Below are 70,966 nucleotides of genomic sequence, written 5' to 3'. Positions count from 1 at the left end.
TGATACTTTGAAGGAATTCCTCATGAAGAAAGGATTCAAACCCGGTTCACTCGACCCTACTCTTTTCACTAAGTCTTATGAGTGTGAACTGTTTGTGTGCCAAATATATGTTGATGATATTATCTTTGGCTGTACTGACCAACGTTATAGTGATGAATTTGCCTATATGATGAGTGAAGACTATCAAATGTCTATGATGGGAGAATTGAAATTCTTCTTAGGTCTTCAAATTCGTCAACCGCGCAATGGCATATTCATATCTCAGGAGAAATACCTCAAGGATGTACTGAGGAAATTCGGCATGCAAGATTGCAAAGGCGTCAAAATTCCTATGCCCACAAATGGCCATCTGTGCACTGATGAAAATGGTATTGACTTCGATCATAAGGTATACCGCTCCATGATTGGTTCTTTATTGTATTTATGTGCATCTAGGCCAGATATTATGCTTAGTGTTTGCATGTGTGCCCGATTTTAAGCTACACCGAAGGAATCACACCATAAGTCTGTGAAGCATATTCTTCGATATCTAGCTCACACACCAACACTTGGATTATGGTACCCCAAGGGCTCGGCTTTTGATCTCGTTGGATATTCTGACTCTGACTATGCTGGTGATCGTGTGGACCGCAAGTCAACATCTAGCACATGCCATTTCCTCGGAAGATCTTTGGTCTGTTGGTCCTCGAAGAAACATACCTGTGTATCACTGTCTACTGCTGAAGCTGAGTACATTGCTGCTGGTTCTTGCTGTGCTCAATTGCTGTGGATGAAGCAAACTCTCAAGGACTACGGCGTCAACGTGAATAATGTGCCTCTCTTCTGTGACAATGAGAGTGTCATCAAGATTGCTCACAACCCAGTTCAGCACTCGAAGACAAAGCACATTCAGATTCGTCATCATTTTCTTCGTGATCATGTGTTGAAGGGCGACATTTCTATTGAGCATGTGACGACTGAAGAACAACTAGCCGATATCTTCACAAAGCCCTTGTATGAGAAGATATTTAGCAAGTTGAGGTGTGAGCTAAATATCTTAGAATCTTCGAATGTTCTTTGAAAAGGACACTCATCCTAACACTTATGCAAAATTGATGACTTAGATGTGCAACACATGAAGAAACGTTTTTCTTCAATCAATGAAGAATAACACTCTAAGTGTGAAGAAATTAACGAAGAATTTGATTCTCAGAACCCTACGACAATTGTACGCGGTGTCTGAAATCATCATTCTTATACGGTAGGTCACGCCACCACCAAAAGTTGAAAATCTTCAATTTGAGTTTTTCCTCAGTGTTGAAATTCCTAAGTTGTTCATATTCTTCAACTTTGCATTGTCTTCACTGTTCCCGTCGATTTTCTTCATTGGCTATATATATATATATATACTCATATATATATATATATATATATATATATATATATATATATATATATATATGAGTTTATGTCCTCTACAGCATTCACTTATGGCTAATTCTTCAAGTTGCTTTTTCTGCTAAGTGAATGTGATCGGACCCAACCCCCTCTATGCTAAACTCAACCCAATCTATTCACAAATTCTTCATGTGCGTTCTATTTGAAACTCGTTCAAAATCTTCACTGTGTCCTTGTCAGCTGAAGAATTTGCGAACGAAATGTTAAAACTTATCTTATCCAAACTTTCGGCTTTGCCGCTCAAACCGTTCCGCATCCCACGAAATACTTATCTATTCACCCACGATCTCACACGATCTCCACTTCTCAGTACATGGGTGACACATGTCAAGCGAATGAGAAGGGTCAGGGGCACGTTCGTCCAAATTCTTCGGGCGAACAGTTTTTCACCGTGGCTATAAATACCCCCTCCCCTTCCTCACTTCTTTTACTCCGCTCGATCTCACTGCAGCTCGAGCTTCTCAAACCCTAGGGCTGCCGCTACTTCATCGTCGCCGGTGAGGAAGAGCTTCACTGCCTCGACCTCGTCGCCGTCGTACTCGCGCCGACCGCGGATTTCTTCACTCCACCGCCGCCGTAGCTGTCTTCCTTCGCCAAGTTAGGGCGTGGAAGATCTGCACTGACGAACTTCACATCTCCACATCCTAGTTCGTCGTGTTCTTCGTTCAGGGTAATTAAAAGTTACTTTTACTGCCCTCTTTGATTCAAATGATTTCTACAAAATCCTCAAAGGTGTTTATTCTTCAAATTCTTCACACACTAAACACCTCACATGTCATCTGTTCTTGATTCATTTCTCTAAGCTATAATTTCTCTTCAAGATTCCTCAATTGTGCGGATTTTTGATGTGTACAACTCTGGAACCTAAGACTAAGCACGCTTAGTGAAATTCTTCAAGACTCTTCTGGTCAAATTCCTCAAACTTGTTATTTTTACAAAACCTTCTGAGAACGCATATGACCTCTCCAAATTCCTCGCAACTATACTCTGTTCACAGGTACTCATGTCCGCTGCTGAATCACTAGGTTCTCATCAACTTAACTCATTTGCAGCGTTCCTCGAAGAAAAGTTGCATACATCTTCAGAGAATTCCATTGTTCAAATTCCTCAGCTGAAGAAAATGGCTGATGGAAAGAAGCCACAGAAAGGAGGAAAGAGGCCGGAAGTCAACACTGCTTTTGAAATCCCTGAGGACATCTATGCTGGGTACTGCACACCCCCTGAGGAAGATAAAAATCAGGGCAAGGTGCGCATTCAGAAGATAGAGAGGAGATGGGCAAGAGAGTGGAGGGAGTACAGATATGTTACTCCCAAATACATGAAGAAATTCGCTGTTACCCCTCCATGCTCAAGACCTCCATTGTCACCTGGCCAAATAGCTGATCCCACCAGCCTCAAGCACGGTGAGGACTATCCTGAAGAATGGGCCAAGCGCCAGGCCAAGTTGGCCAAACAGGCTAAGGAAGCTGTGAGGAAATTCAATTAAGACTCTGTTGCTGCTGCTCCTGCTGAGGCCTCTATCAAGCCTAAGAAGGCCATATCAAAGAAGCCTGCTCACAAGCCAAGTGCTTCTTCTTCAATGCCCTCACGGCCAAGTACCTCAGGAATGCCCTCACGGCCAGAATCCTCAAAGCTCTCACGGCCAAGTCCTCACGCTGCTCCTGCTCCTCCTAAATCCTCAGCTCCTCCGCCAAAGTCCTCAGCTGCTCCGACCAAATCCTCTGCACCTATGCATCTAGCCACGTGCCAAAGGACGACAGGCATCTCTATTGCCTCAGGAGCTTCTGCTAGTTCCTCAGCTGCACCAAATTCTTCAACGGGACCCTCTCTGCTGAAGACAAAGGCCACTGCTGGACGAGGTTCGCGCCCAAGTCCTCACAAATGGCAGGTCGCCTTCCAAGTGCCGTCAGATGAAGACGGAGCTGATGATGAGGAACTTGTCAAAATCAACAGGGATAGGCAAGTCAGGGCCGCTAGAGCCAAGGGCACAAATGTGCCACTGCTTTTGGATCCAAAGTTGATCCTCGACTACATTCACCTCTGGCACAAGGACCCAAACACTCTTATGCCTGATTTCAAGTTGACTCCTGGCCAAAGTCATATGCTGACTGCCTTCATACAAGAAGAAAAATGGAAATTTGAAAAGGGCAGATCAAGAAAGCGCAGTACAAGAAGGAGCGTTTTCTGAAGAAACACGTTGTCTCTATGACAACAGAAGAACTTGTCAACATTCAATCTGAGATCAAGAAACTCAGTGATGAATTTGATGTATACCACGCTGACTGGCTTGGAGCCAAAGTCCGTTTTGTGAAGCTAACAGAAAAGTTCACTCCAAATGTTGCTGCTCCATTGCAACAAGAAATTCCTCAGGCTGAAGCATCTGCTCAGCCGACTGAAGAACATGCCAGCACCGCTGATGAAATTGCTAGGGCATCCACTAGTGGTGCGCCTGAAGAAAATGAAGAGGTCAGGGCAACTGTCAGTTGTGCCTGAAGAAAATCAACCACATTCCTCTGCTCCTCCTGCGCCTACCCCAACTCCGATCCTTCCATCTGCTTCAGATGTGAAGAAGACTAAGGCTGCAGAGCGTGCAGCAGTGAAGAAAAGGAAGGCATCGGCTTCATCAGATTATTCAGCTCCGAAGAAGATGAAGTCTCTGACCAGCTCATTTGCAAACCCCATTGATGCTGTTCCTATCTCAACCGTGCCATCAAAGGACATTGTTCCTTATGATGAAGAATATGTGATTCCTAGCGAATTCGATGAAGAAAATTCTTTTGCTGCTTCGTCAGAGCAGATGGATGAAGAAATTGAAGTGGATGAAATCCCTTCAACACCAGTTGTCTCCTCGCCTATGCCTCAGTTTACTGCTGAAGAGGCCGGCGTTGAAGAAATGGAAGATGAAGATGTGGACATTGGCTGTACCACACCCGTGCTAAATGATGACTTTTGGGAAAGTCAGCGCCCCAACTCTCCACTCTTCACACCATTGCAACAAATTCCTCAGTCCCCAGTAACTACATTTCAAATGGGATCTGATGAACCACATGCCACACCGTCTGTCCATGAAGAAATTCCAGCCACTAGTGCTGAAGAAAATTTAAATGAAGAATTGAAGACCCAGGATGTCACTGGAGTAGAAGCTGAAATTCCTCAGCCTGAAGAACCTGAGATTGCCATTCCTGAGGTGATAATGCAATTGACTGACACTCCTTAGCCCAAGCCAAAGGACCCATTCTCAAAGAAGCAGAAATTCAAGGCTGATGATTTCTTCGGCGAGCACGTGTTCTTCACTGACTACAATCCCTACGATTCTGCTCGTCTTAGAAGGAAGCGCTTCTGGACCGCCAGCCAGGCCAACTTCTATTCCTCAGTGCTCTTCAACAAGGACAAAGTCTTCGACCACGAGCATATTCCTCATGTGGACATGGAATCACTGCCATGCTTCAGACCTGTCCTCAGTGTGCTTCATGACACATGCCTCCTCAACTTTTGCACAGACATAGTTAATTGGAATGAAGAACTCATTCTTCAATTCTACGCAACATTGCACATCACAGGAGATGCTGACGATGTGAACTCCTGGGTTTTGGACTGGATGACCGAAGACACTCACTACAAAGCACCAGCCTCTGAATTACTTCACGCCCTGCCCATCAGTCCTCCACCTGAAGGAGCTCGTTGCATGTACCAAGAGCCTGAGCTTACTGATCACTATATGCAAGTGCTGATGAAGCCATTGAAACCTGGTCAAGCCTCAAGGACAAAATTCCTCGTGAAGGAATTGCAGTATGTACCAAGGACAGTCTATCGCATTCTGACAAAGACTATGAGTCCAATCAAAGGCCACAACTCATCTGATGAGGAAATTGCCCTTTTCAACATCATTCATGGCATTCCTGTCAATTATCACGATTTCTTCATGAGGACTATGGCAAATGTTGCACTTTCTCCGTTTGAGCTGAAGCCTTATGCTCCCTGGATCATGAGATTCCTCAGAACAAGGTCTTCACTCACTACAAGGCTGATTTTCAGAATCACCTCAGCTACTTGCCCCCAATTGAAGTCCTCAAGCGGACCTATTCCTCAGCTGACGAAAAGGGCAAGGCACCAGCTGTTATAGATGAAGGCATTCGTCCATTGGATGGTCAGTTTCGCAAAGCTGCATCTTATTCCACCAATGATGACTCTGCCACTCATGACTCTGCTGCCCATGCCTCCAAGCCAAATCCTCAAGCCACTGCTCCTCGTGTGATGACTGACCGTGAGCTTCTGCTAAGTCTTCACCAGAAGGTGGATCGAAACCATAAATGGGTTAAGCGTCAGTTTGGTTCAATTCTTCACAACATGACTGCTACACATAATGCAGTGAAGAAAAACCATTACTACCTCCATGAAGTCTTCGATCGCACCTGGGCTATTCTGTCACATGTATATGGTGAAGAAGATCTGAAGAACATGGGTCTCAAGGAAGACTTTGACTGGTCTGCACCTCCACCGAAGAAATACAAGAAAGTCAAGGTTCCTTCCTTGGTGGCCAGCTCCTATTCTTCATCGCGCGACACCGATGAGCATGAAGACTTGGACGACACTGCGGCAGGCCCTACATCAACAAACGACCCCAACAACGCTGGCGCTCCTTCATCAACTTGATATTCTTCAGGGGCGTTAGTCCTCATTTTCGATCCTTTTGGTCATTCGATGACAAAGGGGGAGACATTTGAGTTAGTCTTCAAGCGGGTCTATCATATATGGGCGTTTTTTTGCTAAGTTACAACTCTCGTTCTTCTGAAACTTTGCTGGATCGAGTTGTAAACTTAAACGCTATGGTGGCCTGATACTTTTGCTGTGATTTTCTGCATGCTTATTCCTCGCATGTTAATGCACGCATGCTGAATTACATCAGTCACCATATTTCATCATGCATTTCAAATTCCTCATATACTATGTCAAATGCGTGTATGAATTACAAGATATAGGGGGAGATCTCCATGATTCAACTCTTCAAGTGTGCATTGCTTCAAAAGCAAATTCCTCACTATGCACATCTTCAGGGGGAGTTCTTCTATATCTTGCAATCAAATTCCTCAATATCAGTATTTACACTTCATATGTTTATCCCCGTTGAAAACTTAACCTATATTGTCATCAATCACCAAAAAGGGGGAGATTGTAAGTGCATCTAGTGCCCCTTAGTGATTTTGGTGTATTGAAGACTTATAGGTTAAGGGACTAATGTGTTTATGAGTGTACATAGGTCTATAAGTCTATGAGGAGTTTGATATTTACAGAGAAAGTCGACCCCTAAAAATGAAGTTCTTCGACTGAAGACTTTGGATTTCTGAAGACTTTCTGAAGACTTTGAAAGTGAAGAAATTGGTGTAACCTTCAAGACTTGGTATTCATTCGAGGAACATGAAGCGTGAAGACTTTTGTTTTCGTAGTTTTATTTTCTCTTTCTTGAGTCATAGGAAGCACCGTACTGTTAAAGGGGGTCGAGGAAATACTAAGGAAAAATTTCCATGTGATGCTCAACTCAAAATCCTACACCTACCAATCCCTTCGAGTGAAGCCATTGGAAATCTCATACAGTTCAGTCATATTCTTCAGTGACAGAGACGAAGTTCTTCCTGTCTCTGAGGAATTTGTTCTGACTGAGGAGTTAGGAATTCGCCAGTGCGAATTGCCTACACAGTGAGGAACATGATAGCCCTGAGGAATTTGAGCCTAAAATTCCGACCGTTGCTGTGCTACGCGCCAGCTGTTCCAAAATATCTACCCACCTAACGGTCATATCATTGGAGGGCATTTATGTCTTATCATGTCGGGCTCCTCCCTAGGCTATAAATAGCCGCCCCCTACAACCACTAGCTGGTTGGCTGCTCCGAGAGAAACTGACACTTGTCATTTGAGAGCGTCCCATCCTCCGAGGACTTTGAGCGAAAATCATTGAGTGAGGAAAACCCAAACCCAAACACCTACAAACCCAAAGTGATTGAGCATCACTGAAGAGATTGATCATGCGTGGATCCGACGCTTGTTACCTTTGAAGACTGTGCTTCTTCCAGACGGTTAGGCGTCATGGTCTAGAGCATCCAAGAAGAAATTATGGATCGCCGAGTGACCGAGTTTGTGAAGGTTCAGAAGTCACCTGAAGACTTACCACGAGTGATTGGACGAGGTCTGTGTGACCTTAGTTCAAGGAGAATACGGTGAGGACTGTGTGTCCTCAGGTTTAAATACCTAGCCGCTCCAACCAGATGTACAACTGAGACAGCAGTTGGAACTGGTCTACCAAATCATTGTCTTCACCAAGCTTACTGGTTCTATTTCCTCAACTCTTTCATTTCCTCATTACAGTTGTTGTGTGCTTGTTCATATCTGTTTGAAGACTTTGACTGAAGACTTTCTCAATTTCCTCAGTTCAATTTCTTCAGTCTGTTTGTCGTCATCCTGTGTTATCCTGTGTTTACGCTTTTTGTACTCTGTGCTTGTCTTCATTTCATCATGATGACCATGCTTCTGTTCTGTTATGTTTACTTCTGAGTACTTATTCCGCTGCAAGTAGTTCTTCGGTAAGGAATTTCCTCACCCGCAAATTCCTCAGTGAAGAATTCATAAAAATCGCCTATTCACCCCCCTCTAGTCGATATAACGCACTTTCATGGTGAAAACATGGTACTGCCCACTATTCAACTGCTTCGGGTTGCTCTGGTAACCCGAGTGCTGCTGTTGCTGCTGACTCCCCTAATGATTATCACCACCTTGGTTGTCCTGATTGCCTTGATTGCCATTGTTGGGAATCGTAGCATAATTTTAAAATTTTCCTACGCTCACCATGATGCATCTATGGAGTGTACTAGCAACGAGGGGAAAGGAGTACATCTACATACCCTTGTAGATCGCGAGCGGAAGCGTTCCAATGAACGTGGATGACGGAGTCGTACTCGTCGTGATCCAAATCACCGATGACCGAGTGCCGAACGGACGGCACCTCCGCGTTCAACACACGTACGGTGCAGCGACGTCTCCTCCTTCTTGATCCAGCAAGGGGGAAGGAGAGGTTGATGGAGATCCAACAGCACGACGGCGTGGTGGTGGATGTAGCGGGTCTCCGGCAGGGCTTCGCCGAGCTTCTGCGAGAGAGAGAGAGGGTTGCAGGGGAGGAGGGAGGCGCCCAAGGCTGTAGGTTGCTGCCCTCCCTCCCCCCCCCCTTTATATAGGCCCCCTGGGGGGGCGCCGGCCCTGGGAGATGGGATCTCCAAGGGGGGCGGCGGCCAAAGGGGGGAAGGGGTTGCCTTGCCCCCCAAGGCAAGGGGAAAGCTCCCCCCCCCCTAGGGTTCCCAACCCTAGGCGCATGGGGGGAGGCCCAAGGGGGGCGCCCCAGCCCACTAAGGGCTGGTTCCCTCCCACTTTCAGCCCACGGGGCCCTCCGGGATAGGTGGCCCCACCCGGTGGACCCCCGGGACCCTTCCGGTGGTCCCGGTACAATACCGGTAACCCCCGAAACTTTCCCGGTGGCCAAAACTTGACTTCCTATATATAATTCTTCACCTCCGGACCATTCCGGAACCTCTCGTGACGTCCGGGATCTCATCCGGGACTCCAAACAACTTTCGGGTTTCCGCATACATATATCTCTACAACCCTAGCGTCACCGAACCTTAAGTGTGTAGACCCTACGGGTTCGGGAGACATGCAGACATGACCGAGACGCCTCTCCGGTCAATAACCAACAGCAGGATCTGGATACCCATGTTGGCTCCCACATGTTCCACGATGATCTCATCGGATGAACCACGGTGTCGAGGATTCAATCAATCCGTATGCAATTCCCTTTGTCAATCGGTATGTTACTTGCCCGAGATTCGATCGTCGGTATCCCAATACCTTGTTCAATCTCGTTACCGGCAAGTCTCTTTACTCGTACCGCAATGCATGATCCCGTGACTAATGCCTTAGTCACATTGAGCTCATTATGATGATGCATTACCGAGTGGGCCCAGAGATACCTCTCCGTCACACGGAGTGACAAATCCCAGTCTCGATCCGTGCCAACCCAACAGACACTTTCGGAGATACCCGTAGTGCACCTTTATAGTCACCCAGTTACGTTGTGACGTTTGGCACACCCAAAGCACTCCTACGGTATCCGGGAGTTGCACGATCTCATGGTCTAAGGAAAAGATACTTGACATTGGAAAAGCTCTAGCAAACAAAACTACACGATCTTTTATGCTATGCTTAGGATTGGGTCCTGTCCATCACATCATTCTCCCAATGATGTGATCCCGTTATCAATGACATCCAATGTCCATAGTCAGGAAACCATGAATATCTGTTGATCAACGAGCTAGTCAACTAGAGGCTTACTAGGGACACGTTGTGGTCTATGTATTCACACATGTATTACGATTTCCGGACAATACAATTATAGCATGAATAATAGACAATTACCATGAACAAAGAAATATAATAATAACAATTTATTATTGCCTCTAGGGCATATTTCCAACAGTCTCCCACTTGCACTAGAGTCAATAATCTAGTTACATTGTGATGAATCGAACACCCATTGCGTCCTGGTGTTGATCATGTTTTGCCCTAGGGAGAGGTATAGTCAACGGATCTGCTACATTCAGGTCCGTATGTACTTTACAAATATCTATGTCTCCATTTTGAACACTTTCACGAATGGAGTTGAAGCGCCGCTTGATATGCCTGGTCTTCCTGTGAAACCTGGGCTCCTTCGCAAGGGCAATAGCTCCAGTGTTGTCACAGAAGAGAGTCATCGGGCCCGACGCATTGGGAATCACCCCTAGGTCGGTAATGAACTCCTTCATCCAGACTGCTTCCTGTGCTGCCTCCGAGGCTGCCATGTACTCCGCTTCACATGTAGATCCCGCCACGACGCTTTGCTTGCAACTGCACCAGCTTACTGCTCCTCCATTCAAAATATACACGTATCCGGTTTGTGACTTCGAGTCATCCAGATCTGTGTCGAAGCTAGCGTCGACGTAACCCTTTACGACGAGCTCTTCGTCACCTCCATAAACGAGAAACATATCCTTAGTCCTTTTCAGGTACTTCAGAATATTCTTGACCGCTGTCCAGTGTTCCATGCCGGGATTACTTTGGTATCTTCCTACCAAACTTACGGCAAGGTTTACATCAGGTCTGGTACACAGCATGGCATACATAATAGACCCTATGGCCGAGGCATAGGGGATGACACTCATCTTTTCTATATCTTCTGCCGTGGTCGGACATTGAGCCGTGCTCAATTGCACACCTTGCAATACAGGCAAGAACCCCTTCTTGGACTGATCCATACTGAACTTCTTCAATATCTTGTCAAGGTATGTACTCTGTGAAAGACCAATGAGGCGTCTTGATCTATCTCTATAGATCTTGATGCCTAATATATACGCAGCTTCTCCAAGGTCCTTCATTGAAAAACACTTATTCAAATAGGCCTTTATACTCTCCAAGAATTCTATATCATTTCCCATCAACAGTATGTCATCCACATATAATATGAGAAATGCTACAGAGCTCCCACTCACTTTCTTGTAAACACAGGCTTCTCCATAAGTCTGTGTAAACCCAAACGCTTTGATCATCTCATCAAAGCGAATGTTCCAACTCCGAGATGCTTGCACCAGCCCATAGATTGAGCGCTGGAGCTTGCATACTTTGTTAGCATTCTTAGGATCGACAAAACCTTCCGGCTGCATCATATACAACTCTTCCTTAAGGAAGCCATTAAGGAATGCCGTTTTGACGTCCATCTGCCATATCTCATAATCATAGTATGCGGCAATTGCTAACATGATTCGGACGGACTTCAGCTTCGCTACGGGTGAGAAAGTCTCATCGTAGTCAACCCCTTGAACTTGTCGATAACCCTTAGCGACAAGTCGAGCTTTGTAGATGGTCACATTACCATCTGCGTCCGTCTTCTTCTTAAAGATCCATTTGTTTTCTATGGCTCGCCGCTCATCGGGCAAGTCAGTCAAAGTCCATACTTTGTTTTCATACATGGATTCTATCTCGGATTTCATGGCTTCTAGCCATTTGTCGGAATCCGGGCCCGCCATCGCTTCTTCATAGTTCGAAGGTTCACCGTTGTCTAACAACATGATTTCCAGGACAGGGTTGCCGTACCACTCTGGTGCGGAACGTGTCCTTGTGGACCTACGAAGTTCAGTAACTTGATCCGAAGCTTCATGATCATCATCATTAACTTCCTCCCCAGTCGGTGTAGGCACCACAGGAACATTTTCCCGCGCTGCGCTACTTTCCGGTTCGGAAGGGGTGACTATCACCTCATCAAGTTCCACTTTCCTCCCACTCAATTCTTTCGAGAGAAATTCCTTCTCTAGAAAGGACCCGTTCTTGGCAACGAAGATCTTGCCTTCGGATCTGAGGTAGAAGGTATACCCAATAGTTTCCTTAGGGTATCCTATGAAGACGCATTTTTCCGACTTGGGTTCGAGCTTTTCAGGTTGAAGTTTCTTGACATAAGCATCGCATCCCCAAACTTTTAGAAACGACAGCTTAGGTTTCTTCCCAAACCATAATTCATACGGTGTCGTCTCAACGAATTTCGACGGAGCCCTATTTAAAGTGAATGCGGCAGTCTCTAAAGCATAGCCCCAAAATGAGAGCGGTAAATCAGTAAGAGACATCATAGATCGCACCATATCCAATAGAGTGCGATTACGACGTTCGGACACACCGTTTCTCTGAGGTGTTCCAGGCGGCGTGAGTTGTGAAACTATTCCACATTTCCTTAAGTGTGTACCAAATTCGTGACTTAAATATTCTCCACCACGATCTGATCGTAAGAATTTTATTTTCCTGTCACGTTGATTCTCAACTTCACTCTGAAATTCCTTGAACTTTTCAAAGGTTTCAGACTTGTGTTTCATTAGGTAGACATACCCATATCTACTTAAGTCATCAGTGAGAGTGAGAACATAACGATATCCTCCGCGAGCCTCAACACTCATTGGACCGCACACATCGGTATGTATGATTTCCAATAAGTTGGTTGCTCGCTCCATTGTTCCGGAGAACGGAGTCTTGGTCATCTTACCCATGAGGCATGGTTCGCACGTGTCAAATGATTCGTAATCAAGAGACTCCAAAAGTCCATCTGCATGGAGCTTCTTCATGCGCTTTACACCAATGTGACCAAGGCGGCAGTGCCACAAGTATGTGGGACTATCGTTATCAACTTTACATCTTTTGGTATTCACACTATGAACATGTGTAACATCACGTTCGAGATTCATCAAAAATAAACCATTGACCAGCAGGGCATGACCATAAAACATATCTCTCAAATAAATAGAACAACCATTATTCTCGGATTTAAATGAGTAGCCATCTCGAATTAAACGAGATCCAGATACAATGTTCATGCTCAAAGCTGGCACTAAATAACAATTATTAAGGTTTAAAACTAATCCCGTGGGTAGATGCAGAGGTAGCGTGCCGACGGCGATCACATCGACCTTGGAACCATTCCCGACGCGCATCGTCACCTCGTCCTTCGCCAGTCTCCGTTTATTCCGTAGTTCCTGCTTTGAGTTACAAATATGAGCAACCGCACCGGTATCAAATACCCAGGAGCTACTACGAGTACTGGTAAGGTACACATCAATTACATGTATATCACATATACCTTTGGTGTTGCCGGCCTTCTTCTTGTCCGCTAAGTATTTGGGGCAGTTCCGCTTCCAGTGACCACTTCCCTTGCAATAAAAGCACTCAGTCTCGGGCTTGGGTCCATTCTTTGACTTCTTCCCAGTCACTGGTTTACCGAGCGCGGCAACTCCCTTGCCGTCCTTCTTGAAGTTTTTCTTACCCTTACCCTTCTTGAACTTAGTGGTTTTATTCACCATCAACACTTGATGTTCTTTTCTGATCTCCCCTTCCGCTGATTTCAGCATTGAATATACCTCGGGAATGGTCTTTTCCATCCCCTGCATATTATAGTTCATCACAAAGCTCTTGTAGCTTGGTGGAAGCGACTGGAGGATTCTGTCAATGACCGCGTCATCCGGGAGATTAACTCCTAGCTGAGACAAGCGGTTGTGCAACCCAGACATTCTGAGTATGTGCTCACTAACAAAACTGTTCTCCTCCATTTTACAGCTGAAGAACTTGTCGGAGACATCATATCTCTCGACCCGGGCATGAGCTTGAAAAACCAGTTTCAGCTCCTCAAACATCTCATATGCTCCATGTTTCTCAAAACGCTTTTGGAGACCCGGTTCTAAGCTGTAAAGCATGCCGCACTGAACGAGGGAGTAATCATCAGCACGTGATTGCCAAGCGTTCATAACGTCTTGGTTCTCTGGGATTGGTGCTTCACCTAGCGGTGCTTCTAAGACATAATCTTTCTTGGCTACTATGAGGATGAGCCTCAGGTTCCGGACCTAGTCCGTATAGTTGCCGCCATCATCTTTCAGCTTGGTTTTCTCTAGGAACGCGTTGAAATTGAGGACAACGTTGGCCATTTGATCTACAATACATAGTGTAAAGATTTTAGACTAAGTTCATGATAATTAAGTTCATCTAATCAAATTATTTAATGAACTCCCACTCAGATAGACATCCCTCTCGTCATCTAAGTGAAACATGATCCGAGTTTAACTAGGCCGTGTCCGATCATCACGTGAGACGGACTAGTCAAGATCGGTGAACATCTCCATGTTGATCGTATCTTCTATACGACTCATGCTCGACCTTTCGGTCCTCCGTGTTCCGAGGCCATGTCTGTACATGCTAGGCTCGTCAAGTCAACCTAAGTGTATTGCATGTGTTCCGAGGCCATGTCTGTACATGCCAGGCTCGTCAACACCCGTTGTATTCGAACGTTAGAATCTATCACACCCAATCATCACGTGGTGCTTCGAAACAACGAACCTTCGCAACGGTGCACAGTTAGGGTGAACACTTTCTTGAAATTATTATAAGGGATCATCTTACTTACTACCGTCGTTCTAAGCAAATAAGATGCAAAAACATGATAAACATCACATGCAATCAAATAGTGACATGATATGGCCAATATCATCATGCTCCTTTGATCTCCATCTTCGGGGCACCATGATCATCTTTGTCACCGGCATGACACCATGATCTCCATCATTGTGTCTTCATGAAGTCGTCACGCCAACGATTACTTCTACTTCTATGGCTAACGCGTTTAGCAACAAAGTAAAGTAATTTACATGGCGTTATTCGATGACACGCAGGTCATGCAAAATAATAAAGACAACTCCTATGGATCCTGCCGGTTGTCATACTCATCGACATGCAAGTCGTGATTCCTATTACAAGAATATGATCAATCTCATACATCACATATATCATTCATCACATCTTCTGGCTATATCACATCACATAGCACTTGCTGCAAAAACAAGTTAGACGTCCTCTAATTGTTGTTGCAAGTTTTTACGTGGTTTGTAGGTTTCTAGCAAGAACGTATTCTTACCTACGTATGACCACAACGTGATTTGCCAATTTCTATTTACCCTTCATAAGGACCCTTTTCATCGAATCTGTTCCGACTAAAGTAGGAGAGACAGACACCCGCTAGCCACCTTATGCAACTAGTGCATGTCAGTCGGTGGAACCTGTCTCACGTAAGCGTACGTGTAAGGTCGGTCCTGGCCGCTTCATCCTACAATGCCGCCGAAACAAGAAACGACTAGTAGCGGCAAGAAGAATTGGCAACATCAACGCCCACAACTGCTTTGTGTTCTACTCGTGCATAGTAACTACGCATAGGCCTGGCTGATGATGCCACTGTTGGGAATCGTAGCATAATTTTAAAATTTTCCTACGCTCACCAAGATGCATCTATGGAGTGTACTAGCAACGAGGGGAAAGGAGTACATCTACAAACCCTTGTAGATCGCGAGCGGAAGCGTTCCAATGAACGTGGATGACGGAGTCGTACTCGCCGTGATCCAAATCACCGATGACCGAGTGCCGAACGGACGGCACCTCCGCGTTCAACACACGTACGGTGCAGCGACGTCTCCTCCTTCTTGATCCAGCAAGGGGGAAGGAGAGGTTGATGGAGATCCAACAGCACGACGGCGTGGTGGTGGATGTAGCGGGTCTCCGGCAGGGCTTCGCCGAGCTTCTGCGAGAGAGAGAGAGAGGTGTTGCAGGGGAGGAGGGAGGCGCCCAAGGCTGTAGGTTGCTGCCCTCCCTCCCCCCCCCCTTTATATAGGCCCCCTGGGGGGGCGCCGGCCCTGGGAGATGGGATCTCCAAGGGGGGGCGGCGGCCAAAGGGGGGAAGGGGTTGCCTTGCCCCCCAAGGCAAGGGGAAAGCTCCCCCCCCCTAGGGTTCCCAACCCTAGGCGCATAGGGGGAAGCCCAAGGGGGGCGCCCCAGCCCACTAAGGGCTGGTTCCCTCCCACTTTCAGCCCACGGGGCCCTCCGGGATAGGTGGCCCCACCCGGTGGACCCCCGGGACCCTTCCGGTGGTCCCGGTACAATACCGGTAACCCCCGAAACTTTCCCGGTGGCCAAAACTTGACTTCCTATATATAATTCTTCACCTCCGGACCATTCCGGAACCTCTCGTGACGTCCGGGATCTCATCCGAGACTCCGAACAACTTTCCGGTTTCCGCATACATATATCTCTACAACCCTAGCGTCACCGAACCTTAAGTGTGTAGACCCTACGGGTTCGGGAGACATGCAGACATGACCGAGACGCCTCTCCGGTCAATAACCAACAGCAGGATCTGGATACCCATGTTGGCTCCCACATGTTCCACGATGATCTCATCGGATGAACCACGGTGTCGAGGATTCAATCAATCCGTATGCAATTCCCTTTGTCAATCGGTATGTTACTTGCCCGAGATTCGATCGTCGGTATCCCAATACCTTGTTCAATCTCGTTACCGGCAAGTCTCTTTACTCGTACCGCAATGCATGATCCCGTGACTAACGCCTTAGTCACATTGAGCTCATTATGATGATGCATTACCGAGTGGGCCCAGAGATACCTCTCCGTCACACGGAGTGACAAATCCCAGTCTCGATCCGTGCCAACCCAACAGACACTTTCGGAGATACCCGTAGTGCACCTTTATAGTCACCCAGTTACGTTGTGACGTTTGGCACACCCAAAGCACTCCTACGGTATCCGGGAGTTGCACGATCTCATGGTCTAAGGAAAAGATACTTGACATTGGAAAAGCTCTAGCAAACGAAACTACACGATCTTTTATGCTATGCTTAGGATTGGGTCCTGTCCATCACATCATTCTCCCAATGATGTGATCCCGTTATCAATGACATCCAATGTCCATAGTCAGGAAACCATGACTATCTGTTGATCAACGAGCTAGTCAACTAGAGGCTTACTAGGGACACGTTGTGGTCTATGTATTCACACATGTATTACGATTTCCGGACAATACAATTATAGCATGAATAATAGACAATTACCATGAACAAAGAAATATAATAATAACCATTTATTATTGCCCCTGGGGCATATTTCCAACAGCCATGTCCGCTCTGATTACCGTGAAAACCTGAACCGGAACTGCCTCCACCGTAACCCGGCCCATGGGATCCGGGGACTGAACCGCCGCCCGGTCCATGATCATAGCAAAAAAATTCTGAATTTTTGAACTCCCGCATAATATAACAATCCTTCCAGAGGTGCGTGGCCGGTTTATCCTGCGACCCGTGCTTTGGGCAAGGCTGGTTTAACAGGTGAGACAAGCGCTCCGGATTTGGACTTGGTCCTCCACCACGTGGGGGCGGTTTACCCTTACGACGCTGGACATTATCCTGCGCGTTGGTGTTAGCCACAAAATCTAAACTGTTATCCGCTTTACGCTTACCGCTGTTTCCATGACTCGTCGGGTTATGCTGTTGCCCTTTGGTGCTGCCGCTCTTCTTTCCCTTCCCTGTCTTGTCGTCGTTAGACTCGGGATCCTTGGTACTATCAGAGTCGGCATACTTCACCAGAGCTGCCATAAGTGTTCGCATGTCATTACAATGACGTTTGAGCCGTGCCAACTTCAACTTCAGAGGTGCAAACCGGCAATTGCCTTCCAACGTTAAAACTGCTGTATCAGCGTTGATGCGGTCTGATGAATGCAAAATCTCCGAAAGCCGGCACACCCAGTGGGTTGTAGACTCTCCTTCCTCCTGGACACAGGCAGCTAAGTCCACAATTGACATGGGCTGCTTGCATGTGTCCTTGAAATTCTGGATAAACCGGGCCCTTAACTCGGCCCATGACCCAATGGAGTTAGCTGGCATATTTTTCAACCATGTGCGAGCTGTTCCCTCCAACATCATGGTGAAGTATTTAGCACACGCCGCATCGTCCACATCCAGCATCTCCATTGCCATCTCATAACTTTCAACCCATGACTCAGGGGATAAATTGGCGGTGTAATTCGGCACTTTACGTGGGCCCTTGAAATCCTTGGGCAGCCGTACGTTGCTCAGCGTTGGGACGAGACATGGCACCCCTAACGAACTGGAGGTTACCCCTGGTTCCACCGAAGTTGTTGGACGAACCGGAGTAAGTTGGCGACGTTGTGCCGCTAACTCGGCCTCTCGAAGTGCTCTAGCACGATCCACCACATCCTGAGCATCACCACCGCCGCCTGCCGGGTTATGACCACGAGGCGGATTACGATTCCGCACGCTGCTGGATACGGCCGGTTCATCCATATGTCTGCTGTAACTCCGGCTCGGGCGGGGAGTAGAATGAATCATTTCGCGGCTGTATGAATAAGCCTGCTGCTGAGTCAAGGCTGTCTGAAGGAGCTCTCTGGCCCGTCGCATCTCCACCGCTACAGGGGACTCACCGTCGACCGGGAGGGCCGCTAATCGTGAAGCGGCTGCGACTATGTTATCCAAAGGGTTAGAGTAATGACCCGGAGGCGTTGGCACGTGTTGGGGTGGGTTATTCTGAGGTGGCAGATCCATTGCGCGCGGCTGAACCGGCGTCCCCGTCCCAGGTGCTTCGACCCGGTTTACCGCTGGCTGGTTGCTGGTTCTTGCTCCTGGCATGTTGAAGAGATTCCTGGCTTCGTAAACCGGAGGCAGGTGAGATCGGTACCTTCTCCTCATTACGTCATTCGATGCGTTCTGGTCCAACATAAGCCGATAAGACTGTGCATCTAACTCGGCCTGCCTTGCCGTCATCCTGGCGTTTTCAGCGGCCAGGTCCACCTTAGCTTGTGCTATCTGATCCTTCACCTTCGCCACTTCTGCATTGTGCTGGTCTTGATCCGCCGGGCTGACTTCAGCTGCTAGCAGTGCTGCCAAGGTGTCGAATAAATCGGACAAAACTTGAACCGGTGGTGGCGCAGGGCTTCCTGCCCCAGCTGCTGTCGCCGCTGCTGAACCGGAGATCATCGCCGCGGCGGTCGAAGATTGTGGCGCTGACTGTGTACCGGCCATGAAGATCGCAACTCGGCTTGGGCAGATCAAGGGGCTCCGGAATACTGTCGCCATCGGAACAGCCCCCAAACCGGCCATCCTGCAACTAATACAATGACTCGGTCTCTCCAGTAGATGACTCGTCACTGGAGTAAAGGACGGTTTCACCACCAGACTCCGATCTATCCTCAGATTCCACTCCGTGGATGACTCCCACGAAGGCACGCTTCATGGCAGGCTTAACCCGAGCGGATCTCGCACGCTGAGCCGTTTCTACGATGTCGGTGCAGATGTCCGGCTCAGGGCCCAGTTCGCCAATCTTGCTAATGAACACGTGAATGCCGCCGCAGGGGACCCGGTACCCGTACTCAATTGAGCCGGCCTCGGGGCCCCAGCCTGCGTCGTCGATGTAGAGCTTGCCGCGACGACTCTTGGTCATCCGGCCCACAGCATATCCCTTGAGCCCTTCGAAGCTGCCCTCTAAGAACTCGAAACCATCATGCGATAGCCCCACGGTGGGCGCCAACTATCGTGGTTTTGTCACGGCAGATGTCCTAGTGAAAGGACTTAGTCGTGGAGCCATCGCGACGGGTTAGCTTAAAGGGGTTAAAGCAGACAAAGGACGCAGAGAGTTTTATACTGGTTCGGCCCCTTGCGGTGAAGGTAAAGGCCTAATCCAGTTGTTGTGGAATTGCTAGGGTTTCGATGACCAGGGAGCGAATCCGCTATGCCTGGCTCTTGAGTTGTTGTTCGTTGTCCTAAACCGCCGTCGGGTCGTCCCTTTATATACATAGGTTGACGCCTGTCGGTTTACAGAATCCCGAGACCGGCTCATAAACGTGTCTGGCTCGATTTCTACTCTTTCTATCTTACAACACAAGTTTACATATCATGACGGTTTATGTCTATGGGCTTTAATCCGCCTTTGGGCCCTGGGCCTTCGTAAAGCGCCGCACTCCTTGTCTTCATGGGCTTAAAATACAAATAACTTGTTAAGGGGATAACCCGGCCTCTCCTGGCTGGTTTATACCCAAAAGTAATATCCCCAACATTAGGCCCCAGATTGATTTCAACTGGTTCATGTCAATTTTCATCACTTGAGAAGAAGTCTTCCTTCAGCACCTTCACGTAAGTCTCATAAACCGCCATGACGTCATTTTCCAGGATCATGATAAACCGCCATGACGTCACTTGTTATTAAAAGATTGTATATATCTGACCTGCATTAATGAGCCTCCGACAATCGAGGCGACCACTCTGTCACATATCCAATTTTTGGGCTCCTCGATTCACGCGCCTGTCACTTATCCTTTCGCCTTTATAAATAAGACCGGGGGGTCCTTCTCATTTCCCCCCCTTGCCTCTTCGTCTTTCCTCTTCCTTGCGCCGACCTGACCGTCACACGCAGCCACCGTCGTCAAGCTCTGCCTCGACTTCAAACTCCGGCCGCTGCATCAACCTGATCGTACCAGAGAAATGCGGCGCTCCTCTGCTGTTCCATCAGCATCAGTAAGTTTCTCCTTTCCTTGTTCTAGATCCACCATTAGGGTTTCATTGTTCACCGGAGTTCATTGAAGCTTCGGCGCTTTTCCTCCCTTTTCTTCTTGGTAACATAAATGGCTAGTTTAGATCTGATGTTTCTTGTGCGGCAGTGACCATAGTCCCCCTTTTCCTCATTATAGCATCCCCTTCGTATAGAAAAAGCTCATCTGAATCTGACGAACTGTTGAAGCACCTGTACTTTAGGTCTGAATATATTTTGGTTTTCTGACACGCCGCAGATCTGAATTTATCATACCAGTCTGTGAAACCTGTTTTTCCCCTTACTTAGCTTTTTTAGATCTGTACCTTTCACACCAATATAGGCGGTTTAGCTTTTTGAAGAATAATAATCCGGTAGGTATCGATGTCCTAGTGAAAGGACTTAGTCGTGGAGCCATCGCGACGGGTTAGCTTAAAGGGGTTAAGGCGGACAAAGGACGCAGAGAGTTTTATACTGGTTCGGCCCCTTGCGGTGAAGGTAAAGGCCTAATCCAGTTGTTGTGGAATTGCTAGGGTTTCGATGACCAGGGAGCGAATCCGTTATGCCTGGCTCTCGAGTTGTTGTTTGTTGTCCTAAACCGCCGCCGGGTCGTCCCTTCATATACATAGGTTGACGCCCGTCGGTTTACAGAATCCCGAGACCGGTCATAAACGTGTCCGGCTCGGTTTCTACTCTTTCTATCTTACAACACAAGTTTACATATCATGACAGTTTATGTCTACGGGCTTTAATCCGCCTTTGGGCCCTGGGCCTTCGTAAAGCACCGCACTCCTTGTCTTCATGGGCTTAAAATACAAATAAATTGTTAAGGGGATAAACCGGCCTCTCCTGGCCGGTTTATACCCAATAGTAATATCCCCAACACTCTGCATTTGGAAGATGCATGCAGCCATTTTATTAATTATGCATAAGGACCTTACAAGGTAATACATCAATATGTCTGAATCCGCCATCCTGGCGACATGTGTCCCAACTCCTATCCAATTGATGGAGGGATGCAGTAAGCCTTAGCCGAATACCCAGACCTCTCACCAAAGCCTAACATCTAAAATCTAAGGCCTGGACGAGGCCACATACTAGGTGTGGGACACAAACCGGTCTGACGCACTCTCATGGGCCCTCACCACCATCTTCCACCGGTCTATCATAAGAGTAGGTATTGACGCATCGTCCTTGCCAGTCCTGCCATCAACGCCGCCACGGCGCCAAACAACGCCACCACCCTGCGCTCGTCCATCCAGACACTTCTGTCGTCGAGATCCAGCTGTCTCATGCCGCCAGTACTCGTCGTCTTCATGTTGTAGATGACATGCTGCTCCACCTGTGAACCTCCGCACCACCGCCACCAGCCCTTGCCACCCTGATCCCACCGCCAGAACAGCCTTCTCCCGAACACCCAAGCCTCCCCAGACAACGCCTTCATGAAGGGTACGATGAGCAGGGCGTCGCCGCCGGCAAAGCATGCGGATTTTGGACTTTCGTCCGGGTGGGGGTGGGGGTTCAGGAGTCGGAATTAACCACATGGCACCACACACCAGCCTCTCCTAGCCAAATGGCGCCCCAATGGAGGTAACGACACCGAGCGTTTCCGCCGCCACATTTGCAAGGGATAACAGGAATTAACCTTGGGTCGGAGAAGAGGGGGTGGGGAGAAGGGATCTCGTCGGTGCCTCCAAGGAGGGGAGCAGCGCCCGCAGGCGGTGTCACCGACATGGATGGCCAAGCCACCAAAGGATTTCTCCCGAACCTTACTCACACCACCATGCCTAGCCACCATCAGGCCGGTGAGACAAGACCGCCGACGCGAGATCCGGCGGGAAGTGGACAAGACGGGAAACTTCAGATCCGACGCTAGGAGAACCGCCGGAGCAGACCGCCGGCCATGTACCGCGCCTGCCGTCGCCGCCGAGGACACCGACCCTCTCCCATGAGCACCGCCAGCCGCGAAGATGATGTCGGCTCTCGAAGCAGGGCCGCGGCCCTGGAACCCCATTCCCTTTGCGGAGACTGGAGCGACGAAATCCCCGCCGCCACCTTCACCGGCGGCCGCACGGGCTTGCCCGTCAGCCTCCTCTGGTGGCGGCGAGGAAGATGAGGGGCTAGAAGTGGCTGCGCGGCGTAACCCTAGTCGCCCCCTGTGTCGCCCGGGAGGACGACCTAACAACAATAAAATCTCTACTGTAAAATGGAAATATTTTGCCTCATCAAGGCATGGTACTTGGCCTCAACTTGCTAGTGCGCAAAGTTTTGTTCCTTTCCATATAATGATTCCCAACACACAGAGAACCCTTTTCGAGAAAAAAATACACAAAGAACAACCGATTCTTTGTATGCTTATTTGTTATTTCAAACATCACCTAAGTAAAGATGCCGATGCCCGAGAATCAGTTAGTACGACGAAAAGGTAACAGGATTGTACAAAAACATTGGAAAAACTAGAGACACACATCAAATTAAAGCTTGTCTGTGTAGTGGTTAGATATCAAATGCGTCAGACCTAGCCATCATATGCTCAGTTATTATTTTGGTATGTATCTACCTTGTTATTCTTATTCATATGATAAGTTTGCATTGCTGATAAAATGATATAGCTAATTACGATGGATAGATCAAGTGGAAAAATGAAGTAAAAATGTTCTAATAATAAAATAATCCATATCCAAAAATGAAAAAAAAATGCTGGTATCTTCAGCATAATTTTATTTGGTATTTAATGGGAGATAAATATTGGATTGAGCATGATAGATTTCTGACATAGCATATCTTAATGTTAACACATTAATAGCAATAAAATCTCTCCCGTAAAAGGGAAATATTTTGCCTCATCAAGGCATGGTACATAGACTTTGGTAATATACTTCTGTTTCTTTCTTCCCCCTGTTACATTGTAGCTAAGAATTTGTGAGAAAGTTTACCAACATATTTGCCTCTTCAACTATAATCTTTTCACTCAATGGCGACGATTTATCTATTCACAGAAAACGTAAGCATTTTTGGGCCAGAAAGAGGTTTGTGCACTTGAACACCTCTACATTTGTTAGCATTACTAGAAGAATTACAAGCATGCAACTGAAACATGCCAGCGATGTTATGAAGAGTCAAGAGTGTAAGGTTGGCCCCTGATAACGGCTGGTAGCAGAACCAGATAGCACAACGCTGGAACATGCGTATGAAGTCAATGACTCCTTGCACCAGCAAGACGAAACCACACGTCGATACCCTCGTGCAGATGAGTTTGCCACTAACAACTAAGACACGGCTGCAGCATGCCAGCGGCAAAGCATGAAGAGAGCTAGTCATCACACACATGATCAAGCTGTCTAGATCATCCAGCACAAAAAACTGGTCCTCGTGTGTGAGTTTGCCCCTGATAATTAAGAAACTTTCGACAGGCCCATATACTTGCTCATAAATGTATGAAACGATAAGAAGACAGCAGAGCAGCATAAACTTGCCTTCAAGATGGGGGACAAACTCTCAGGGCTTGAACTGACAAGATTCCGCTAAAAATGATGGCTTGACCATGCAACTATGTGAAGATCCATCATCAAACTATACCATTCTTAATTAGTCCTTGCTGCCAATTAGTGGAACATGACGGCGTGAACATGAGACGACTTTAGTGTTGGGATCTCTATGCTTCTGCCAGATCTCATGGCTAATGCAATGGCATGATTCTTCATGTCTGCTAATCAGATGCTGCAGCACAGTTGTACACACACCTTCTGTATAAATAGGCGTTAGCAGAATGGTAGATACATCAAACCAGAAGCTCTTCTTTCTTTCTCCTCTCAACAACAAAATCGCAGAGAAAATTGTCAAGCTCAGAAATGGCTTTCCACCAAAGATCGACCAGTTTGCCTTCTAGGCCTCACGTCAGTGAGACCGAAGTCGAGCTAGAGCTTCAGAGCCTAGAAGCAAGCATCTCTTCCTCTAATTCCATCAGCACGATGTGCGATGGTCTCAGGACTCTTCCAAACATCTACGATGGTCTTGAAGAGATCATCTGCCTACCAAGCAACCAAGTTTGCTCCTCCCAGCAGAGGAGCATGTTGGATGGAGAAATGGAAGGTTCTCTTGAGCTGCTAGATCTTTGCAGCACCATGCAAGAGATCTTCGTCGAGATGAAGGCCATCATCCAAGAGTTGCAAGTGGCTCTAAGGAAAGGTGATGATGCAGCTACTCAAGCCAAGATCCAATCTTACACCCGCTTGGTGAAGAAGGCCAAGAATCTTCTCAAGAAGAACACGAAGAAGAGTCCTGCACACTGCAAGATAGTCATGCTATTGGCTAAGGCGGCCAGGGAGGTCTCTGCCTCTCTCCTGGAGTGCACACTCCATCTATTGTCGAAGCAAATCGAAATGCCTAAACAGTCTCTTGTTTCCAAGGAATTTCACAAGAAGAAGGCGGTTGTTTGTAAGGAGGAACACTTGTCGGAGTTAGAGTGCAGTATCGGAGATCTTGAGAGTGGAGCAGGACATCTGTTCAGGAAATTAGTCCAGAGCAGAGTTTCTCTACTCAACATCCTTAGCTCATAGATATTCCCAAGTCATTTTTGGCGCCCTCCGATCGGCATCCGCCTTTTAAGGAATAGCTGATCTTCATACAATTTTGCCATATGTATACACTATACTGTACAAATGTACATGATACTACAGAAAGAGAAAGAAAAGTTTTGATCCATTTGACCATTTCTTCCTTGAAGACGTGTTTGTGATCCCAGTATAGTCTATTTTGAAGCCCATGGTTAGTGAATCTTGTTCCTTATGCATGAAACATGCCAGCTCAAAGTCAAATGGCCTCAACTTGTACTTGGCAGAATCAATCAATTTTATTGTCCACCACCACCACATGACTGTGCAGTCTGGCATAATTAGTGTGCTCAAATTTTAAACATCATTGACATCTATATCATTTAAGCATTGAACAAAATGAAAATTACCCTAGAACCAAGCTTTTTGCTTGTTTACCGGATCAACAATAATCTGAGCAAGACGTAATCCAAACTTGCCAGTGCGCAAATATTTTGTTCCTTTCCATATAATGATTCTCAACACACAGAGAACCCTTTTCGAGAAAAAAAATACACAAAGAACAACCGATTCTTTATATGCTTATTTGTTATTTCAAACTTCACCTAAGTAAAGATGCCGATGTCCGAGAGTCAGTTAGTACGACTAAAAGGTAACAGGATTGTACAAAAACATTGAAAAAACTAGAGTCACACATCAAATTAAAGCTTGTCTGTGTAGTGGTTAGATATCAGATGGTCATGCTACTCACACGGTGGGTGGCTGAAAGCCTCAAACTGAAAAATGGGGATAACACGCTGAACCACTAACATGAATCTTGTGCAGTGGATCTTGGTTCCGTGGCCTAAACATGCCAGCACCGACCGTCGAGGCTCTAACTTGTGATACCCAGCAGTGCCCACCAAGGAAAATACCTTATTAAAAGGCATGTTACAGCTAAATGCTAGGTTAGCGATCCATTAAATAATTCCATGGGCGTGCAATTATGCCAAAACCCACCGTCAGACTAAACCGCATCTTTTTTCATTGGTTCTTGCTGCCAATGGCTGGAACATGATAATGTGGTGACTCATCTCATGGACATTAGACACAGAAAACAATGTACTAAACATGAGAAGACTTTAGTGTTGCAATCTCAAGGCATAGCAGACAGCATGTGGGAGATGCAATGGCATGATTCTTCATGTCTACAAATCAGATTCTACGGCACAGCTGTACACATCTTCTGTATAAATAGGCGGCAGCGGAACGGTAGATACATCAAACAAGAAGCTCTTATTTTATGCTTCTCCTCCTCTCATCCACCACAAGACAGCGATAAGCTTGAAGCTCAGATATGGCTTTCCACCAAAGATCGATAAGTTTGCCTTCTAGGCCTCACGTCAGTGAGACCGAAGTCGAGCAAGAGCTCCACTGCCTAGAAGCAAGCATCTCTTCCTCCAATTCCATCAGCACGATGTGCGATGGTCTCAGGAGTCTTGCAAGCATCTACGATGGTCTTGAAGAGATTATTTGCCTACCAAGCAACCAAGCTTGCTCCTCCCAGCAGAGGAACATGTTGGATGGAGAGATGGAATGCTCCATTGAGCTGTTAGATCTCTGTAGCACCATGCAAGAGACCTTCGCTGAGATGATGGTCATCATCCAAGAGCTCCAACTGGCTCTAAGAAAAGGAGATGATGTAGCTGCTCAAGCAAAGATCCAGTCTTTTATTCGCTTGGGGAAAAAGGCCAGGAAACATTTCAAGAAGTCTGCCAAGAAGCCTGCATTTGACAAGATGGTCATGCTCTTGACCAAGGCAAGAGAGATCTGCATCTCTCTGTTGGAGTCCACACTCCATCTCTTGTTGAAGCAAATGGAAATGCCAAAGAAGTCTCTTGTCTGCAAGGAATTTTACAAGAAGAAGGCAATTGTCTGCAAGGAGGAGCAATTGCAGGAGTTAGAGTGCAGTATCGAAGATCTTCAGAATGGAGCAGGAGATCTGTTCAGGAAATTAGTCCAGAACAGAGTTTGTCTTTCAAACATTCTTAGCTCATAGATACTCCACATCACTCTACTCCCTGTGATTGGCATCCGCCTTTTTGAGGATGAGCTGATCTTGATACGGTTTTGCCATATGTATATAGAGTACAAATTAATGTACAGAAATTATAGAAACAAAGACCAAAGTTTTGATCCATCTCAGATTTTGGGATATTGATAAAATCTCTTGGGGCTTTTTGATGAGTATATGCATGACAAGAGAAAATGTGTATGATACGAATTCATCATGTATTTGCTAGGTTGGTGTTACTGGTTTGATTTTTGTGGTAAATGTTAACAGCAAGATGATTTTAGACCTACAAGCAAGTTTTTTTACAAGTTAACATTACCTTAAGATTCAATTTTTTTTAGCTGCACAAGATTCTTGATTAGCACATAATCTTTATTTTGTAGATCTCACTAATCATGCATAGGACACGCCAGGTCGAAGCCACATGGTTGATGGTTGCGTCACACCTAGCCAGATTCCCTTCATAGTTGCAAATGTTGTCCACCATAAGCTCAGTTATTATTTTGGTATGTATCTACCTTGTTATTCTTATTCATATGATAAGTTTTCATTGCTGATAAAATCATATAGCTAATTGTGATGGATAGATTAACTGAAAAAATGAAATAAAAAATGTTCTTAATAATAAAATAATCCATATTCACATATGAAAAAAATTGTATGCTGGTTTCTTCTGCATGATGTTATTTGGTATTTCATGAGAGATGATTATTGGATTGAGCACCATGGATTTATGAGATACCATATCCTAATGTTAATACTTTTTTTTTTGAAAAGGAGGATGACCCCCGGCCTCTGCATCTGGGAGATGCATGCAGTCATTTTATTAATTATTCACGAGGACCTTACGAGCTAATACATCAATATGCCTGAATCCGCCATCCTGGCGACATGTGTCGCAACTCCTATCCAATTGATGAAGGGATGCAGTAAGCCTGAGCCGAATACCCAGACCTCTCACCAAAGCCTAACATCTAAAACCGAAGGCCTGAACGAAACCACATACTAGGTATGGGGCCCAAACCGGTCTGACGCACTCTCATGGGTCGTCACCACCATCTTCCACCGGTCTATCTTAAGAGAAGGTATTGATGCATCGTCCTTGCCAGTCCTGCCGCCACGGCGCCAAACAACGCCACCACCCTGCGCTCGTCCATCCAGACACTTCTGTCGTCGAGATCCAGCTGCCTCATGCTGCCAATACTCGTCGTCTTCATGCTGTAGATGACATGTCGCTCCACCTGCGAACCTCCGCACCACCGCCACCAGCCCTTGCCACCTGGATCCGATCGCCGGAACAGCCTTCTCCCAAAAACCCAAGCCTCCCCAGATGACGCCTTCATGAAGGGTACGACGAGCAAGGCATTGCCGCCGCCCAAGCAAGCAGGTTTTGGATTTTCGTTCGGGTGTGTGCGTGTGTCGGGGGGGTGGGGGTCAGGAGTCGGAATCAACCACATGGCACCACACACCATCCTCTCCTAGCCAAACGGCGCCCCAATGGAGGTAATGACACCGAGCGCTGTCGCCGCCGCATCCGCATGCAAGGGAAACAGGAATTAACCTTCGGTCGGAGAAGAGGGGGTGGGGAGAAGGGATCTCGTCGGTGCCTCCAAGGAGGGGAGCAGCGCCCGCAGGCGGTGTCACCGACATGGATGGCCAAGCCACCAAAGGATTTCTCCCGAACCCAACTCACACCACCGTGCCCAGCCACCATTAGGCCGGTGAGACATGATCACCGGCGCGAGATCCGGCTCGAAGTGGACAAGACGGGAAACTTCAGATCCGACGCTAGGAGAACCGTCGGAGCAGACCGTCGGCCATGTACCATGCCTGCCGTCGCCGCCGAGGACACCGACCCTCTCCCATGAGCACCGCCAACCACAAAGATGACGTCGGCTCTCCAAGCAGGGCCGCTGCCCTGGAGCCCTATTCCCTTTGCCGAGACCGGAGAGACGAAATCCCCGCCGCCACCTTCACCGGCGGCCGCACGGGCTTGCCCGGCAGACTCCTCTGGTGGCGGCAAGGAAGATGAGGGGGCTAGAAGTGGCAGCGCGGGGGTAACGCTAGTCACCTCCCGTGTCGCCCGGGTCGCCCGGGAGGACGACCTAACAACAATAAAATCTCTACTGTAAAATGGAAATATTTTTGCCTCATCAAGGCATGGTACTATACTTTTGTTTGTTTCTTCGCCCCTCTTACTTTGTATAAGAACGCCACTAAAATTCATTACAACCATATACACTAAGAAAACTCATGTAGATAAGAATTTGTGAGGAAATTTACCAACATATTTGTCAAAAAACCTTAGAACCGTGCCTCTTCAACTATAATCTTGTCACTCAGTGGCGACGATATATATACGCACACTTAATATCAATTCACAGAAAATATAAGGATTTTTGAGCCACAAAGAGGTTTGTGCACTTGAACACCTCTACATTTGTTAGCATCACTAGATGAATTGCAAGCATGCAACTGAAACATGCCACCGATGTTATGAAGAGTCAAGAGTGTAAGGTTGGCCCCTGATAACGGCTGGTAGCAGAACCAGGTAGCACAACGCAGGAACATGCGGATGAAGTCAATGACTCCTTGCACCAGCAAGACGAAACCACACATCGACACCCTCGTGCAGATGAGTTTGCCACTAACAACTAAGACACGGCTGCAGCATGCCAGCGGCAAAGCATGAAGGAGGCTAGTCATCACACACATGATCAAGCTGTCTAGATCATCCAGCACAAAAAAACTGGTCCTCGCGTGTGAGTTTGCCCCTGATAATTAAGACACTTTCAACAGGCCCATATACTCGTTCATAAATGTATGAAACGATAAGAAGACAGCAAAGCGGCATTAACTTGCCTTGAAGATGGGGGACAAACTCTCAGGGCTTGAACTGGTAAGGTTCCACTAAATGATAGCTTGAGCATGCAACTATGTGAAGATCCCTTATGAAACTATACCATTGTTAATTAGTCCTTGCTGCCAATTAGTGGAACATGACAGAGTGAACATGAGACGACTTTTGTGTTGGGATCTCTATGCTTCTGCCAGATCTCTAGGCTGGTGTAATAGCATGATTCTTCATGTCTACTAATCAGATGCTGCAACACAGCTGTACACATATCTTCTGTATAAATAGGCGTCAGCTGAATGGTAGATGCATCAAACTAGAAGCTCTTCTTTCTTCCTCCTCTCTTCGACCACAATACAGAGCAAATTTTCAAGCTCGGAAATGGCTTTCCACCAAAGGTCGACAAGTTTGCCTTCTAGGCCTCACGTCAGTGAGACCGAAGTCGAGCTAGAGCTTCAGAGCATAGAAGCAAGCATCTCTTCCTCTAATTCCATCAGCACGATGTGCGATGGTCTCAGGACTCTTGCAAACATCTACGATGGTCTTGAAGAAATCATCTGCCTACCAAGCAACCAAGTTTGCTCCTCCCAGCAGAGGAGCATGTTGGATGGAGAAATGGAAGGTTCTCTTGAGCTGCTAGATCTCTGCAGCGCCATGCAAGAGATCTTCGTCGAGATGAAGGCTATCATCCAAGAGCTGCAAGTGGCTCTAAGGAAAGATGATGACGCAGCTACTCAGGCCAAGATCCAATCCTACACCCGCTTGGTGAAGAAGTCCAAGAATCTTTTCAAGAAGACCGCGAAGAAGGCTCCTGCAGATTGTAGCATGGTCATGTTGTTGGCCAAGGCTAGAGAGATCTCTATGTCTCTGCTGGAGTCCACACTCCATCTCTTTTCGAAGCAAATCGAAATGCCTAAACAGTCTCTTGTTTCCAAGGCATTTCACAAGAAGAAGGCAGTTGTTTGCAAGGAGGAGCAATTGTTGGGGCTAGAGTGCAGTATCGGAGATCTCGAGAGTGGGGCAGGACATCTGTTCAGAAAATTAGTCCAGAGCAGAGTTTCCCTACTCAACATCCTTAGCTCATAGATACTCCCAAGTCACTCTTGGCGCCCTCTGATTGGCATCCGCCTTTTTAAGGAATAGCTGATCTTCATACAATTTTGCCATATGTATACACTATACTGTACAAATGTACATGATACTACAGAAAGAGAAAGAAAAGTTTTGATCCATTTGACCATTTCTTCCTTGAAGACGTGTTTGTGATCCCAGTATAGTCTATTTTGAAGCCCATGGTTAGTGAATCTTGTTCCTTATGCATGAAACATGCCAGCTCAAAGTCAAATGGCCTCAACTTGTACTTGGCAGAATCAATCAATTTTAATTATTGTCCACCACCACCACATGGCTGTGCAGTCTGGCATAATTAGTGCGCTCAAATTCTAAACATCATTGACATCTATATCATTTAAGCATTGAACAAAATGAAAATTACCCTAGAACCAAGCTTTTTGCATGTTCTACCGGATCAACAATAATCTGAGCAAGACGTAATCCAAACTTGCCAGTGTGCAAAGTTTTGTTCCTTTCCATATAATGATTCTCAACACACAGAGAACCCTTTTCGAGAAAAAATACACAAAGAACAACCGATTCTTTATATGCTTATTTGTTATTTCAAACTTCACCTAAGTAAAGATGCCGATGTCCGAGAATCAGTTAGTACGACTAAAAGGTAACAGGATTGTACAAAAACATTGAAAAAAACTAGAGACACACATCAAATTAAAGCTTGTCTGTGTAGTGGTTAGATATCAAATGGTCATGCTACTCACACGGTGGGTGGCTGAAAGCCTCAAACTGAAAAATGGGGATAACACGCTGAACCACTAACATGAATCTTGTGCAGTGGATCTTGTTTCCGTGGCCTAAACATGCCAGCACCGACCGTCGAGGCTCTAACTTGTGATACCCAGCAGTGCCCACCAAGGAAAATACCTTATTAAAAGGCATGTTACAGCTAAATGCTAGGTTAGCGATCACACAGTGGTCATGCTACTCACACAGTGGTTGGCTGAAAGCCTCAAACTAAAAAATGGGGTTAGTACTCTGAACCGCTAACGTGGAGCTTGTGCAGTGGGTCTTGTTTCCATGGCCTAAACATGCCAGCTCCGACTGTCGAGGCTTTAACCTGTGATTTCCAAGAGTGCCCACCAAGGAAAACACCTTATTAAATACAGGTATGACACAGCCAAATGCTAGGTTAGCAACCCATTAAATAATGGCTTGAGCGTGCAGTTATGCTAATGCTAGTTCTTGCTGCCAATTGTTGGAACATGATAATGTGATGGCTCATCTTAAGGACAGTAGACACACAAAATTATGTGCTGAACATGAGACGACTTTAGGGTTGTGATCTCTATGCTTCCGCCAGAGCTCAAGGCATAGTAAGGAGACAGCATCTGGGAGATGTGATGGCATGATTCATCATGTCTACCAATCAAATGCAACTACTTAAGTTTTCTGTATAAATAGGCCTTAGCAGAGCAGTAGACACATCAAACCAAGAAGTGTTCTATTCTTCAGCTATCATCGACCACAATATATACAGAGAAAAGCTTCAAGCTCAGATATGGCTTTCCACCAAAGATCGATAAGTTTACCATCTAGGCCTCGCGTCAGTGAGACAGAAGTCGAGCAAGAGCTCCACAACCTAGAAGCAAGCATCTCTTCCTCCAACTCCATCAGCACGATGTGCGATGGTCTATGGACTCTTGAAAACATTTATGATGGTCTTGAGGAGATCGTTTGCCTACCAAGCCACCAAGTTTGCTCCTCCCGGCAGAGGAAGATGTTGGATGGAGAGATGGAGTGCTCCGTTGAGCAGTTAGATCTCTGCAACTACATGCAAGAGACCTTCGCCGAGATGATGGCCATCATCCAAGAGCTGCAGGTGGCTCTAAGGAAAGGAGATGATGCAGCTGCTCAAGCCAAGATCCAGTCCTTTACTCGCTTGGCGAAGAAGGCCAGGAAACATTTCAAGAAGACTGCCAAGAAGCCTGCATCCGACAAGATGGTCATGCTATTGACCAAGGCAAGAGAGATCTGCATATTTCTGTTGGAGTCCACACTCCATCTCTTGTGGAAGCAAATTGAAATGCCAAAGCAGTCTCTTGTCTGCAAGGCATTTTACAAGAAGAAGGCAATTGTTTGCGAGAAGGAGCAATTGCAGGAGTTAGAGTACAGCATTGGTGATCTTCAGAATGGAGCAGGAAATCTGTTCAGGAAATTAGTCCAGAACAGAGTTTCTCTTTTAAACATTCTTAGCTCATAGATACTCCACATCATCCTACTGCCTGCGATTCGCATCCGCCTTTTTGAGGATGAGCCGATCTTAATACAGCTTTGCCATATGTATACAGTACAAATGTACAGAAATTATAGAAACAAAGACCAACGTTTTGATCCATCTCAGATTTTGCGATATCGGTAACATCTATCTCAGCTTTGTGATTTTGACTCGTCATGTATTTATATGGTTCTGTTGATATGGTTTGTGTTACAGGTTTCATTTTTGTGGTAAATGATTATAGCAATGGTGTTAAATCTACATGCAAGGCTTTTTTACAAGTCAACATTACTAGGTTAACGGTTGTGTCACACCTACCTTAAGATTCTTGATTAGCACACAACCCTTATTTTGCGGTTCTCCTTGATCATGCATGGCACACGCCAGGTCGAGGCCCCATGGCTCATGATTGTACTTATGAAATTTACAAGGATATGAAACTCGGATGTGCCCACTTGCGCCATTCTCGGTCCTTAGCCGGATTACAATTCCACCATGAAAGCAATCCAAGCCTAGGAGCCCGTGGCTGGCCTGCGCCATCAAGCAGACTTGGAGGGGAGCCATCGACACACACAATAAGGTCTCACAACAAGGAATGGCAGGTGCGTCGCCGCCGTACGCAAGGATCCATCAGCGTCGCCTCGAGTGAGGACAGGCGTAGCGCCAAGGTCATCGCCCAGGAGATCGAAGCGGAGAAGCCCGAAGCGCCCTATAGTTCCTTGATTGGTCAGATGTCCCGGTCACCTCGAGTGGCAGATCCTTCGGACATGTCCCCCAGCCTGGTCCTCGACCCCATCGTCATTGGATTATGGTGCACCAAAACGCTAATGGACGAAGTGAGCGTGTCAACATCCTCTATGTCGACACCCTTTGACAGGGTGGAAATCCCTCGCTCCCGGATTATACTAACCGGTGCACCGTCCGAGGGGATTATCCTTGGAAACCAGGCCATTACCTAACTCCAGCTTAAGATACCGCTCCCAAGGGAACCATCGCGGTGCAAGGGGACCAAGGGAACATACAATGTGCCGACGAGTTGGTCGCAACAGTAGAGTTCAATGTCATCAAACAAGAGGTCTTCCGAGAAGCCACCTAGGAGCTGCCTGCAGCCAAGATAGGCTAGAGCGCCTCTTCTTTCCAAGCACCGCAAGACACCAAGAAAATCCGTTAGCTTATTTTCCACGAGGACTCGAACCTCATCATCATAGAAGTTATTAAGTTATGGGACTACCATGACCCATCCATGAAAGGATGTGTTGTAAAGAGGTGCGCAATCTCGAGGGAAAGTTCAACGACCTCGAGCTCTTTCACATGCCTATATAACGAAGCAACGGACGACTTGGCCTGGCTGGGATCCTGCCCGGGGTGATCCTCGACACACTACGCCAACTGATGGTTAAGAAGGGAGTCCCACTCAAACTTCAAGGAAACTCGACCGAGCCCTAGCACCCCTACTAAGCCTTAGGCATCGGGAGTAGAAGTCCTCATCATTAACCATGACTGGACAAAGCCATTCTTGGACTACCTGCAAGGAGGGACGCTACCCGACAAGAAGGACGAAGCTTGACACATTGTCCGGCGAGAGAGGGCTTATAGCATAGCCAGCTACACAGAAGTTCAACAAAGGTGTATCCCCGAGAAGAAGGGGAGCTAATACTCAAAGAAATCCACTCGGCTCGTGTGGGCACAATGCAATGCCCAAGACACTGGCAGGGAAAGCCTTTCGACAATGTTTCTAGTGGCCCACATCAACAGCGAATGCCAAGAAGATCCTGCACACCTATGAAGGATGCTAGTTCTACGCCTGCAGACACACATGCTTGTTCAAGAGCTCCAAATGATTGCCCTGACATAGTAGACACACATGCTTGTTCAAGAGCTCCAAATGATTGCCCTGACATAGTCTTTCTCTGCCTGGGGGTTGGACATGGTGGGGCCCCTCAAAAAGGCACCTAGGGGCTTCACCCACATCTTCGTCGCCATCGACAACTTCACAAAGTGGGTCAAAGCCATGCTCGTAGCCACCGTCACCACAGAAAAGGAAGAACATTTCTTCAAGACGATCGTCTACAGCTTCGGGACCTACCAAAACATCATTACTGACAATAGTACCCAGTTCACAGGAGCCCCTTTTCTCGAGTATTGTGAGGAGTTCGACATCACTCTTGACTTCACCTCCGTGTCACACCCACGTTCCAACGGTAGGTCGAGAGAGCCAACGAGCTAATAATGTAGGGGGTCAAACGCCACATCTTCAGTCGACTCAAGAAATTCACATGCACGTGGGTGGAGGAACTACCATTGGTACTATAGGGTCTCTGGACCTTCCCAAAGCAGTCCATAGGATACACCCCTACGCCATGGTGTATGAGGCTGAGGCGGACTCCCCAGCGAGCTAATCCACGAGTCCTCAAGCGTGAGAGCTTATGAAGAAGAACGGGCGAGAAGGCAAGGCAAGATGGGATTTACCTCTTGGAGGAAGTCTAAGATATGACCCTGCTCAGCAAGGTCAACTACCGGGAGGAGTTGTGATGCTACCACATCCGTCAGGTAAGGGACGTGTCTTCATGGTCCTGGACCTGATCTTTTGACGCATCCAACCCAGAAAATGAAGGCACAAATTGTCATCTCCTTGGAAAGGCCCTTCCATCGTTCACAAGGTGCTTCACTCGGAGGCTTATCACCTCGAGGACCCAAGAGAATGCATGGAACATTGAGCACCAGCGCCGTTTGTACGTATAGGTGGGACAACATCGACAACGCGCAAGGAGCAAGATTCCAAAGATGTTGTGTTCCTTGAGACAACAAAAGTTAAACTGGATCTACACAAATAGTTTTTTTGTTTGCCCCAAAATTCATTACCATCTGAAAAGCGTCACCGGAGAATTACTGCATGGGAATGCTACTCGAGTCCAACACACATTGTATTGGCAAACTCGGCTCAGGCACGTGTCGGGAACTTGGCCTCGGCCATTAAGTCATTACGAGTGTTGCTTATCTTGACTCCTCAAACAAGAGCTTGTACCTCTCCTTCACTTTGCTCTCATCGGTACCCCCTTCCCCTGACTTTGTCCAAATCAGCATAGGCTCGGGGGCTACATACGCAAAATAAGAAAATAAAACTTCACGTGCATCCTTTCCCGAGCCTTCGGTATCATGTTGATCATGTGGTTCGGCGCCCAGATCAACAGAGGAGCCTCGGTCTCAAATATGTTCAGGTACCCCCAATATCTCTTATCCTTCATGTTTTTCCCGAAGGCCGCGATCTCTAAGACCACCTAATGACAGACCCCCGGATAGCTTCTGGGACACAAAGATGTGGGTGATCTGCTGTATCCCACAAGGAAGCAAAGGCTCCCGACGCATGGAAACCTCAAGGATAAGCTGCTCTGAGCCCAAACTTTCCCCTAGCTTGGTTGGAAAATACCACAACAACAAAATACTCAGCTCAGATGCAACAATGATGGCGGTTTAGCAGGCTTCAAGAAGGGCGCCCTCTCCCAGAGGAGGCGACTTCCTCCAGGACACACTGGACGCGCAACCCCTCCCGAAGCCACACTCAGGATCACATCGCCCTTAGGGAGAGCGTCCATCCCATGGCGAGACAATGCTTCGTCAACCGAGGCGGGAGGTGCACACTCTACACCCCCCTACCCCCACAAAGCTAGTGCCCGTGCTGGAAGCTGAAGAAGGCGCCTCCTCAATCAGGCCCTCTGAAGCGGGGCACGCTACAACACAAGAAAATAACTGCTCGAGAGCGCCACTTCGCCCCTCCCTAGCAAGAATGAAGCAGAATCATACAGCTAGAGGACTTACATGTCGAATCTAGGATTTTGACTCGCTAATCTCTCCTCCCAGACAATGGAGGGACGAAGCCACCTAAATGCCGTCACCGCTTCGGAGCAAGCTCCTTCCCCGTCGCCAACGATGTATTTGAGCACGCCGCTCTGTGAGAGAAGGACCTTGGTAACTTCCAGTCACCCTCATCCGCCATCCATGCGTCGACCTTGGGAATCGGCGTGCAATGGCGCAGTCCCGGCGAGAGGGGGCCACCCTGAAGAAGTGCGGAGCATTACCTAGGCCATCTCAAGCACAATAGGGGTGAGGGGCAAGATGACAATGTCTCAAGGGTTGCAAGCCATGATCTTTCTCCCGCTCCTCGGCTTATATGGTGGTGGGATGTCACGCGCACATCTGTGGGGCCCATGCCCTGCCGTTTCCCCTTCCCCTGCATGCGGAACACATACCCTCATCAAGCCAGCACGTGTGCCCTCCCACTAGGAAAGTACGTGCAGCGAACAAGACACACACGTTGCGCCACCGGCAAGCACCAACTTGAAGCCGGCTTGTCGAGCCTTCAAGCGCAAGAATCCCTGGGTATCGATAGCTAACCTCTGTGGTCCTAAGCTGGCCGAATATACTCGAGTGAAGAGTGGCCATGATGCGCCTCCCAGGGTTGCAAGCTGAACTTCGATCAAGGGGTATCAGGCATCATGGTTAGGGGCTTGATTTTGGTAAGAGATGCAAGGATGTTCCTCCAGGACACTAGCTGAGATTATCCAAACCAATCTGGCAGGCATTTCCTAGGACTATGACCGAATTTATGGTATGCCCGACTATGGGCTAGAAGCCAAATTCCACTCAATGGAATCTATTGGATATCAGGCAACTGAACTTTACACATTGGTAGCCACAGTGCCCTCACCCGATGGGAGGCGCTGCTCGGATCTTTTTCGGGAATACGCAAAGTTTTTGTATCATTTCATTGATAGAAGAAGATAGAATGAGTACATGAGGTGGTACACAACATGACACAAACGCAAGGGGAGTGAACATGGTGCCCTAAGCGAAGAGACATGAGAGGCTCGACCCAAAACAAAAAACACAACTAAACTCGCCGACCAGAGAAGCTATCGAACCAACAACCAAACGATCAAGCATCTCCAAATCCAGCACGGAGGACGCCGCGACCAAAACAAGACAATGCCTTCACTAAGGAGAATGACACCGCGACGCCATCGTCCTCCAGTCGGGAAAACCAGACCTGGGTTTCCCTTGATGCTTGAAAGGGGCATGGAAAAACGGCCATTGCAACACCTCCAGGAAGGGGGCGACACCCAGGATAAGATCCGGGGATTTCACCCTAGCCAAATTTCGAGCAATCCAAGGCCATCGTAGCACATATCGAAGATGAGGCAATCAGTCATAGGCCGGAGCAACAACTGCAGGAAGGTGAGCCACTCCCAACGCCAATGGAGGCATCGGGAGCCGCCGGACAAGCGAGCTCTAAACAAGGACGAGGTTGCATGGGTGAGGAATAAGGCGGCAGGGATGCGATGGTGTCCGAAGCCCCGGAAAAGCCAAGGTCTGGAAGGGAGTAAAGATCTGGGCCATCGGGACCGGAACAGTAGGGACAGTGGCGTGCCCAAGGAACCTGAAGGGGACGCGGCTCCCGAAGGGCATCGGAGACGAAGATGCGCCTGGATGGACAGCCAACAAAGGTACTAGTAGGGTGGTGGTGGTGCGGAGACGCCGAGGAGCCAGTGCGCCAAAGGAGACGGAAAGAGCGCATCTTTGGGGGAACGCCGAGTCCAAAGCCGCGCCGCGCCGGCCATGAATGCGGAAGGGGGCGCAGGTCCATGGCAGCCAGGCAAATCCGCCCCTGTCGGGAGGAAGGTGAAGGGGGCTCGCGCTCAGCCAAGACTCCCAGCCGGCGCGCTGCAAAAACAGCCACCGTTGGGCACTACCGATCATCTGCAAGGCTGCCTCCCAAAGAGGGCGCCCCGGAGCTCGAAGGGTGGGAGGGTCGGGGAGGGGGGTCCGCAGCTAGAAGGGCGCGCCCGCCCGCCGCAGGAGGCCGGCCGGAGAGCACCAAATCCCGCCAAAACAGGCCCCTAGATCTCGCCCGGGACGGGCCGGAGCTGTCGTAGGCGAGCCGCAACCGAGGGGGGTACCAGCACCACCAACACGTTGAGGATGCTGGGCAGGGAAGCACCCGCCGCCGATGCAGATCGACGATGCCACCAGCACCAGATCTGGGGGGGGGAGGGAAAGGACTGGGGCGGAGTTGGAGAAGAATCAGCCCCGCCGCCGCCATCCCAGGGCCCGGCGCGGCTTCATCGGCTGGCCCTCCGACGACGGCGGTGCGGGGGTGGGCGGGAGGTGGGGGCTCTCACTTGTGTCTTTTTTTTTTTGCTGGAGTTTGGCAAGTCCTACACGGCTTCCCACTAGGTAAGATGTGCATCATCATCATGGGCTGCTGGCGAGGATATGATACTCAGATGTGCCCACCTGGGCCATTCTCGGCCTTCAACTGGATTAAAACTCCACCTGAAAGCAGTCCAAGCCAAGGAGCCTATGGTTGTCCTGGGGCATCAAGGAGACCCGGTGGGGAGCCACTGACACACATGATGATGTCTGGCGGGATCGGAGGATGGGAGTCGTCTATAGACCGAGCGAAGCCATGTAACCCTAGCTTGGCTAGATATATAAGGCAATCTAGGGACACTCTTGGAGGAGAGAAAAGGAGACATTCTAGATCATCCAACAGTTACGATTTCCACCGACCCCATCTTCTTCTTGTCCGCGGCCAGGCCGAGAGCTTGTAACACAAGAAATCAATCGCAGGCAAGCACTCTAGCAATGCGCAACCAAAGGCAAGAATAGGGTCTTACCTCCACCTGGACCTAGGTAACTCATCGTCTCGTGCCTTACCATCTCGATCCACTGCTCGCAGGCCGCTCTGAACAAATTTGTCGTCCTAGAGAGCACTGCCAGCCACAAAACACTGATACACATTAATCAAAATATGTTAGGTCAATATTTTCGGTATATATCTACATTGTTATTCAAATGACTAAGCTTGCATTCATGATAAAATCAATAAATTATATTGCTAATCATGATGGGCTGATCAAGTGCGAAAATAAATAAATGTTCTTATTAGCAATAACAGTCCATATTAGCAAATGAAAATAATTAATATGATGGTGTTTTCAGAATAATTTTATTTGTTACTCCCTCCGTCCCATAATATAAGAACGTTTTTTACACTACACTAATGTCAAAAACGTTCTTATATTATGGGACGGAGGGAGTTTTTATAATGGGAGATAAATATCTGTATGAGCAGCATAGACTTCTGAGATAGCATCTCTTAATGTTAACAATTATCACCAATAAAATTCCTCCTGTACAAGGGAAATATCTTGCCTCAGCGAAGCATGGTACATAAGCTTTGGTAAAAAAAAGTTGTTTCTATCTTCCCCCTCTTACATTGTATACGAACGCCACTAAAATCCATTACAGCTGTATGGACTAAAAAAACACATGAAGCTAAGAAATTGTGCGGAAATTTATCAACATATTTGTCCAAAGAACATGGGTCCAGATCTCAAAAGCATGCATGTTCATTCAACTATAAACTTGTCACTCAATGGCAACAACATATATATGGTTAATATCAATTTGCAGAAAATTTAAGCATTTTTGGGCCATAAAGGTCTGTGCACTTGAACACCCATAATCTATGAATGAATACTAGACGAATTGTAAGCACGCAACTAAAACCTGCCAGCGATGTTGTGAAGAGTGTAAGTGACCTTGTAAGGCTGTTAGCAGAACCAGATAGCACAACCTGCACAATCTGGAACATGCGATGAGGTCAATGACCAGCAAGCACCAACCAAGACACCCTCGTGCAGATGAGCTTGGCACTAACAACCAAGACACGGCTGCAGCATGCCAGTGGCAAGGCATGAAGATGGCTAGTCATCACGCACATGATCATCCAACACAAAAAACTGACCCTCGTGTGTGAGTTTGCCCCTGATAATTAAGACACTTTCGACAGGCCCATATACTCGTTCATAAATGTATGAAACGATAAGAAGACAGCAGAGCGGCATAAACTTGCCTTGAAGACGGGGGACAAACTCTCAGGGCTTAAACTGACAAGATTCCACTAAAATGATAGCTTGAGCATGCAACTATGTGAAGATCCATCATCAAACTATACCATTCTTAATTAGTCCTTGCTGCCAATTAGTGGAACATGACAGAGTGAACATGAGACGACTTTTGTGTTGGGATCTCTATGCTTTTGCCAGATCTCTAGGCTGATGTAATGGCATGATTCTTCATGTCTACTAATCAGATGCTGCAGCACAGCTGTACACATATCTTCTGTATAAATAGGCGTCAGCAGAATGGTAGATGCATCAAACTAGAAGCTCTTCTTTCTTCCTCCTCTCTTCGACCACAATACAGAGCAAATCTTCAAGCTCAGACATGGCTTTCCACCAAAGATCGACAAGTTTGCCTTCTAGGCCTCACGTCAGTGAGACCGAAGTCGAGCTAGAGCTTCAGAGCCTAGAAGCAAGCATCTCTTCCTCTAATTCCATCAGCATGATGTGCGATGGTCTCAGGACTCTTGCAAACATCTACGATGGTCTTGAAGAAATCATCTGCCTACCAAGCAACCAAGTTTGCTCCTCCCAGCAGAGGAGCATGTTGGATGGAGAAATGGACGGTTCTCTTGAGCTGCTAGATCTCTGCAGCGCCATGCAAGAGATCTTTGTCGAGATGAAGGCCATCATCCAAGAGCTGCAAGTGGCTCTAAGGAAAGGTGATGACGCAGCTACTCAGGTCAAGATCCAATCCTACACCCGCTTGGTGAAGAAGTCGAAGAATCTTTTCAAGAAGACCGCGAAGAAGGCTCCTGCAGATTGTAGCATGGTCATGCTGTTGGCCAAGGCTAGAGAGATCGCTTTGTCTCTACTGGAGTCCACACTCCATCTCTTGTCGAAGCAAATCGAAATGCCTAAACAGTCTCTTGTTTCCAAGGCATTTCACAAGAAGAAGGCAGCTGTTTGCAAGGAGGATCAATTGTTGGGGCTAGAGTGCAGTATCGGAGATCTCGAGAGTGGAGCAGGACATCTGTTCAGAAAATTAGTCCAGAGCAGAGTTTCCCTACTCAACATCCTTAGCTCATAGATACTACCAAGTCACTCTTGACGGTCTCCGATTGGCATCCGCCTTTTAAGGAATAGCTGATCTTCATACAATTTTCCCATATGTATACACTATACTGTACAAATGTACATGATACTATAGAAAGAGAAACCAAAGTTTTGATCCATTTGGCCATTTCAAGCTTGAAGATGTGTTTGTGATACTTTATGCTGATATGCTTGGTTAGTGGATCTTGCTCCTTATGCATGAAGCATGCCAGATCAAAGTCACAAGGTCTCAACTTGCAGTTAGCAGAATCAATCAATTTTAATAACCAGATTCTCTACCACCACCACATGTCCACATGGCTGTGCAGTCTGGCACTACAATTGAAGATAGTTCTTATTCCATACAACGAAGTCCAAATTAATGTACTCAGATTTTAACATCATCGACATCAATAGCATCTAAGCAGCATTTAAGGGGTCGGGGGGGGGGGGGGGGGGGGGGGTGGATAACAAAAAACATTTACTCTAGAACCACAGTTTTTCCTACGGGATTAACAATATGCAAAGTTTTTGTTCCTTTCCATATAATAATTCTCATTACACAAAGAACAATCAACGCTTTATTATGCTTGTTTCAAACTTCACCAGAAATAAAGACATTGATATTGGAGAATAAGTTACTACGACTCAAAGGTGATAAAATTGTATCAAAATATTGAAAAAAGCTTGTTTCTGTATGGTTAGATATGAAATGGTCATGTTACTCACAAAGTGGGTGACTGAAAGCCTCAAACTGAAAAATGGAGTTAGTACTCTGAACCGCTAACGTGGAGCTTGTGCAGTGGGTCTTGTTTCCATGGCCTCAACATGCCAGCTCCGACTGTCGAGGCTTTAACTGTTAGACCTTTGAACCTGAGCATTGATAGTTGTGGATGACACTAGGAGAGTTGGGACAATTTTCGTTGGTTTATTTCTCACACAGTGCCATGCCAACCTGAGGGGTTGGGGTTACATACTTATAGGCTGCTAGCCAGCCAAGCATATGCTGAGATGCTGCTAAGATGCCAGTCCAAGATGCTAGTCTAAGATGACAGTCTTGATGGTCAGGAACTCTATCCTAACTGCCACAAAGGACCATGTGCTGCAGCCCCACAAGGACCCTAGTACACAGACTTATCCATCATTCTCCCCCTAAGTCGTGTACGTCGTCTTGTGGGAGAGTTGAATCATCCCAATCCTGTAGCAAAGTTCGAGGAACTTGACCCTCCCAAGAGGCTTGGTGAGCAGGTCTGCGAGCTGATCCGTGGTGTTGCTGTAGCTCGCCTCGATGCTCCCTTCTTCCACACAGCTGCGGATGAAGTGATACCTCAGTCGGATGTGCTTGCTCCGTTCGTGGAACACGGGGTTCTTTGCCAGGGCCAGGGCGGACTTGCTCTCCACCAGGAGCTGCACCGTTCTGGTGTCTTGAGCGAGAAGATCACCAAGCAGTCGAGCGAGCCAGAGCGCCTGAGTGCAGGTGGTGGAGGCCGCTATGTACTCAGCCTCACAGCTGGACAGGGCCACCACCTGCTGCTTGATTGATTGCCAGCTCACGAGACACTTGCCGAGGAAGAAGAGGATCCCGCTCGTGCTCTTGCTGGTGTCGATGTCGCCGGCGTGGTCGCTGTCGCTGTACCCGACGAAGTGTGCCGCCCCCGGACACCTAGGGTAGTGGAGGCCGTGGTCGAGGGTCCCTGCTATGTAGCGGACGATCCTCTTCACTGCCTGCTGGTGTTTCGACGTCGGTCGCTCCATGAACCGACTGACATAGCCGACGGAGAATGCCAAGTCCGGCCGTGGGTGGGTGAGGTAGCGAAGGCTCCCCACAAGGCGTCGGTACTGCGTAGCATCCACTTCCTTCGTCGTGCTGTCGTGGCTCAGTTTCAGCCTCTCCTCCATTGGAGTGAGAGCTGGATGGCAGTCGGTGAGCCAAGCTAGCTCAACGATGCGCTTGGCATAGGCGGACTGTCGAAGCGCGATCCCGGAGTGGTCCTGGTGCACCTCAATCCCTAGATAGAAGGAGAGGAGCCCCAGATCACCCATGTGGAAGGTAGCCTTCATGTCTTCCTTGAACGTCGCCACTTCTGCATCTTTGGTGCCGGTGATCACCAAGTCGTCAACATAGACGCCCACCAGCAAGGCATTTCCTCCACTGCCCCGTCGGTAGACGGCAGCCTCATGCGGGCTTTGCTCGAAGCCCATCTTCTTTAGCGTGGAGTCCAGCTTGGCGTTCCACGCCCTAGGTGCCTGTCGTAGGCCATAGAGGGCCTTGCGCAGGCGGAGTACCTTGCCCTCCTGGCCGAGAATCGCAAAACCCGGTGGCTGATGCACGTAGACTTCCTCCTTCAAGTCACCGTTGAGGAATGCCGACTTGACATCCATGTGATGGACACACCAGCCCTCTTGGGCAGCCAGCGCAAGGAGAAGTCACACGGACTCCATCTGTGCCACGGGAGCGAAGGCGTCGTCGAAGTCGACTCCTTCCTGCTGCAAGAAGCCTCGGGCCACCAGGCGAGCCTTGTGCTTGATGATGGCGCCGGCTCCATCCCTCTTCAGCTTGAACACCCACTTAAGGGTGATTGCGTGGTGACCACGAGGGAGGTCAGCGAGCTCCCAGGTGCGGTTTTGCTCGACCGCATCCATCTCCAACTGCATCGCGGCGCGCCATGCCGCATCTCCCTCGGCCTCTACAAAGGACCGTGGTTCGCCGTCCTCACACGCGAGTTGTAGCTGCGCCTCCAGGTCACGTGGCATCAGTCCCGGCACCGGCTGGTCGCCGAGTAGATCATCCATCGTGCGATACCACAGCTGTTCGCCTCCATAAAACGCGTCGACCCGCTCCTCGTCGTGAGTGAGCGGGGAAGCGAACTTCATCGGGTTGTGCTCTGCGTGAGCTGGTGCTGATGAAGACGAACTCAGAGTGGTGACTGCCGGGGCTGGAGTATGCCGCGTCGCCAGTTGTGGTGCCGTCGGCGTAGCCGACACCGGAGTCGGTGTAGTTTTGGGGGCCGGGGTAGACGTGCCCGGCGAAGAGGAGCTGCTTGCTCCCCCGGCTTCCTTGAAGTGGGCGTACTCGACAATGAAGTCGTCATACGTCGGCGTCGAGCCGTCGTCCACCGCCTTGTCCCATTGCCACCCTCGCCCTTCGTTGAACACGACGTCTCGCGCCATGCGCACACGCTGTGTCTTTGGGTCGAAGATGCGGTAGGCCTTTGAGCCCTCCGCGTAGCCGATGAAGACTCCCGGAGTGCTCCTGTCGTCGAGCTTGCCGATGTGGCCGAGCTCCTTAGCGAACGCAAGACAGCCAAAGACCCGCAAATGGGAGACCACCGGCTTCCGCCCATGCCAGGCCTCGTACGGTGTCCTGCCGTCGAGTGCCTTAGTAGGCGATCGGCTGAGGATGTAGACGGCCGTCAGCACCGCCTCTCCCCAGAAAACAGCCGGCATCCCTCTCTGCTTGAGGAGAGCCCGAGCCATCCCCACAACCGTCTGCTTGCGCCGCTCGACGACTCCATTTTGCTGCGGGCTGTACGGCGCGGAGTAGTGGCGCTGGATGCCCACATCGGCGCGGTACGACGCGAATTCAGCCGCCGTGAATTCGCCGCCGTTGTCAGTGCGCAACGCGCGCAGTTTGCGGCCGCTCTCCGCCTCCACACCAACCTGCGCGCGCCTGATGGCGTCCGCCGCTTCTCCCTTGCTGCCGAGAATCATCGCCCACATGTAGCGAGAGAGATCGTCGACGAGCAGCAGGAGGTAGCGTCGACCTCCTGGTGTGGCTGGCGTCACCGGGCCGCACAAGTCTCCATGCACGAGCTCCAGCTTCTCCTTGGCCCGAAAACTCGCCTGTTGAGGAAAGGGGAGTCGTCTCTGCTTCGTCAGTACGCAGATGTCGCGGAATTGCTCCACATGGTCGAGGCATGGCAGTCCTCGTACCATCTCCTTGGCACTTAGACGCTTCAGGGCCTCAAAATGAAGGTGCCCAAAGCGCTCATGCCATTGCCATGCCTCGTCGTCCCGACGGACAGCGAGACAGACCGGCTGTGCCACCTGCACATCAAGGACGTAAAGTCGATTTCCACCTCTGGGTACCTTGGCGAGAAGGCGACCCTGGCGATCCCAGATGCGTAGGACCCCATGCTCAATCAGCACGCGTGAGCCGTTCTCATCCAGTTGTCCCAAGCTGATGATGGAGTTCCTTAGCGCGGGGATGTAGTAGACACCGGTGAGCAGCCGGTGCTCTCCCGTCTTGTGGTGAAGATGACGGAGCCGACGCCCTTAATTTCCACAGCGGAGGCATCCCCAAACTTGACGGAGCCTCGCGCATCGGAGTCGAGCTCGGCGAAGAATTCCCTTCGACCGGTTATGTGGTGGGTGGCGCCGGTGTCGAGGCACCACCCCGTAGTCTTGTACTTCCCAGAGCCATCGCCGAGAAGAGCGTGCGCTTTTGGCTCGTCGAGGTGGATGAGAGCTTTTGCGACTGGTGTCGCTGAGGATAGCTCAATGCTTGCATGCGCCATGAACAAAGCCGTCTCTTCCTCCTTCGCCTATGCGACGTGAGCCTGGCCTTGTCGTGGTTGCCGACACTCATTGGCCCAATGGCCAAACCGGCCACAGTTGTGGCAACTGTTGTCTTGTGCCGGCTTGGGCTTGCCAGCGGCGCCGTCCTTGGCGCCTCCGCGGGCGTCACCTTCGGCACGTCCTTGTGCCCTGCCCGGGGGGCCTCTTCGCGCCTTACGCTGCTTGCCACGCTTGCGGCCGCCCGTCGTGGAAGAAGGCTCCCCCTTCTTCCTGTCGCCAAGGCTGGCATCCCACGGCTCCCGAGTTAGGAGCAGCATCCCGCCGGTGGTGATGGGCCCTGAGGAAGGCTGTGGCTCGTCGGTGTCCACGACCTTGAGGCGACCTATCGCCTCCTCGATTGTCATCGTGGAGAGGTCCAACAAAGACTCGATCGATCGAGCCATCTGCTTGTACTTCTCGGGGATGCACCGAAAAAGCTTCTCGACAGCTCTTTCCTCGGTGTAGGTGGCATCACCAAACTTCACCAACTTCTGCAGCAGAGTGTTGAGACGGAGAGCAAAGTCATCAACGTCCTCACCTGGCTTGAAAGCCAGGCTCTCCCACTCCTTACGAAGTGCCTGCAGAGTGGACTTGCGAGCACGGTCGCTGCCGATGCGTGCCGCGGCTATGGCGTCCCAAGCTTCCTTGGCAGTCCGCTTGCTGGAAAGCAAGAACTGCATCTCGGGCGGGACTGCAGCGATGAGGGCGTCCAGCGCCCGTCGGTCCTCTTGGTGGTCGACGTTGCTGTCCTGGATTGCCTCCCACATGCGCCGCACCTGGAGCCTGACCTTCATGATCCTGGCCCACTCGATGTAGTTGGTTTTAGTGAGGGTAGGCCACCCAGCACTGGGACCAACATCCCTGACCACAGTCCGGACCTCGTAGAGGCCGCGGTCCTGGTCGATGCAGCCGCCCTCGCGGTGCGCACCTCCACCTGGAGTGCGGGCGTGCTCGGCTGCCCACTGCGTCGTCCGCTCTTGCGCCACTTTGGTGCGGTCTGCGTCAGCGCCGTCGTCCGCAGGCGCGGAGCTGTTGGAGCTGCCGGAGCCGCCGCGGAGTACCTTGGCATCCGCCGTAGCCTCACGTGCTGCGTCTGCTGCTGCTGCTGCTTCTACCTCCGCCCTGGCTGCTTCTACCTCCGCTCTGGCTGCTGCCAGCTCCGCTGCAGGCAGCCTCGACACCCTTGCTGCCGCAGCTGCTGCTGCTACAGCTGCTCGCTCACGCTCCTCTGCCACGGCGCGCTCGGCCTCCTGCCGACGCTGTATGCTCGAGGTAGCCGTGTGCTGAGAGCGACCTGCAGACATGGCTCACTGCAGGGGGGCTGTTGCGTGAAGAGGAGGCTGTTGAAGACGAACTGCTGCTCGACAGTCCAGAGGGAGGAAGGTGACCAGAGGCAGACGGAGCAGCTGCTGCTACCGACTTAGGCTGCTCACAGGAAATGCTCAGGGTACAAGATAACGAGGCTCTGATACAACTTGTTAGACCTTTGAACCTGAGCATTGATAGTTGTGGATGACACTAGGAGAGTTGGGACAATTTTCGTTGGTTTATTTCTCACACAATGCCATGCCAACCTGAGGGGTTGGGGTTACATACTTATAGGCTGCTAGCCAGCCAAGCATATGCTGAGATGCTGCTAAGATGCCAGTCCAAGATGCTAGTCTAAGATGCCAGTCTTGATGGTCAGGAACTCTATCCTAACTGCCACAAAGGACCATGTGCTGCAGCCCCACGAGGACCCTAGTACACAGACTTATCCATCATTAACCTGTGATTTGCAAGAGTGCCCACCAAGGAAAACACCTTATTATATACAGATATGTCACAGCCAAATGCCAGGTTAGCAACCCATTAAATAATGGGTTGAGCGCGCAATTATGCTAATGCTGGTTCTTGCTGCCAATTGTTGGAACATGATAATGTGATGGCTCATCTCAAGGACAGCAGACAGACAAAATTATATACTGAACATGAGACGACTTTAGGGTTGTGATCTCTATGCTTCCGCCAGAGCTCAAGGCATAGTAAGTAGACAGCATCTGAGAGATGTGATGGCATGATTCTTCATGTCTACCAATCAAATGCAACTACTTAAGTTTTCTGTATAAATAGGCCTTAGCAGAGCAGTAGACACATCAAACCAAGAAGTGTTCTATTCTTCAGCTATCATCAACCACAATATATACGGAGAAAAGCTTCAAGCTCAGATATGGCTTTCCACCAAAGATCGATAAGTTTGCCATCTAGGCCTCACGTCAGTGAGACCGAAGTTGAGCAAGAGCTCCACAGCCTAGAAGCAAGCATCTCTTCCTCCAACTCCATCAGCATGATGTGCGATGGTCTAAGGACTCTTGCAAACATCTATGATGGTCTTGACGAGATCATTCGCCTACCAAGCCACCAAGTTTGCTCCTCCCAACAGAGGAAGATGTTGGATGGAGAGATGGAGTGCTCCATTGAGCTGTTAGATCTCTGCAACTACATGCAAGAGACCTTCGCCGAGATGATGGCCATCATCCAAGAGCTGCAGGTGGCTCTAAGGAAAGGAGATGATACAGCTGTTCAAGCCAAGATCCAGTCCTTTACTCGCTTGGCCAAGAAGGCCAGGAAACATTTCAAGAAGATTGCCAAGAAGCCTGCATCCGACAAGATGGCGATGCTATTGACCAAGGCAAGAGAGATCTGCAGCTCTCTGTTGGAGTCCACACTCCATCTCTTGTCGAAGCAAATTGAAATGCCAAAGCAGTCTCTTGTCTACAAGGCATTTTACATGAAGAAGGCACTTGTCTGCGAGGAAGAGCAATTGCTGGAGTTAAAGTGTACCCTCGGAGATCTTCAGAATGGAGCAGGAACTCTGTTCAGGAAATTAGTCCAGAACAGAGTTTCTCTTTTAAATATTCTTAGCTCATAGATACTCCACATCACTCTACTCCCTGCGATTGGCATCCGCCTTTTTGAGGATGAGCTGATCTTGAGGCAGATTTCCCATATGTATATAGTACAAATGTACAGAAATTATAGAAACGAAGAGCAAAGTTTTGATCCATCTCAAGTTTTGTGATATCGATAACATCTCTGTGGAGCTCTGTGATGAATATGCATGAGAAAAGCTAATGTGTATGATTTCAATCCATCATGTATTTACTAGGTTCTGTTAATCAGGTTTTTGTTACAGGCTATATTTTTGTGGTAAATCGCAACAACAATGATGTTAGACCAACATGCAGGTTATCGGTTGCGCCACACCTACCATAAGATTCATGATTAGCCTTATTTTGTGGATCTCACCTAGCATGCATGGGACACGCCAGGTGGAAGCCACACGGTTGATGGTTGTAATAAACACATAAATGAGATGGAGTAGCAGATTCCCTTCATAGTTGTAAATTTGGGCCATCGTATGCTCACTTGCTCAGTTAATATTTTGGTATATATATCTAGATTGTTATTCATATGATAAGTTCGCATTGCTGATATAATCATATAGCAAAATATGATGGATAGATCAAGTGGAAAAATGAAACAGAAAATATTCTTAATAACAATAATAATCTATATCTACAGATGAAAAAATATTAGTATCCTGGTATCTTCAGCATAATTTTATTTGGTATTTAATGGGAGATAAATATTGGATTGAGCATCATAAATTTTTGAGATAACAATAACATATCTTAATTTAATTTTAACACATTAACACCAATAACATATCTCCTGTAAAAGGGAAATATTTTGCCTCATCAAAGCATGGTACATAGACTTAGGTAATTATTTGTTCTCCCCCCCCCCCCCCCCCCCCCCCCCTCTTACATTGTGTACAAATGCCAGTAAAATCCATTACCACTATATTCACTAAAAAAGATCTCATGCTGTAAGACTTCGTGCTGAAATTTATCAAAATATTATTTGTCCAAGAAACATGGTTCCAGGTCTTAAAATAACCTTGTCACTCAATGGCGACGATATATGGTTAATATCAATTTGCAGAAAATGTAAGCATTTTGAGCCACAAAAGTTTGTGCACTTGAACACCTAGCAGTACTCAATGGATCTTGGGGAAGGATCCCAAGAGAGAAGATACAGACCTCTGATGACAGCAAGGAGATGACTGGCATGAGCTTGGTTGTAAGATTGGAACGCCAATGGACAAAAGGCTGTTAGCGGAACAAGATAGCACAACGCACCAGCAAGCACCAACCACCCCCTCATGCAGATGAGTTTGCCACTGACAACTAAGACAAGGCTGTACAATACCAGCAACAAGTCATCATGTACATGATCAAGCTATCTAGAAATAACACAAAAGCTGGTCCTCGTGTGTGATTTTGCCTCTGATAATTTAGACATGACAGGCCCATATACTCATTCATACATGTATGAAATGATAAGATGGCAGCAGAGCGGCATATTACTTGCCTTGAGGATGGGGGACAAACTCTCAGGACCTCAACTGACAAGATGTCTGTAGGCTCTTCTACTTCTGCACTATTTATGAGGGTACCAAAATGTGCATGCTGGGGTAGACACCATTAGAGCAAAGTTCCTCCTCTCTTCCTTTCCATCTGAAAAAATAGCACTCCAGGTTCTGCCCCAAGCATGGAAGGTCAGCCAGCGTGCCTTCCAGCCCTCACTCCAATGGACTAGGTCTCTACTCTTCGCCATCCCTGACCATTGAAACAGTATGTCATGGTATGCGAAACAGAGAACTGCTGGACCATTCATAATAGATCATGTGTGCTTGCCTGGAGGCCAAGTTAGCCTCTGCCACATTCAGCAGGCAAAGCAAGTGGGGGGAGAACTCGGGCCACCTCCCCTGCTCCTTGTCCTCTGCAATGCAATGAAGAAAGTTTCTCAGAGTTGAAGACTGGCATCCACCACCAGGAACTGCACTTGGTTCTGAAAAGAGGAGACAATGCCGTTATCAAGTCAATATTCAGTCCTACACCCAATTAGCAAAGAAAGCGTAAAAACATTTCAGGCCCATGTTCAGTGTGTGATTAAGAACATTGTTCAGACACACTAATTCGAATCAGATTACATTTCTCAGTACAAAGTGGTGCTAAAGCATTCATATATATGGAGAGACCAAGCAATAGAGTAAGCAGCCATGTATTTTCTTGCTGCCAATAACTGGAACATGACAGTGTGATTGCCCTCGTTAGGAGCACCTAGCGTGCTAGTAAGAAATTGTAAATCATATGGATTGTCCTGAGATTGCAAACAGGCACATGCTAATGCGGTGTAGAAACTAGAAACATGCCAGCGATGCTCACCAGATAAGCATGGCCCCAGAACCTTCAAGGCTAAGTCAACTGTTCCTTCCACCAGCAAGCAATCAGCAGCCAGCTCTTCATTTCTCGCCGTTTCCCCGCACCCGCCGATCTCTTGATCTTGATCTGAAATCAAACTACACGCTCGTGCACGAGTTTGCTGCCAATAATCCAGACATGACAGCCCGATCAGAAGCCTCAGCTGGAGACTAGAGTTACAGATGCCCCTTATATTGATCAACCATAAAAAAAGCATCAGCTTGTCGGGGAGATGGGTGGCTTCTGTCCCGTGCCAGCAACACAACTCTCCATAACCGACGAGAATCTTGATGTCTCTAGGATGAACCTATACATGGCCTCTGCCTCATTCGTTACATATAGAGGCACACCATGCTGGTTCGACACCATTGCAGCAAAGAGTCCCTTGTCTGAATCTATTGTCTTCATTCCATTTCTATCTGGGAGGAAAGAACTTGAGCTTCAATTCCGGACTTCCGGTCACTTCTCTGAATCCCTGAATGCAAGCTGTTCACGCTGACTTCCAGCCTTCCATCAGTCTCATCAGTCTGACCAACAAGGCACAGAAACTGCTCGAGAAGATACCCAAGCAAGTAGTCTGCTTCAGCTGACCAGAGAGCTGCAGGGTGCTCATGTCTTCTTTGACTTAATGAGATCCCAGTATCACAATCCAAATAATTGAAATACCAGGTGTTTCAGATACATGGTAATGTCACGAGCCACAATATGAAGCCTGCATTTGGGCAGACAGATGCATACTTTGTCAGGGATCAGGATTGGGTTGGCTTGCATCGTCAGAGAAAATGAGATTCGCAGCCCCCTTTCAAAACAAAATCACCGAGTGGCAGCAGATCGATCCAATCCCAAGCACGCACACTCTGACAATGCCGGCTCGAAACCAACCAGCGACGGAGCGGTGATCCTACCTCGGAGAGACGAAAGGAAGTGCCCTGACTGGAGACGCTCGCAGTGCTCGTCGGGGTTGAGGTAGAAGCGCGTCCGCGGCAGGGAATGGCAGCGCGAGCGCCGCCGCCTCCGGCGAAGGCGATGAAATCTGCGTTGCCTCCGCAAGCATCAGGCGGAGAGGGAGAGGGGGGCGTCGCCGCATCGGGAGGTCGCCGGCGGTGGCGGCGGCACTGAGAAGTACGGGTGCTACGGTCAGAGGGAAGAGGACGGGAGGCTGACATGTGGGGACGGGAAAACTAAGGGCCTCTTTTAGATTCAATATATATTTTTTAAGAAAAATAAAACTAATAATTCAAATACTAACCCAGCAACTTTAGTGCAATATTATGAAGGATTACATATTATTTGAATATACTGCAAATGAAAAATTATTTTAATTATTTACATGTTAGTTTCTAAATTGTTTAGTGCACGCAAAGAAATAATGATAGTAACCTAAATACAAGGAATAAATAGGAAACTCCATTTCTTAAAAAAAAACTAGAAAAACAAATTGTAAAGAAGTATTTTTCTTGTGTCGTGTGCGTGAGTAACTACACAAATAGAGATGGGATACAATTAGTTTTTTTCTTTAACGCGGCTTTCTCCAGTTATATGTTAGTTTCCTTAAGGGTGTTGAAACTTTCAATACCACTAAGCATTAGAACCGACGGATCTTGATCCAGCGCCTATCATCTATCTTCAACCTTAAGACATTTTTCTATTGTATGGAGTTACTCCTTGCGATTTGTCCCTATACTCTCTCCACTTCTAGCCTACCACGAGCTTCTCCGTCATCTATCACCCATGCTCCCTCATGCTTTCGTCTTCTATGACTCATGTTGCTGGATTTTCTATAGCCAGCTTCCACCATGCTAATCCCTCGCATTTCGACAACCCCTATCTCTTCTCATTGGGACGTACATCTCGCCTCATCACACTAGCCACAAGTAATGGTCATCACATTATGCCCGGGAATTGGATGAATTCCTCTGGAAAATCCTAACCCTCCACATATCAAAATCCTCAATATTAGGGTTACAATAAGCTAATACTGGTTTTGAATTACACTATAGAACTTGGCACAATTAGCAGGTGGTGCTAGCACCAATTCTACCAAAAACATTAACACAATGTGGACCCTATTTTGATGACGCATTTTGGAGGATAAACTTATGAGCTTCTAGTAGACATCTAATCTCGATCAACAAATGTCCAAAGGGTGAGTGATCAAGTGTTGTTCCTACCAAGGCATCCAAAGCAACTGCACAATCAAATTGAATCACCATCAAGATTGTGAGAGAATGACCCTCCATTAGTGTGTTGATCACCGATTCAAGAGCATCATTGCATTTAAACATATACCCATATGCCGCAAAGATGAGCACACCATTGGGGTGTAGGTAGATCATCCCCAAAACTACTAACCCATCTGACTAAGCAAATGAGTTGTCAATTGAGAGCGCTGAAGAGAACCCCTCTACTACTTATCTTAACCTTGCCGGAGACACATAAAAGCAGGATAGTCATTGATGAAGAAAGGGGACCTTGGCCATACGCAAGCTTAGACGTCTGAGACTTCTTTGAATATTTTTTAAGGGTGCATTAGGCATCCCCAAGCTTGAGTGTTTGTGTCTCCTTATTGTCCTCATATAATTGTCTCTCATAGGTCTTAATAACTTCATCCACACAATACTTACACGAAACTTGCGAGATGGATTAAAACTTACACGGAACTTGTGAGATGGGTTAATATAGATAACATTTAATTCATGGCAAGACTTGTCGTATCCAAATGTAAAGTTGTAATTCATTAGTACAAACATATTGTATGCTAACACAATTTAAAAACTCCTACTCCCCTCAATAGTAACAATAAAAAGCAAACATAAGAAGTTAGAGGGCAACTATAACATCAATCTATTCGCAGAAAAAAAAACTTATAACATCAATCTGTCAAAATAGAACGGTCTATAAAGGACTAAATGTATTTAATTCTTATGTAACTCCAAAAATTATTAAAAAAATTAGCATGCCAACAAAGATCTTATATATGTGTGTAATGCATTAATCCTGGGCACATTTTTAGGTAGCAGCAATTTTTTGTTTTAGCACGGCAGCACATAAACTTAAAACTTAACATGCTAAAGGTAATAGGCACTTTATTAAGAAAAAACGTAAAGAAATGTCGTTATAGAAAGTAAAAAATATTGACACTCAAAATATACAAAGATAAATTGTGGATTGTCTCCCTTAAGCACTTTTTTCATGCATTTTAGTCGGGTAGAGTGTTTTTAGGGCAATTTTCTCATCAATAGTTCGCAAGGAATATGTTGCTCTCATGATAGATTTATAAGGTCATTTAATTTTTCATTGGAAAGTGTTCATTCGTTTTCTCATAGAGAGTAGAAAATTATATATTCTTCCCTTCTTCCATGTCAATAACAGCCTAAACCATTATCAAGAACGGTCTATCTAATATACTGGGACATGAAGGATTACATTCTATATTCACAATTATGAAATCAACGGGGACATAATTCCTATTTTCTATAATATGTACATCATCTATTATCTCAAAAGATTTCTTGATAATTGAATCTGCTAAATGTAAACTCAAAGAACACTCAGACATAGGCTTCAAACCAAGTACATCATATAAAACTGTAGGCATGATAAAAACACTAGCACTTAGATCACATAAAGCATTACATTCAAATTTATTAATTGTGATCTTTATAGTTGGTTCCCATCCATCCTCTAATTTTCTTGGGATAGATACTTCTTGATCAAGTTTTTTCTCCAGCTCTCAGGACAACTTCAACGACATGTTTTGTGAAGGCTTTGTTTTCCTCAATGACATTTGGTGAATTGATTATTTTAGGGAAAAGCTTCACGACTTCAGTAAGACTAAAATCATCATAATTAAAAGTCTTACCATCCAAAACTGTGGGATACAGACTACCTAAAGTTTTGACCTTTTCAGACCCACTTTTGACAACATTATGATCAGCTTGAACACTCTCTAAACTTGTGGGATCATTTCTACCTAAAGTTACGACTTCCCCAAGCCAACTGTACTTATCCTCGTAACTAATATTAAAAAAAAATCCATCCCGCAAATGGGTTTCAAAAGTACCTAAAGTTTTAACATCTTCAATACCCACGATAACATTAATTTCAACATCTTTAGCCTCTGTGTGTAGTCTTTCTTTCTTCATCAAAGCATAAGTCACTACTACACACGTAAATATCACCGAGCAGCCAAAAGTGTGTCACACTAGCGCGTGAGTGGCCCATCTATGACTCCGGGTCAGTGCGGGCCAGTCGACCCGTCTGTTGGATGAGTCTTCACCGATGAGCTGGCCGATTAGTGCTACATATCAGATAGTGTGAACTAGAGACTTACCACTGATTTTCCCTTGTTTATTGGTCGGTTAGTGATGCATAAATCTGGCTACATGCTGTGGGCTACACTAGCAATCTGGCTACATGCTGTAGGACTACTTCTAGCAGTGTAGCCCCATTTTCACAACAATACAAAACACAACACAACATCACATACAAATATTTTCAATACTCCATTTCATATGCACATATACAAAATGTTTTACGTCGCATTTCATGCGATACACATACATTGAAATTAGGTAGCCTCACATACAGAAGTTTGAACTAGTACCTTGTGCCGCTTTAGTGGCTTGTGCTCCTTCAATAGCTTGTGTTTGTCTTCGTCCATTGTTGCAATTGGTCTCTTTTTATCCTTGTTTGAGCTTTGATTGTTGTTTGAGCTCAGGGTCTACCATTTTATTTTACTAGACCAGTGAACGAATTAAAGCATGTCACATTTCAATGCCAAACAACTATTTGATGTGAAGATCAACTTAATATTTTTGTATAGTGTGGCAAAAATCAGGAAACGTCAATATCGTGAAATTCCTGTCGCACTGTATGAAGCAATCTTCTAAAAGAAAAGTGATTTGTATAGTGCATAGAAATGTCACAATAGGAACGAGGTGAATAATGTCTCCACGTAAGCAAAAAAGAGCAAATGACATTATGACGTAGCAATTGACAAACCAATAGAAACATTCTTTGTTTTAACGACCACTACAATGACATTATTATATAGCAATTGATAAATCAGTGGAATTTTTTTCTTTTACAACTCAGACCACAATGACAAATTGACATACCTATGGAAACATTATTCTTTTTTAAACTCAAACCACGATGACATTTTGACATAACAATTGAGATAACAATGAGAACATTCTTCTTTTTAAACTCACACCACAATGATATTATGATATAACAATTGTGACATTCACTTTTTAGTAATAGCTCTTGTCACAATAATATATTAACATATATATCTATTTAGCATTTGCAACGTAAAGATTTATAGTCTCCATAGTCAATTTCCAAAATGGATTATAAAATCATAGGCAACTTTTGCTACTAGTCCTAGATATTTCCATGTCATAAAGTATAGGTTACCCAACTATTCTCTGAGGACAAAGGACAGTAAGTTTGACACATTAACACGAAAAGATATGAGTGTACCAATACACACCGTCATGTTCGTTGTTGTGGCTGAAGAAGTTGACACGTCACTGGGGTCAATGACCGTGCACGACAGTGCGGATGAACGAACACCACCGCACATGCTCCGACACAAACAAGGACCATGGCCACACACACGCGCGCACCAACCAATCATCATCCGTAAGAATGGGCACACACAATCCACGAGCATGCATGCACGGGCACCAACGACATGGCGCGTCGATGAGGATGCACCATCGATGCATAGGGCGCGGGCACGACAAGGTATCGTCGATCCAATGGCGGCGTGCACCGACGACGATGCGGTGTGTCAGAGGCGGTGAGCTCTGTGATCTAGAATTCAGTGTTCTGGTTGGGGGCTTGGGGCAACTGTTATAACAACATGGGATATCATCACCGACTAAGTACCCAAAAAGTCTTCTGGTTCGTAAAGCTATTTCAGAAAATTACCTAGGGTTATTTTGTTGTTGTTCTTAACTGACTTCGGCGAGGGAGTCAACTCCTTCATTGTGCTCTCGATGTACATGGTTGAGCTGGAGAGCTTGCAGATTGCTTCGCGATAGGCGATCATGACTTTGGCGTTGCAGTCCTTCATGACTTATTGAACCACCAGATTCAAGTCCCCACGACACAAAAACTGATGGATGTCTCGAGTGATACAACAATTTGTAATGCAGCAAAGCCTCGTATTCAGCCATGTTGTTGGACGCAGCGAACTGGATTTGAAGCACATATTTGAGTTTTTCACCTTTCGAGGAGATGAAGACGAGCCAACCCCCAGTCCTCCTATCACTTTCGAGCCGTCACAGTACATGGTCTAGTACTCCAACAGGAACCGACTGGACTTGAGGCAAAAGGGAAGTCGACCAGAGCTTGCAACTAGATAGCCTTGCGTGGTTCATAGATGATGTCGTGCCCCCCTAGCTTGATGGGCCACTTCGCCACCCGGCCAGTGGCATCCCTATTGCCAATGATGTTAGACAAAGGGGCATTGTTGACCACGATGACCGAGTAGGCTTGTAAGTAATGGAGCAGCTTCCTTGATGCGAGAAACACACCATCAACTAGTTTCTCGTAATGTGGATATCTCAGATTGGACTCGAGGAGAAACTCACTTTTGTAGTAAATGTTGACCACAAGGACAACGTTCGGTCACACGGTTGGTGGACAATGATGTAAAGGAGCACGTGCTCCCTCTCCGCCTGGTCAGAGAGGATTGGGGGCATGAAGAGCAAGCGCTGGAGGGTAGCGAAGTCCGTTTGCACCTCATCAGCCCATTCGAAAAATCAAACTTCTTGATGAGTCAGTAGAGTGGCAGGCCCTTCTCGCCAGGCTTGGAGATGAACCGACTGTGGGTTGCAATGCACCCAGGGAATCACTGCACTTCCATTATATTCTTTGGTGTGGCCATCTTCAGGATCGCTTCGATCTTCTCCGGGTTGGCCTCAATCTCGCATCCAAAAATTATGAAACCAAGGAGCTTCCGTGCAGGTACTTTGATGACACATTCTCTGGGGCAAGCTTCAAGTTGACCGCCGTGAGGTCTGCGAAGGTTTCCGCCAGATCCACTAGGAGATCATTCCCGCACTGCTTGGACTTCAGCACGATGTCGTCGACATAGGTGTGGAAGTTTCGGACCCGGTAGTGTAAAGATTTCCGAATACACCACTAGTAAGTCGCACCAACATTTTTTAGATCAAATGGCATGAAAGTGTAGGAGGAAGTTCCATAGGCGATGATGAAGGAAGTCTTGATATCGCCAGACTACTTCATTTTTATCTGATTTTTTTAGAAAAGAAGGAGGACCTCCGGCCTCTGCATCTGGACGATGCATGCAGCCACTTTATTAATTGTTCACACAAGACCGTACAAAGTCATACAACAGTAAGACTAAAGCCACAGTCTAGGCAACATCTGGCGCTACTCCTAACCAGTTGATGAAGGGGCGCTGATAGTCTGGGCCTAATACCAAACAGACCTCGCATCCAAACCTAACATCTAAGACCTGATGTCCCAACCAGAACGCCTGCCGGGTATGGGGCACCCACTAGTCCGGCGCACTCCTTAACCAGGACGCCTGCCGGGTATGGGGCACCCACCAGTCCGGCGCACTCCTTAACCAGGACGCCTGCCGGGTATGAGGCCGCCGCAGCCACCTGCCACCAATCTATCTTCAGTGTTGTACTGCTGCATCTACCTTACCCGGTCTCGCTGCCGTCGACGCCACCATGGCGCCAGACAGCTCCACCGCCCTGCGCTCGTCCATCCAGCCGCATCAATCGTCGATATGCAGCTGCACCATGCCGCCAAATCCTCGTCGTCCTCTATGCGGTAGATACAACGCCGCACCACCTGACAACCTCCACACCATCGCCACTGCTGGAGGTACTCGAAGCTCACCATCCACAACATCTCTCCCCCGAACAGCAGGTCCTCCCAAGACGGCGCCTCCATGGAGGATATGACGCGCAGGACGCCGCCGCCGCCCAATCCAGACTGAATTTTGGACTTTCGTCCGGGAGGGGTTCGGAGGTGGATAGGAGACCTCGGCTTCGCCTCCACGGAGGGTAACGGCGTCGAGTGACGTCGCCGATGCCGGGCCGGCCTAGCCGACCAAAGTTTCCACCGGTCCCCATCCTATGCCACCAAACCTCCGTCTGCTCCGGATCCGGCAATGAGCCATGATCCAAAACCTGCGAAGATGCAAGAGCCATGGGGCTCGACCCGCCAGAAAGGAGGATCGAGAAGAACCCATTGTAGATCTCCAGACGCCGAAACCAGCGGTCCGACGTGGCCAGTGACGACCATCACCACCCCGCGGCGGCCGACGGAGTCCAAAGACAGGATCCAGATGGATCCGATCTGGATCCGTCGGCACCCGCGACCACCGGGCAGGCCCAACGCAGCCACCACCTCACAATACGAAGGCCACCACCGCCGCGCCGCACACGACGCCGCCCGGAGGCCCGCCCGCCGCGCCGCCGAACCCCACGTTCGCCCGGTGCTCCTCTCGACCCCGCTGTCCCGCGCCAACCAAGACAAAAAGGATGGGGAGAAGCCCCGCCGCTGCCCAGCCGGCCAGGCTTTGCCCGACGGCGCCGCAGACGCCGGCGAGGAGGGAGAGGGGCGGAGGAGGTGCGAGAAGCGGCGGCTAGGGTTCCCCCCGGGTCGTCCGCGGGGCGACGTGATGATAGCCTGAATATGCATCCAGAAAACGCAATGCTCGCAACCGGCCATGGAATCGATGACTCTTGGTCGATACGTGGCAGAGCGAATGGATCCTTGGGGCATGCCTTGTTCTGGTGTTGGTAGTCAACACACGTGCTCAAGTGTGGCTCTTCTTGGAATACAGAGCGACTAAGGAGGCCATGGATTGAGAGAACGATCAAGAGAGATGAGGAATAGAGGATTGATAGGGAGAAACAACCAGTGACAAAGGCATGGGGTGGCTAGGAGCATCCCCAACACGACGAGTTTGCTTGTATATACACCATTGTTAAAGAAAATCGGTAACTGGTAGCAGCTCGGCCTGCTAGAGAGTAGTGATTAATCGGTGAATCGGCCTATTAACTGGATTAATCAGCCGACCATTAATCGGTAGATTAAGTAGGAACGTGCCAATATATATCTAGTTTTTTTATGTATTATACCATACTCTCAGCTGTGTAATATACCAAAATATGCTACTGTTTGGTTGAACTCTAGCTATTGAGAAGCAAGAGGGGGATGGAGGAGTTACGGGCGAAAATTTTGGGCTTTGTTTGCCCACAAGTTAATGAGCCAACTGCGATTAATCGGCCTAACAACCGATTAATCGGTCCTATGGGCCAATTAATCGGCCTGACAAGTTAGCGTGATGAATAGGTGTTATTTGATTCGGTCACCATACAAGTAGCGATTAATTGGCCCATTAACTGATTAATTGGATGTATTCTTGAACACAGATATACACAAAAGTACCATGATTTGTTTGCATTTTCCTTCGATGCCCCCTCCCTGAACACTAGTACTTGAGGAATCCTGCACCGCCACTGGAAACAACAAGAAAGAAAAACCAATTATGAGAGAAGGTATTAAAACAGACGAAAGGAGAGTAGCGGTGGAGCTCAGAGATAGACGAAGAATCGAATTGGAAGAGGGAGTGGATCAACGGGGAGGGAAGAGTCGACACCATGCCGGTCGTGGGACTACCGGCGAAAGTCACCTCAAACACAGTCAATTCGGGCACGTATCGTCGCCATTCTAGCCAGGCAATTAGTCGGACCTCAAGAGTTTTTTTTCTTTGAAACAAGCTGGATCTTAAGTTGATTGCGGATGTCTTGTTGCGCCAACATGTTTTTTTTTCGAGTTGACATGTTTTTCTTTCTAAGATAAGACACGACACACAACCTAACATTTAGACCAAATGGGCCGGCCGGATAGGCCGTGTGCCTCTGCCTCGAGCACCCGATCCCAATCCTAGGCGCCCAACGGTAATATCTCCGAGCCGCCTTGCCGACCGACCGACCGACCGATCCCTCTAGTCCCGCCCACCCGGCCCGGATCCAGCCCCAACCCACCACCACCAGCTCCACTTCCCTCCGGTTTCCGCCGCCCGCCGAAGCCGCCCGCGGCCGGGCGCGCCCTTTCCTCCCTTCCCGCGCGCTGGCCGTGGCCGGCCTGCTCCTCCTCTCTTCGTCCGGGGCCCCGGGTCGTGCCTTCTGCCCCGCCTCGCCTCCTCGCGCCTGGTTTGGATTCGCTCGCCCTCGATTCGCCGTCCGTTTAGGTTTAGAACTGCGCCTGATTGGGTTTCTGCTCGTGCTCGATTCGTCCGTCTGGAATTGCGCCCGGTTTGATTTTGCTCGTCCTCGCCGTCGTCTGCTCGGGGTCGCGCCCGGTTTGACTTTGCTCGTCCTCGCCGTCGTCGTCTGTGTGGAGTCGCGCCCGGTTCGATTTTGCTCGTCCTCGCCGTCGTCCGTTTAGAGTCGCGTCCGGTTCGATATCGCTCGTCCTCGCCGTTGTCCAGACGCGCTCGCGTGTTCTTGGTCTCGCCTCGTCGGGGGTCTCCGTCTCGATTCTTTTATCCGAGAGGCACTCCGGGTCCTGGGTTCCGTGTTCGCGTCGGTTGCAGGAACGAACGAGGTCTGGTTTCGAAATTGGATTACGGCCGGAGACGGGGAGCGATGTTTGTTTATCGTGCTAGTTCAGACCGGTTCCTCGGTTACGTCACCTGCGTTGCTGTCTTGTGATACTCTGTCAACTCTTGGCCCTCTGTCAGTTCTTGTTGACCCTCTGTCAATTCTTTGAGTTCCAGGGTCCGCTAATTCTTGAGTTCTTGTTGTACCGGTTAGGCCTTAGGCGTGTGTGCTCTCATCTTAGATGGGGTGATTCCTTAGTTCTAATGGTGTATACTGTTTATGTTCTTTCCAATTTGTTTCTTTTTTATCATGCTTTGCTTCGTTTTGCGTGCTGCTTGACTAATTGAACACTTGCTGCTTGACTAATTGTGAACACCTGCTGCTGCTACTGTTGGACAAGGTTCCTTCTATTCTTCCTGATGTTGCTATTTCCATTCAAGTACTCATAGGAGTTCTAGATGAGCTGCTGCTAGTTAGTTCCCCTTAGACTGCATTCTAGATTGCATAGCATAACTCCAGAATTTTTGTCATTGCACACCTGGGCATATATATATTTCTGTTGTGACCATAACTCCAGAATTTACTTATCCATGAAAGCACGTTCCTCGCATGTTTTTTATCAATGATGCTAAACTCTGTCATGTCCCTTTCCTTTGGACAACAATTTCAACAAACCTGTAACGTGGACATGTGCTGCTTGTTTTCTTGTGATGATGATATCCAATTGACTAGCCCAACTCTTATGCTCTGACATTTGTTAATCCCCAGTTAAGTTTTATGGCATCAACCCTTATTGTGATTAATGACCTAGTATTTGTTTAGTGTAGACAGTTGGCTTCTTTTTTCTTAAATTTTTAGTGATATGCGTGTTTTGTTATGTCTTATGTTGAATAATGACCTAGTATTACTCATGTCCAGTCACTGGAATAATGCTTTTCATGATTTTCCTAGACTTTGTGACAATTAATTTATAGTGCTATCTTTTTTCATTGATCATTGAGCTTCTGACATCCTATTGCGTAAAATTCTGTTGTAATGTTTGTTTGATCATTGAGTGGTTAATATTGATTCTGCGTGCACTTCTGTTATCTGAGAGACACTCACAAAGTTATGATCCTGCGTTTCGTGTTTGCGGTGGAGCGATGAACGATTACGTTTCGTGTTCCTGCATTTTGTGTTCGCCGTCTGGTTTTGAATGTGGATTACGGAGACGGGGAGAGGCCAGCAAGGTCAGTTTTAGATCGGTTCTGTTGCTGTGTTGTTCGTCGGCGATTTCCAGACCTCAAACGCCTGCGCCCTTGTGATACTCAGGTTTGGCTCGCTGGTCGTTACGGTTGTTCTTATGTTCTTGAATAACCCCATCTTATACACAGAGATGAGGTGATTCGTTAGGGTTCTTCTGATGGTTGCTTATGTTCTTTTGAATTGAGTTCTTTTTGTAATGCTTTGCTTATGTTCCCGGTGTCTTTCCATGTGTGGGGATGCGTTGAGAGGTGCAAACCGTGTAGGCCGTGGTGTTTTTATACTATCTATGGTGTGTTTTATACTATCTTATGTGGAATGTAGAAATATTGATATCACTTCTGTGCTAGTATACTAGATATGGTGTGTTTTATGTTTTATCCAAGTTACTAACCACATCTCTTACAAATTTTCCTTGAGATGGTACATGTTTATATGACAGGAGTGATTGATGTCTTGACGAATAGTGCAGAGTACTTGATCATAGGTACCAGACCAGTACTTGATCATAGGTACCAGACCAGTACTTGTTAGTGGAGACAACTGACTATATTTTTTAGGTACCAGACCAGTACTTGTTTAGTGCAGACAACTGACTATTTTTTTTTCTGAACTTTTTTGTGATATGTGTGTTATGTGGATATCATATTCTAATGCTCTTCTAAGTAATTATTGCTCAAGGACTATAGTTTTATAATACCTCATGATCTTGTCTGTGAGTAGAGAAATAATGCAATATAGGGAATTACTGTTGCCACTCATTTCATGCTCACATGGGTTGCATTGTAGAAACCTAAATATCTACGTATGGCTTCGTGTATCATGTCCCTCTTATGCATCTCATTTCAGAAATCTAGATATCTACGTCTTCTTTAGTGTTAATGTTTGGGAGTTCTTGTTGAAGTTGCAATTTATAATGTTTCATGGGTTTAAACTTTGTTAAGCTGCTGAAAACAGTCACTGAAATTAGCCATTAATGAGTAGTATGATTTCTATTTACTGCAATTATGTCAAAAGGTCTTGCTATTCATATTTCTAGGTATTAGCTACCATCAAAGTAAACAAAGATAGAATAAGTGTGCTCATTTTAATTTTATAAAATACCTAGTATTAAAAGATTATTTAGATCGAAGCTGGTTAATTAATACCTGTTCAGAAAAATGTACAAAGAATTCCTGCATCATGCTTGTCATCTTGTGAAAGAAATCCTCAAGTGAATTTACTGCTGTTCCAGTGTCTTCATGTAAATCTCATAGAGAATGTTTATCTCTAGATTTGTTTCACTACCACAAATAACTGACATAATATCTGTTTCTGTGGGCTTTGTAACTGCTCACTATATCTTCTTCGGTGACTTTGTAATTGACCTTGTTGTTATTATGTAAAAAAGTGCTGCAACATTCTTGATCTATAACTGTGCTGGCTATCTATACACAGGTTGTAGTGATTAGAGAGAAGGTTGCAGAACTGTATGAATCTGAACAACAATGGTTGAGAGCAGCACAAATGCTTAGTGGCATTGACTTGGACTCAGGAATCAGGTTGAAACAAGCTTTTGTCTCTGTTTACATGTCATTGGATTTTCTAAGTCTGGGAAATCTGACCATCTTCTTAAAAACCAGGATGCTTGATGACACAAACAAATTATCCAAGTGCGTCCAGATTGCACGACTCTATTTGGAGGTTAGTCCTGTTTTTAACCTTTGTCGTCATTGCATTGTCAGCTGGACTAATGTAGTTCTTCATTTCGTAGGATGATGATGATGTAGTGAATGCTGAAGCCTTTATCAACAAAGCCTCGTTTTTGGTCACAAACAGCAACCGGGAAATTCTGAACTTACAATACAAGGTTTGTTGGTTCAGAAACAGTTTAATAATCTATCTGTCTACAACTAAGGATAAAAATTTAGGTCCCTTCTTATATCTCTTATAGGTCTGCTATGCGAGAATTTTAGATCTAAAGCGTAAATTCTTGGAAGCTGCACTTTGATACTATGGTATCTCTCAAATTGAGCAACGCCAAATTGGGGATGAGTAAGGCTTACTCCATTCAGTTGTAGATTTGTTTCTCTCTTCTGCAATTTACTCCTTTTTAATGTTCTGTCTTGTATGGTTCTTTGTTGCCTTGCCGGTGTAGTGGCTGTATGTAATAAATTACCCTACTTGATACTCATGTTTAAGTACTGCAGTGGTTATTAGCAAGTCCTGTTTGGAACTGATATTGCCTCCATATTTTATTCCCAGAAATCTTGATGCAACATGTTTCTTAGTGCTGCTGTAACATGCACAATATTGGCTGGTGCTGGCCCACAACGCTCTCGTGTTCTTGCTACATTGTACAAGGTATCGGCTCTTAGTTCATCTCAGTGTCCTGTGATTTCACACCTTTTTTATTCAGCTTATTATCATTAATTGCTGCAGTAACTTGTAACCATGCATCATGATCGTCTTGTCTCTTGATCATGTTTTGACAATTAGAAACCATGAATGCAGTGCGGCTTTATGGAGTCGCGCCATTTATTTAGAGTTTTAGTCTCACTGGGTTAAGTTGTTAGCCCATTCTGAGATTTAACATTGACTATTGTTTATGAGTTTATGGGAAGTTTGCACTGCTAAACTGTTCTAGTTGAATGCTGAACAAGAGATCTAAGGTTGCTTTTCACTGTTGATCTTATTTGAACATACAAGCAAAAATTATAAATTACTGATGTCTGGTTGCATCCATAGGTTGTTCCTGGCTATGGTCATGGAGTTCTACGTAATACAGACCCAAGATACTCGTGCCAAAGGGAGTTCACATTGAAATATTTACTCGAGGACCCACTTTTCCAACTGGTTAGTTAGAATCCTTCATCTAACTGCATGGTTTCTCTTCGGTTCGACAGAGTCTCAGTGGAACGTATTATTATTCCCTTTCAGGAACGAAGATCTGAATCACCCTCACCCCTCTAGAGAAATCAGTTTACTCATTCAAGTTCTCGAAATTCTTTATAGTTTTCTGGGTTTACTTCGGTCTTGCATGTATTAGCTTTCTCTTTGTGCCCCTATCTATCCCTGTTTCTTGTGTGCAAGCGCTCCATTCTGTGTGTGTGACTGTGTGTGGCTTGATTATGGGTGTGGCTTGACTTTGTGTGTGTGGCTTGATTATGTGTGTGGCTTGATTGTATGTGTGGCTTGATTATGTGTGTGGCTTGATTGTATGTGTGGCTTGACTGTGTGTGTGGGCTTGACTGTGTGTGTGAGATTGTGTGTGGCTTGATGGTGAATATGTGTGTGGCTTGACTGTGTGTATGTGTGTGGCTTGACTATGTGTGTGGTGTGTGAATATTGCATTTGCTTGATGGTATGGCTTGTATAACTTGTGTTTTATATGTCACGATTGATTGCTGTTTGTTGAATGTGAACAGACCTAACACTATTCTTTTTCAAACTTTTTTGTGATTATGTCTTATGTGGATATCATACTCTTTTTTGTATTACTGTTGTCCAGTCACTGGAATAACGCTTTTCTAAGTATTTATAAGGTGCAGCCATGTGGATCTGGACATGATGCTAAGGACACTGATGGGTTGGGTTTGCATACAATGCAGGTATATTTACGTTCTTTACGTTTTGCGATGCTGATGCTTGAAGTCCCAAAACTTTTATTTAGCTAAATTTTGCTACTTCTGGCTACTTCTGTTTTTAGATGTGCTGTATCCATAACTACCTATTGGCACCTGATATTTGTGCTCAAAATGCAGTATGGACCAACAAAATGGTCTCATTGCAAGGTGGACGTATAGGCACGAAATGTCAAGAGAGGTACTCTTTTGATTGTTTTATTTTTATGGTTTATGGATTGTATTTTGCATTTCCCCCTTTGTGCAAGACAAACAGGGAATGTTTACTAATTCAGAAACACATTGGTTATGTGAAGAGCTGATTGGTAAATATGAAGCTGATTTTGAATTCATACGTTTAGAAGATGATTGGACTATCGAGGAGGAACATGCACTGATTAATGCCCATCAGGTATATGGGAATAGATGGGCAGAAATAGCAAAAGTTCTTCCTAGAAGGTACTGTCAAACAACTTACATCTTATTGGGATAATGTAGCCTAGCCTTGGTCCTCTTTGTTACCAGATTCCTAGCCCCTGCCACTTCCTCATTCTTTCCTGGACATCATACTGTGTACCACACATTTGAACATTGCAGGAATCGGGTACTTCTATTTGTTCTCAGGTTCTTCTCACCTATAGCTAAAGTCAAAGACGACAAACCAAGTGGATTATTGAAGTTGCAAGATGCACATAATCATCGGTAAGTTTGTCTGACTTGTCTGACTTGATCAGTTTGTCTGACTTGTTTTAGACTGAATCCTAGATTCCTTGATAACTTTGATCATAAACTGATTCCCAAGTATTTTTGACTCATATGATGCTTATTACATCACAGGTCATCTAAATCTTCTTTTCTAATATGACTGTTGGTGCTGCTCATGAGGTAAGCTACTTTTCTTGCTTTCAAGAATAATCGAAACATCATTTACATTGTGGTCACTCACATTTTAAGTTGCTCATGCCATTTCAGGCTAGCCATTGGCTTGGAAGCGATGAGAGGCAATCACTGTTGTCAACTTGAAACGTATAATTTTTTAGGTATGAATGGCTTACCTTAGCCAGATTTTCTATGAGAATGTTGCTCATGTTACATGCTTTGCTTTCTCTAGTATGTAGAACAAGAACACATTTAACTTTTCTTTTCTGTTCATAGGCCTACAAACTTGTGGGTAGTGATGAAGATAATCGCTTAATCAACCTCTAACCAGCTTCCTGTTTTCAGGAACGAAGATCTGAATCACCCTCACGCCTCGAGAGAAATCAGTTTACTCATTCAGGTTCTGGTATTTCTTTATAGCTTTCTGAGTTTACTTCGGTCTTGCATGTATTTGCTTTCTGTTTGTGCCCCTATCTATTTCTGTTTCTTGTGTGCAAGCGCTTCATTCTGTGTGTGTCCGACTTTGTGTGGCTTGACTCTCTTGTGTGTGTGGCTTGACTGTCTATGTGTGTGTGGCTTGACTGTCTATGTGTGTCACTATGTGTTTGACTGTGTGTGAATATTGCATTTGACTGTGATGCGTGACTGTGTGTCTGACTCTGTGTGTGTGATTGTGTGAATATTGTGCATTTGACTGTGATGTGTGACTGTGTGAGTATTGCATTTTGACTATGACTGTGGCTTGACTCTGTGTGTGTGGCTTGTATGCTTTGTTGAATGATTGGTTGTTGTGGCTTAACACTGCCTTTGCCGGTCCCAAGCCCGGATGTAAAAATGTGGAGGGAGTCTGTTTCTTGTGTGCAAGTGCTACATTGTGTGTGTGTGACTGTGTGTGTGATGTGCCCGTATCTATGTATGTTTCTTTTGTCTTGATTGTGTGCAAGCGCTTGATTGTGTGTGTGCTTGTGCGACCATGCGTGTATTGCATTTGCTTGATGGTGTGGCATGTATGCTTTGCGGAATGATTGGTGTTGTATAACTTGTGTTTTGTATTGTTATGGTTTAACACTGCCTTTGCCGGTCCCAAGCCCGGATGCAAAAATGTGGAGGGATCCGCAGTTACCTCCTTTGTATTGTTTGCCTTAGGATGTGGATAGAAATTACTCTGTCCTAATTGAATAGTGACTCTTCACATAATGTCGAAGCATGTGATTCAGGCTATGAGATGCATCCTTCCTTGCTATGAAAAATCTAGCAAGTGTAATTGTTGTTAGAATTTGTCCCGTCCCGTCTCCTAAGTTAATCTCGCTGGTTTCTTAAATCTTGTTAGCACCGATATTCTTCTCTGCTAAAATATACACTTAAAAATCAGTCATCTGTTTTTTATTTGGCTTTAGGTTGAATTTTGTGGCTGTCTAATCATGCATGAATCTCAGCGTCGCAGGTGTCCCTCATTTGTCTATCACTCGCGAGTGGTGTCGGGTTTACTTGCCGTTGGTCTTTTTATTCAGCTCGTGGGTCGCACACTCCTTGTTTGGACTCCGACCCGTGTAGGGTGTCCTTTTTAGTTGTGTCATTTTCTAGAGGGGGTGAGCTTCTAAGAGTGTGTGTGTGTGTGTGCCGGGGGGGGGGGGGGGGGGGGTCGGCATACGACCAGTAAGGCATCGTGTAGGCCCGTGCGTCCCTTTTCCCCTTTTTGATTCAATTCATTTTAGAGGAAGAGCAGGCACCTCATTCTGGTCCGAGAGCCAAAATCCGATTCTCCTCGGTGTTCGAGTGTAGCTATGTGGGGTGATGGGGCGACGATGGCGCGCGGGGGGGGGGGGGGGGGGGGGGGGGGGGGGTTGAATATAACCCGTTTGTCTTCGTGTCTTCGTATGTCCACCCCGCCTCCACTCGAGAATACCATATGAATTATTTGTTTTGAATTTCACATGAGATAACTTTGGTCAATGATGTAAAAATGAGTTATTGCCCATCGGTTCAACAGAGGGGGGCTGTGCTAGCATGTGTTTTATTGGGTTGAAAGTGGTGGTGTTTTTTCTGCCATTTCTGTTAGTTCAGTGTGTCGTGTATGTGCTCTTCATTAGCATGAGGGATAATGGACCTTGTATGCAGATTTTGGGACTCGGTTCGTTGAATATACAAGCAAAAGGCCCGTGCGTTGCAACAGGAGAAAACACATAATCTCCTGCATCACTGAGATACACTATCACTTTCAATTTTGTGAAATCATGAATATTTTTGAAATCATGAACATTTTTAAACTCTTGAACATATTTGAAATTGTGAACATGTTCAAATTCGTGAGCACTTTTCAAATTTTGGAACAGTTTTTAAAATAAGGTTTTTTTTTAATTCATGAATATTTTATACTATTTCCTAACTTTTTTATAAAATTGTGAATTTTTTTAAAACAATTTTCTTTAACTGGCGAACATTTCTAGAATTGACAGACATTTTTTGGGAAATTGATGGAACAATTTTTGATATTCATGAACATTTTTTTTGATTTAACGAGCATTTTTTTAAAATGCATGATCA

General features: G+C 46.9%; 7 protein-coding genes across 9 annotated transcripts; all 7 read left to right on the top strand.

The window, feature by feature from the left end:
* The first annotated feature begins 24,216 nt into the window (after positions 1–24,216).
* Positions 24,217–25,833, top strand: LOC109746988 (uncharacterized). The gene has a single exon (XM_020306077.3). It carries the CDS (start codon positions 24,267–24,269, stop codon positions 24,972–24,974), a length of 708 nt encoding a protein of 235 aa, XP_020161666.1. The 5' UTR covers positions 24,217–24,266; the 3' UTR covers positions 24,975–25,833.
* A 425-nt stretch (positions 25,834–26,258) lies between these two features.
* Positions 26,259–27,627, top strand: LOC109746990 (uncharacterized). The gene has a single exon (XM_020306079.3). It carries the CDS (start codon positions 26,305–26,307, stop codon positions 27,004–27,006), a length of 702 nt encoding a protein of 233 aa, XP_020161668.1. The 5' UTR covers positions 26,259–26,304; the 3' UTR covers positions 27,007–27,627.
* A 2,588-nt stretch (positions 27,628–30,215) lies between these two features.
* LOC109746985 (uncharacterized) lies at positions 30,216–31,239 on the top strand. Its single transcript, XM_020306075.3, has one exon. The coding sequence runs from the start codon at positions 30,257–30,259 to the stop codon at positions 30,959–30,961; it is 705 nt and encodes a 234-aa protein (XP_020161664.1). The 5' UTR covers positions 30,216–30,256; the 3' UTR covers positions 30,962–31,239.
* Positions 31,240–32,474: 1,235 nt separating this feature from the next.
* Positions 32,475–33,209, top strand: LOC109746996 (uncharacterized). Its single transcript, XM_020306084.3, has one exon. The coding sequence runs from the start codon at positions 32,508–32,510 to the stop codon at positions 33,207–33,209; it is 702 nt and encodes a 233-aa protein (XP_020161673.1). The 5' UTR covers positions 32,475–32,507.
* Positions 33,210–40,651: 7,442 nt separating this feature from the next.
* On the top strand, positions 40,652–42,363 carry LOC109746987 (uncharacterized). Its single transcript, XM_020306076.4, has one exon. The coding sequence runs from the start codon at positions 41,439–41,441 to the stop codon at positions 42,216–42,218; it is 780 nt and encodes a 259-aa protein (XP_020161665.2). The 5' UTR covers positions 40,652–41,438; the 3' UTR covers positions 42,219–42,363.
* Positions 42,364–48,898: 6,535 nt separating this feature from the next.
* On the top strand, positions 48,899–49,833 carry LOC109746997 (uncharacterized). The gene has a single exon (XM_040385864.3). It carries the CDS (start codon positions 48,990–48,992, stop codon positions 49,689–49,691), a length of 702 nt encoding a protein of 233 aa, XP_040241798.1. The 5' UTR covers positions 48,899–48,989; the 3' UTR covers positions 49,692–49,833.
* Positions 49,834–62,154: 12,321 nt separating this feature from the next.
* On the top strand, positions 62,155–68,887 carry LOC109746980 (COP9 signalosome complex subunit 4). 3 transcript variants are annotated; one of them, XM_073511245.1, is made up of 14 exons: positions 62,155–64,501; positions 65,379–65,482; positions 65,564–65,624; positions 65,695–65,790; positions 65,875–65,975; positions 66,186–66,284; positions 66,669–66,776; positions 66,861–67,531; positions 67,685–67,745; positions 67,906–68,002; positions 68,141–68,245; positions 68,381–68,428; positions 68,516–68,583; positions 68,768–68,887. In XM_073511245.1, exons 2-5 carry the CDS (start codon positions 65,448–65,450, stop codon positions 65,929–65,931), a joined length of 249 nt encoding a protein of 82 aa, XP_073367346.1. In that variant the 5' UTR covers positions 62,155–64,501; positions 65,379–65,447; the 3' UTR covers positions 65,932–65,975; positions 66,186–66,284; positions 66,669–66,776; positions 66,861–67,531; positions 67,685–67,745; positions 67,906–68,002; positions 68,141–68,245; positions 68,381–68,428; positions 68,516–68,583; positions 68,768–68,887. The 3 variants fall into 3 exon arrangements, with proteins under 3 accessions (XP_073367346.1, XP_073367348.1, XP_073367347.1); XM_073511247.1 differs by having other exon boundaries at positions 64,175–64,453; positions 67,909–68,002; XM_073511246.1 differs by having other exon boundaries at positions 64,176–64,453.
* The last annotated feature ends 2,079 nt before the right edge of the window (positions 68,888–70,966 follow it).

This window comes from Aegilops tauschii, chromosome 3 (assembly GCF_002575655.3).
Source record: "Aegilops tauschii subsp. strangulata cultivar AL8/78 chromosome 3, Aet v6.0, whole genome shotgun sequence".
Classification (NCBI taxonomy): domain Eukaryota; kingdom Viridiplantae; phylum Streptophyta; class Magnoliopsida; order Poales; family Poaceae; genus Aegilops; species Aegilops tauschii.
Note: the sequence above shows the minus strand (reverse complement) of the source record. Positions and strands in the feature narration are given on the sequence as shown.

Excerpts from the sequence above, each read along its gene's own strand:
- LOC109746997 (XM_040385864.3), top strand. The coding sequence starts at position 48,990 with ATGGCTTTCCACCAAAGATCGATAAGTTTGCCATCTAGGCCTCACGTC.
- LOC109746985 (XM_020306075.3), top strand. The coding sequence starts at position 30,257 with ATGGCTTTCCACCAAAGGTCGACAAGTTTGCCTTCTAGGCCTCACGTC.
- LOC109746990 (XM_020306079.3), top strand. The coding sequence starts at position 26,305 with ATGGCTTTCCACCAAAGATCGATAAGTTTGCCTTCTAGGCCTCACGTC.
- LOC109746987 (XM_020306076.4), top strand. The coding sequence starts at position 41,439 with ATGCATCAAACTAGAAGCTCTTCTTTCTTCCTCCTCTCTTCGACCACA.
- LOC109746996 (XM_020306084.3), top strand. The coding sequence starts at position 32,508 with ATGGCTTTCCACCAAAGATCGATAAGTTTACCATCTAGGCCTCGCGTC.
- LOC109746980 (XM_073511245.1), top strand. The coding sequence starts at position 65,448 with ATGCTTAGTGGCATTGACTTGGACTCAGGAATCAG. Across the intron at positions 65,483-65,563 it reads GACTTGGACTCAGGAATCAG|GATGCTTGATGACACAAACA; the intron begins GTTGAAACAAGC and ends CTTAAAAACCAG. Across the intron at positions 65,625-65,694 it reads TTGCACGACTCTATTTGGAG|GATGATGATGATGTAGTGAA; the intron begins GTTAGTCCTGTT and ends TTCATTTCGTAG.
- LOC109746988 (XM_020306077.3), top strand. The coding sequence starts at position 24,267 with ATGGCTTTCCACCAAAGATCGACCAGTTTGCCTTCTAGGCCTCACGTC.